The sequence below is a fragment of the Galleria mellonella genome, unplaced genomic scaffold (genome assembly GCF_026898425.1).
Source record: "Galleria mellonella isolate WM207_F2 unplaced genomic scaffold, CSIRO_AGI_GalMel_v1 utg116, whole genome shotgun sequence".
NCBI lineage: Eukaryota > Metazoa > Arthropoda > Insecta > Lepidoptera > Pyralidae > Galleria > Galleria mellonella.
The window spans coordinates 2,820,019-2,892,107 of NW_026441978.1; the positions used below are offsets into that span (position 1 = coordinate 2,820,019).

Here is a 72,089-nt window from a genome sequence, read left to right on the forward strand (position 1 = left end):
GTCGATTTATTTCGAGAGAGCGACTCGCTGTATCACTTACGTAAGATTTACCCTCGCCCCGCCTGTTGGTTGCCCAAGAAGATATTGCCTCCGATGTCGAGATAGCGATGTTTGGTTTCTAGCAAATGAATGTTCCTAAATCTTTGATTACGTGGTAGCTGCGCCGTAAGGTGAACATAAATAATGTTGGTAAACCTTACCAATATTGTAAACTAAATATTAATATGGAATAATATTTACCAGAGGGAGATTTTGTACAAAAGTCGATTGCTTGGGTACCTCTGTCCCATTCGTGTTTCAACCGTGAAGCAGCTGTGTTTGCATGGATGTGTTTCGGTTTGAAGGATGGGATATGGCGTGAATTTACTGTGTACAGATGTATAACACCTGAGTCCTCAGGAATGGCAACGCATGTCCATGGTACTGCTCATGTTTTTAGGCGACGGTTACTACTTTCCATCAGGTGGGCCGTCAGCTTGTTTGCCATTAAAACGGAAACGCAGCCATGTAAACACAACTGCTTCACGGTATAAACACGAATGGGAGAGAGGTACCCAAGCAAACGACGTTTGTACAAAGTCTCCCATCTGATGCTTTTTGCATTGCTTAATTGCACAAATAAAATTTGATACAAAAATTAACAGCAAGAAAGAAACACGAGTGATACAGAGATATCCAAACAAATAACTTTTATACAAAGTCTACCTCTGATATTTGAAATCCCTTAAATTTCCTAAACAAATCATAAATATTCGTATATTGTACGGCTCGAAAATTAGTAAATGTATGTACCCATATCTCTAACCGTACTGTATCTAACGGAACGTTACATATATATACGTATGTATGTATATATTACACATTAATCTTCTCCAAGTAGGTATAACCTGCTCAAGTGATTTGTAGCATACGAACAGAAGGTAAACACTTGAGATTAGTACATTCAGTGATAAACCAGAGGCAACTATTTGGAACAATGAAAGTTGGTGAAAACAGTAATGACTGTTTATCCTTGAAGCAACTTGTAGCTGATTAGAATTCCTTACAAGTACACACAGCATGGAAGCTTAACGCTCTGCAGTTCACGGTAACTTCTCGTTCGAGTAACAGACACAAACGTGATGCAACTATCGTAAAATTCAGACAATTTATTACTGTTTTTGTAGTTTCAAGCGATTTCAAAAAGAAATAGGTTTTTTTAATTAATAATCCCCCTCCCCCTTCCTATATTTACGATATATGCTAGCCGAGAACCAGGAATATAGGTGTTAATGAAATAGCAGATCAATGATTCCATCGTGCAATCACCACGATGCTTTCCAGGAGGAATATAACAGGGTATATTACGGGGAAAAGGCATTATTAGTAACAGGGTCTAACAGCTCCATTTTTAGAAATATATCAGGTCCCTCTCCACGCGATTCCCCCTGAAAACCGAAGTTAATTCTTGTAACTAACCTGCTTTCATTATCACTGGTGCCCCGCCAGCGTATACCAATAGCGTAGACGGGGTTAACATTCCATTTTTATCCATTAAAAAAAATATGGTATCACTACATAATGGAATTACTACATTTTTTTTATACAACTTAGAATGGCAAACAAGCTGATGGCTCACCTGATGGAAAGTGGTAACCGTCGCCTATAGATATGAGCAGTACCATGGACATAACAGATAAATAAAGATTATAATTGAGAAAAATAGCAACTGATGGTGTATTTTTCGTCCTCTTTTCACTAATTATATTTGCATAAGAGAAAGGAAGCAACCATATGATTTACAGTTTTTATTTTATCATTCCTTCTATGTAATTCCTTGTTCTTACATTTCATTTCATTCATATAATAAATGCTTTGACAGCTAACAAACGTAATATAATATTAAATCCACTTTAATACTGTTATAACACACACTCGGATACAATTTTAATATAATGCTAAAACTTTCCTATTTTCTATTTCATACATACGAAATACGATGATAAAGTCGCTTGCCCGGTTCGAGATTACCGGGTACTTTGTAGCTTTCAACCGGACGATATTTTCCGGGCAAAACCGGTGTAGGCCGGATAAAATCCCGTTTGTAAGCGTCTTGGTGCGCCCGACTTACGCTATTGTAGATTTTGCACCATTGTGCGATTTTGTTATTGAAATATTATAATATTTATGAATCGATATAACACGATGTTAATCTGTTTATATTGAGTGGAAATGTTTCCGAATGGAATAATAATGGTTTTATTAGTTTTTTTTTTTTTTATACAACTTAGAATGGCAAACAAGCTGACGGCCCACCTGATGTAATGTGGTAACAGTCGCCTATAGACATGAGCAGTACCATGGACATAACAGAGTATACTGTTTCGCCCATGATACCCCCATGCGTTGCCATTCCTGAGGACTCAGGTGTTATTCCTCTGTACCCAGTAAATTCATGCCATATCCCAGCCTTCAAACCGAAACACAGCCATGTAAACACAACTGCTTCACGGTTGAAACACGAATGGGACAGAGGTACCCAAGCAATCGACTTTTGTACAAAGTCTCCCTATCATATTGCTAGCAATGGGGCTACTCCATTCTAACAATTAATTCCCCCCTCCCCTTTTATAATTTGGTAATTCTGTATCCACTCATTCCCTGCAATGCACTTGAAGTCGTTACTCCATCTAGTGGGAGGGTCGACCTACACTGCGTTTGCTCGTAGAAGGTCGCCACTCAAGAACTCTTTTTCCCCGTCGGTTGTCGGTTCTTGAAGCTATGTGAGCAGCCCATTGCCATTTCAGCTTGCTTATCCTTAGAGATATATAAATACAATAAAATATATGAATAAAAGTAGCAGAACAAAGAAAGGGATAAAACAAAATGAGGTAAAAATGGAGTAGCTTTCTTCGACGTTCATTTAGTGATGCATGGCAAAACGTAATGTCAATAGATACGAATTAATGCAGTTGCTATGGATTTGGAAAAAAAAATATTTGATATTATATTTGGGTAAAAATCAAAAATCGCATCTGGCAACCTTGTTTTCATGTCTGTAGATGACTGTGAGCTACTTTCAAGATAGGCTGTCCAGTTTGTTCTACGTATCATACAAAAATTAATCATAATTAATTCTAACAATTTGTTAAAGTTATCAAGCCAATTTAATTTAAAATTATACTTTATATATATTTACATAAATTTCACTTTGTCTGAATTTCGAATCTATAATAAACGCATTTTATCTGCCAGCATCAGGGATGTCCCGAAACAAATTAACTGGAATTCTGAGAAGGGATGCATAGAAACGTCGTGGATGGTGGACGTAGCCAGGGATTTTGGACAGGGCCTTATTTTTTTTTTTATTTTAACAATATTAATAAATTTGCTACGAAAGAAAAATAATATAGACTTGTATTACATAACAATATTAAACGTAAATATGTAATATAGATTTTTAGTGTAGATTTGATCTACCAGATTTACCAGATAACCACATTTGATTTACCAGAGAGAGACTGTACCAAAGTCGTTTGCTTGGGTACCTCTATCCCATTCGTGTTTAAACCGTGAAGCAGTTGTATTTGCATTGTTGTGTTTCGGTTTGAAGGGCGGGATATGGCGTGAATTTACTGGGTACAGAGGAATAACACCCGACTCCTCAGGAATGGCAACGCATGAGAGGTATCATGAGCGAAACAGTATACTCTGTTATGTCCATGGTACTGCTCATGTCTATAGGCGACGATTACCACTTTCCATCAGGTGGGCCGTCAGCTTGTTTGCCATTCTAAATTGTATAAAAAAAAACTATATAAAACTAAGTCCGCTTTTTATACTAAATATTTTTTGTAAGGTGGTCATCATAAACTTTTAACACATAATATATTACAATTTAATCAATTAATATGTCGCGGTCACACAAACTAAGTCACGGGACCACTAGTTTTTTTTTTTAAATAAAGTAACATAAAATAGTGACCCATTTGAACCCTAAGTACGTCCCCTGCGAAGAAAAATAAAATTAGAGCGAATCGAAGGAATCTCCCGGATGGAAAGTCGTGATGGAATTTCCCTATTAAAGTTAAGCTTTATTAAATCTACGGGAGCAATGACCCATAAGAATAGTTTATAAAGCTCTTAAAGGACCTTTAAGCTATGCAAGCTTAGATCAAATATAGCGATAATATTATAATTTACTTTATTTTAATATTGAAGGGAATTTGGTCGTTCTATCAATCCGTGGTAGTGTCATGTATATTTATATATTTATAACGCCATCTAGTGTAACGTCTGTAAAACAAAAATTTCGTTACTGCAATTATTAAGAAATTTATTATTTTTTCATAAAGCCAAAGTTCTAATGCATCATCTCAGATATTTTCTGTGCTGTATGTTATGTCTGCTGAACATAAGTCTCCCCCATAGATTGCCATAACCGAACCGCCTGTTTCTACTGACTCCCTGCAATGCCTTTAACGTTGTCACTCTATCTAGTGGGGGATCGTCCTACACTGCGTTTGCCGGTACGGGATCACTACTCAAGTACTCAAGAACCTTCTTTCTCCATCAGTTGTCAATTCTTCGAGCTATGTGACCAGCCCATAATATCGGTCTCAAATGCTTTTTATTCTGTTTCTAATTTCTAGCCCCACAATTAAAAAAAGAAGAAATCTTTTTTAAAAATATAATTATTATTTATTTATAACATAACATTTATTAAAATTAGAATATCTTTCATGCCCTTTATCTTGGTGTTGCACAACTTTACTTTGCACAAATTAATGTAACAACAACTTCCGAAATTAAAGGAATTTAATTTTGGAAGTGCGTCATCAGATGATAAAGTATCTTTCGGTGCCACAATTCCAGAATTACAGAAAATTTTGTGTTGTGAAAATAACTCTTCAGTTACAAAATGTAAATGGCTTTCCTATATTCATATTTATAATTGAATATTGCTGTATGCACTTGTTGTAAAATAAAGTCTTTATACAAAAGTCATTTGCATGTACGCCTCTGTCCTGTCTATGTTTTAAGCCGTGAAGCAGCGAAATTTGCAAGACTGTGTGTCTATCTGTAAGATAGGATACCATACCATATCAGCCATTAACTGTCCACTGCTGAACATAAATCTCCCCTAAGAGGATTTTGCAAATAGTTGCCACGCTTAGCAGGCGGTTTGAGAACTGCAGTTATTAATTTACCTGCCAAGCGTAGCAACTACTGCCAAAACTCTCCCTTATGGGGGAGATCTATGTTCAGCAGTGAACAATTAATGGCTGATATGATGATGATGATGAATATAGATTAATTGAAACGTTTTTAGTTTATATAATTAAAGCGTTCATGCGCAGAAGGGGGGCATTTTGTTCGTATACATAATTTTCCCTTTATTCACTTCGCCTGCCCAGACTTTGTAGTCTAACGAGAAATCCTCAAGTGACATCTTTTTTATACTACAATGGTGGCAAACAAGCATACAGCCCATCTGATGGTAAATGGTGCAACTATAGCCTATGGACGCTTGCATATACTGGGGGAAAGGAATTGTTAGCAAGGTGGTGTCAGCCCCATGCACGTTGTCAACCCGTGATAAAGATATATTCATCAGGATGGACTAAATACCTTTTCACACTTATCATTTTGAAAATTCCATTATCATCGTTGAAAAAAAATATATATCTTTTTAGTTATAGTTATAAAATACATTTTGCTCGTAAACAAGCCACTCAAACTGTGAACACACGTCAATAAACGACGAGATGTTTCGTAGACGTCTTACATTATAAATATTTTATTTTAGAACGCGAATTCGCGTATTTACAAGTAAATATTGTTTCACAGCTAATCGTTTTTTTGTTTGTAAAAAAAATCTGTTTTAATCATATAATAAATAAATAAATATTCGGCACTAGCTTTTTGTCCGTTACTTCGAACACGTGGATTTCAGAAATAAGAAAGTCAATGATATAGAAGACTTCTAGATGGTGTGTAAAGGTAAATTTTCTTTTTACATCCAATTTTTAATAATAATTATGATAAATAAATTCTTTAATAAAGGCAACCAGGGCCCACAAAATTTTAACAATATCATTTTTATCAAATTTAAATTATTAAATTGTTACACTTATAAATAAATAACATTGACCTAACCTACTTTTTTTTGTATGTGAACCAGCATATGAATCATTCTGCAACCATTCAAATACTGGCAGTCTGGACGGTCCGCAAATACCCTTCGGATAGCGTTAGAGTTGGCCCGCAAACTTTGTTTCAAGTTAGACCCTCAAGAATGCAACTGTGAAAACCGCATCCAATTTCGTGCAGTAATTTTCGCGTGATACAGGCACAATAATACAGATAGACAATATTTCTAAAAATTATTGTTTTACCATCTGTTGTTCTTATTAAGACCCTTTTATGAAGTTTTTTTTTTAAATATCTCCTCTCATCTCACACATTGTTTAGTTACAAACTTTTTATATCTTACTACATATATTTTATCTCATTAATCATTACTTACATCGCATTAATGGACGAAGTCGCAGGAAAAAATCTATTAACACACACCTGGCTTTCAGAAATTCTCGTTTGATACAGAATTCTACCGTTAAAATGTAGATGATAAAACTTGCACAGAAGCATCAATACAGAGTACGGACCATTAAAGAGACGCAAGCAATGAACATAGTAAAGTTTGCGCCACAGACGCCTGTATTTATGAGCGTCAGGTGTTCACGTGAATACATTATTTATTGAGCCGCATAGAATTGAACGCGGGCATTAGGTGATGTTAATAATTGATGAGCCCGCACGCGTCTACGGTAATGTTGGTCTTTATTGATGAGCAACTATTCCGGCGCCTACGATGTGGTAAGTTTTTTAAACGATTACAGCTGTAATTTTTTGCGCAGCAAAGTGTATCTAACATTTCACTGCGCAAAAAATTAACGGCATAATTCTCGTATTTTCTATTAACCTCACGATTCTAATTTTAAAATATGTAAATAAAATATAGATTTAAAAAATAATTTGAACAACGGCATGTTTGTGAAAACGTTGAAGTTTAAAAATATTTCTTTGTCATTGGCTAAATGCGAAGGCAAAGCCATAAAAAAAGTTTGAATTTAAAAAGCGAAATCGTGTATTGTAAGTAAAAGTAGATTTTACTTTGTAGTAAAGATTTTTTTTTTTATATGATTATATTATTCATTATGCCATTAAACGACGATAATAGTTTTTTAATTTTATAATGACAACATGTTTCGTAAAGACATTTGTTTTATTTTTTGTTTTTTATATTTGAATTTAGAATACGGAATCGTGTATACTCGTATGTCGCGGTCAGATTTAAGAATTGAACACTTCATGATATACGAATAGACTATTTATTATAACAAACAACAAAAAATATTGTCATTATTAAAATCTGACAACAGCTTAGAGAAATGTAGTAATTTTTTTTAATTACAATATCTAGCTTGTATATTTTAAAAAAATTACGGCTCTGGCATCTTATACATTACGAGTGAAGGATTGTTAGTAATGAGGATGTAGCCCTATTACTAGCAATACACCCTGTCAGGTCGACCTCCTCGCGGTCCCCTCTGGTAACCATCATGACAATTCAAAGTAAATGCATCACTATGGGCCAACTAGCCTCCCTTATCATCCTCAGCTTTCATCCCTCATTGGTGCCCCGACAGCGTATACCGTTAGCGCAGGCGGTTACCACTCCATTATCATCCATTTAAATATACATCACATTGAAATCGCTCTTTTTATATCTGAAATCGTTTAAAACATATAGTCAAAATAAATCAATCTTGCCAACATTAGGCAAGAGAATGTTCATATTTTGCTGTAAGTAATAAAACTATTTATCTTGCAGAATTGCGACCGCTTTATATTATTAAGTACTATTTCCCCTGAAATACCTTCGTAAGCTGAAACACTGCCAAAATGCGGTAATAAAGTAGGTTATTACCATAAATGTCTTAGGTTAGGTAAGTAGTAAGTTGATGTCTATTATAAGTTATATAAAATATTAAATCTGCAGTCTACAGGCGACGGTAACTACCTATTTTCCATCAAGTAAGCTATAAGTCGTGTAGTCCTGGCATAGAATGGGCCTCTCCTTTCCCGTGGACAGATAGACATGCAACGAACAACGTAAGGTTCACGAAAGACGAAGCGTGCGCGCGAACATTGTAAAATTAAATTAAAATTAATCCTAAATAATTATGGAAAAACATACTTTATTCTGTAAAACAACAGTGCTCATTTTCTTTTGTCTTATTTTAAATTTACACATGTAAAGATATTTATACATAATAAAAAACAATATTTGATTCTAGATCATAATTGAAAAACTGAACAGGTTTTAATGAAATTTAATGTAAAGAAAGTCTGTAACCATACTTTCTACATAACTATAGTAGTCGTACATATATTCTAATTTATGTAAACAAAACTATGGGTCGCAGTTAGTATTATATTAAGATTGTTACTGAAATATGTACACTAGCGGTGAAGCGTTGATGATTCGAAGATTCTGATGGTAATATAATGTAATTTATTCATTTTTTTGAAAAGTTACATCAACAGTGTAATTACAGATATTAATTACGATAAATGAGGTCCTAGTTCGATTTTCGGTAAAGCAATTTTACAATTTTTCAAATTCATAATATTATCATAGTTTTAGGAGCTTCATAGTAGTTGTATACATAGTGATATTATGGGTCTCTCTGGAAACAATATTTCTATTAATTGTAATGTGAACATCCTTGTTTTTTTTTTATTAATTGATGATAATGGAGTGGTAACCTCCTCTTTCCTCTTGGACGCCGTGTGAACCGGTCGTGTGCAAAGTGAATCTTTTACGAAATATATTTTTTTTTTTTTTTTTAATGAATAAATAAATTTATTACTGCAATTAAATCCAGTGGGTACAGGCTTTCATAAGGTGATAGGAGTATCAGCTTTGGATTTGAGTGAAGCAGAGACATAGGGGTGAGCGAATTATTATATGTTTTGCTGCTGATGTTTAATACTGGCTACGGTGGCTGTTTGAGAATTGGCTAATTATGATCCCGCCCACCTGCGCCTAAGCAAGTTTTATGGGGCGTGGCAGTTTGAAGCAATTACCGCAGGTAACTGAAGGTGCTATTGTTTAACCGCAGATATATTTAGTTTGCTGTTGGAACATTAAATAGCCCTAAATATAGGCCTGTACGTGTGTAAATTTCTTACACTACCCTACAGTTTTTTATTTTTGTTGGAACTACTGCATTTATTTGGATCTTTTCTATAATTAACTACATAGAATACCTGTAAGATGTCAATGCAAAGAACTCCGACCAAGGATGATTCTAAATCAGTATCTCTTAGAGAAAAACATGCTTCCTCAACTCCAAACTTAAATGAAATTGAACATTCAACTATGCGCCCATTAAAAAGGAAGCAAAATGATGATTGTGAGTCTATGCTATCTAGAATGGAAGAAATGCTTAAGATATGGCAGAGTAAACAAGAGAAAAAAATGGAGACATTTCTTTGTAAAATTTCAGATAAGCAACTTGAAATACATACTTCTATGGAATTTATATCCAAGCAGTACGAAGATATGAAAGTTATGATCGAAACGCTTTTAGAGGAAAAAAAGGAAAATAAATTATATATTAAATCTTTGGAAAGCAGGATAGAAAAATTAGAAAAAAGGTGTCGATCTTCAACCATGGAAATTCGCAACGTCCCTGTGTTAGTTAATGAAACGGCTTCTTCTTTATCGGATGTTATATTCACGTTAGGAAAGGTTGCTCAGGTTCCCATAGAAAAAACTGATATCAAAAATCTATTTAGAATGCAAAGTTCGGGAGAAAATAAACCGATTATTGTGGAGTTCACGTCTGATTTGGTCAAAGATAATTTGCTTCAATCGATTAAACAATTTAATCGTACAAATAAAGGGAATTTCCTTAAGTCTTCAGATCTGGGTATCCCAGGCACAGCAAAACAAGTTTATGTGTCTGAGTCGCTTACAGCTAATGCTAAAAAACTATTCTACCTTACGAGGAACTTCGCCAAGTCATACGATTATAACTTTGCTTGGACGTCTCATGGAAACATTTTTGTACGTAGGAGGCAGGGAGATCCGGCTATGCGTATTGGCAGTGAGGAAGACCTACAGAATCTGGCCACTAAATGACTAATATCTGTAAAATTATATTTTATAATACTTATTTCGCTTACTCTTGTGTGTGTTGAAATTGTTTATATTTTTTATATTTCTTTTTGTAAAACACAATACAGTGTCATACTAAATAAATATACACAAATGGTACACATTACTCTCACATCTAACGTTATATATAAAATAGTTTTTGTATACTCACAATCATCAATTTATGAAATATATTTTCACAACAATATTTTACTACAAAGATATGTACTAATATTATTGACTATTCTCACATATAATATGTACATTGAATTTCATGCATGCATAGAAGTATTGCCTTTTTTGTTCTCACTCTTTTCATTAATAAACAACAACCACTTCAATTACAAAATCATACTACAAAAATATACAGAAATACTACACACTACAATCATAATTCGTAATATAATATACAAACATTTTATTACATATACAGAAACACTCACATTACTTTCACTTTTTATACTAATCCATAATATCCGCAGCAATTGTTATAACGCATATTATTATACATGCGCATATTATACTCCCTATAATCAATATTTACTCCTTATAGGCATATATGTAAATATATTATATTATTACAAATATATACAAACTATAATGCAATGCAAACTATGTGTTACTTTTGCCGCAAAACAAAGTTATATATTAGGAAGAATTATAACTCCTCAATACTGTTCCTGTGTATTATATATAATTAAAATTCAATAGTTTACCTGATTTATTAAACTCCATAGATAATTTTAATCTTTCGATACCTATAAGTTGTGATCCAGAGAATTGTACCTCTTATTTAAATAATTCAAATAAATATTTAAAAATACTACAACAAAATATTCGTAGCATAAACTGTAATTTTAATAACCTTAATGTAATGTTAACAAGATTTAATTTTGATTGTGATATAATTGTACTATCTGAATGTTGGCTATCTCATTTAATTCAAATACCTCACTTAGACGGGTATAAAATATATAAAACAAATAAATCGTATAATCAAAATGATGGAGTAGTAGTTTATACTCGCAATCACATTGTTTGTAAGGTCACTGAGCCTGAATTTCTAGAAGCAAATTGTTTAATTATAGAAATAAATAAGAGTACAATCTTAATTACAATATATAGACCACCAAGTTTTGTAAAGATAGATACCTTTCTAGAATCCTTACATAAACTGCTTTCTACATTAACTTCATACTCTAATATAATAATAGTGGGAGATATCAATATAAATATTCGCAACACAAATGCTACTGTATCTGCTTATCTCGATACCTTGTCTTATCATGGCCTATTGCCTACCAGTTATGATGCAACTAGAACTAACAGTTGTTTAGATCACGTTATACTAAAAACAAAATCTCCAGCATATACCTTTACACTACAGACTTCAATAACTGATCATGAAGCTGTTTTACTTTGTTTAAGTAAAGACCATAAAGACCATTTACGCAACATATCTGTCAAAAAAACTTTACACAAATTTGATTATAAATCGTTTCATTCTGAATGTACTACTAAAATGAATGTTGCAACTATATATAAGGAAAGGGACCCGGACATGGCTATGAATATATTTATTGATACATTATCTAAAATAATTTTAAATAATACGATTTGTATTAAAGTACCACGAACAAAAATAACAATTAAACCCTGGATCACACAGGGTTTACTTCGTTGCATAAAAAATAGGGACGGAATGCACAAAAAGATCAAAGCAGAACCGAACAATATCATTTTAAAAGTAACGTATATCCGCTATCGAAATTATTGTAATAATATGTTAAAAAAATTAAAGAAACAGTATGAACGCGATCAACTATTAAATTCTAAAAACAATTCAAAAAAGTTATGGAATACAATTAAAACAGTGACTCATATTAATACTCAAAATTCCGTCCCACACGAACTTTTGACAGATAATACTTCGAACTCTATAAATGAGATAAATAACTTCTTTGCCAATATAGAAAAACGATTAGCTGAAAATATTCCTATAAATGTATCTTCTCAAACAGTATCTATGTCAAAGAATTCGCCAGGGACTTCAAATTCGTTTATACTTTTGCCTACAGACAGCACAGAGGTTGAGCAAATTATTAATGGATTAAAAAGTGACTGCTCACCTGGCTGGGATTTTATTAGTGCGAAAGCACTGAAGTCAATTGCAGACTTGATATCACCTGTTCTTGCAGATCTGTTTAATAGATGCATAGAGAGGGGTATATTTCCAAGAGCCCTTAAAAAATCCATTATTCTCCCAATATTTAAGGCAGGAGATAGGTCTAAAGTAAATGACTATCGTCCAATATCGATTCTCAATACATTTTCAAAAATATTTGAACGTATCATTAATACCAGACTTTTGAAATATTTAGAAAAATATAAATTATTAGCTGATACTCAGTATGGTTTTCGCTCTGGTCGATCGACTGATGATGCAGTACAAGCCTTGACCGAATTTGTGGTACAACATTTGGATAAAAATAGGAAGTGTTTATCAATATTTATCGATCTTGCTAAGGCCTTCGATACTGTGTCTGTTCCTCACCTCCTTAATAAATTGGAACTTCTGGGCATACGTGGCACTCCACTTACATTATTGTCAAGTTACCTGACTGACAGAACACAATGTGTTAAAATTGGAGAGTTAATTAGTAATGAAGCTTCTGTTATTTACGGCGTGCCACAAGGGAGTATTTTAGGACCTACACTTTTTCTCTGTTACATAAACGATCTCTGTAAACTTAACTTATTGAATTGTAGAGTTACCACATATGCAGATGATACTGCACTAACATTCTATGCAAAAACTTGGGAAGAGCTTAAATATATAGCACAAAATGGATTTACGACTGTTTGTCTTTGGCTTGCTCATAACAAGTTATCACTGAATGCTGGTAAAACCAAGTATATGATATATACAATAAAAAATCAACAAAGTAATCTAGATGCTTTTCCCCTTATTGCTCATAACTGTTCTTTTGATTTTAATGTTCAATGTACATGCCCAACACTCACAATGGTTGATAATATAAAATACTTGGGTGTTATTATAGACAGAAAGCTTAGATTTAATGATCATATACACATGGTATCACAAAAAATTAGAAAATTGACTTACCTGTTTTAATACCTCCGATGTATTGCAGATAAACGCACTATGAAAATAATATATTTTGCACTAGTGGAATCTATTTTAACATACTGCATTAAAATTTGGGGCGGATCGCCCAAATACATTCTGCTGGAGTTGGAAAGAGCGCAAAGAATGCTTTTAAAAGTATGTCTATTTAAAACTAAACTATATCCTACTGATCAATTATATAAAGATGCGGGATTTCTTACAGTTAGACAGCTTTACTTATTATATGTTGCGCGTTATCAACATACAAGATTAAGTATAAACACAAGTAAAAATATTTTAATGAGTAGAAGAAATTATGCTTTGGGTAGATCTACCTCCGTGAAGACAACGTTTGCTCAAAAATTTTTATATTTCCGTGCAGGTAGAATATATAATCATATAAACAAAAAATTAACATATACAATACTACTAAATATATATTAAAGAGAAAGTTATTTCAATATTTGAGTTCCCTTAGTTACCAAGAAACGGAAAAGATTATGGAAATAAAACAGTAACACACACACACACACACACACACACACACACACACACACACACACACACACACACATACACACACACACACACACACACACACACACACACACACACACACACACACACACACACACACACACACACACACGCATGCACGCACGTTCGCACACATACAGGAAACAGGAATTGTACGTATTGATTAACCTGATTTTACCAGAGGGAGACTTTGTATAAAAGTCGATTGCTTGGGTACCTCTGTCCCATTCGTGTTTCAACCATATAGCAGTTGTATTTGCATGGCTGTGTTTCGGTTTGTAGGGTGGAATATGGCGTGAATTTACTGGGTACAGAGGAATAACACCTGAGTCCTCAGGAATGGCAACGCATAGAGGGTATCATGGGCGAAACAGTGTAGTCTGGCTCATGTCTATAGGCGACGGTTACCACTTTCCATCAGGTGGGCCGTCAGCTTGTTTGCAATTCTAAGTTGTATAAAAAAAACCTCGAAACCCCCTGTCTCGAGATTAATCAATCAAATATCAATAAAGTAAAGTAATGTAAAGTGAACTCTCTTTTTCATACTTAGCCTCTCACTTGGATGATGATAGTATTTCAGACGATGATAAACAAGTTTCTAGTAACTAATTTAAAAATTCCGTTCGTTAACCTACTTCTAAAATGAGAATTAGATTTTCCTTGCAAAATAACAAAGCAGCCGGTGAACTGTAAAACAATTGGAAACCAAACAAACAATTTCTACGGGCAACTGCTTTTAAAATATCAATCGACGATTTTCTGATTCACAACTGTAACCAAATTCCAATTTATAACAGCCCTTGTATTGGTTTCTTATTAAAACTCCCACCTTTTAACAATAACACTAAAGGGCCTCAGAGATTCATTGACTCCGGTTGAGATCATAGTTCTCTTTTACTATTTTTTTTTTTTATTTACAAAATGTTTATGTAAATAAACATACATAAGGGCATTGAAAGAAGCGAGTAAGGGAACTTAATGATCAAGCGATATACAGCAGTGTGGGGGACACTGTTGACCATCTCTCGACCATGAAGATTAAATCTAGTCTTCAGTCGATAGTAACTACTTATTTTCTATAAGCTGGGTGGTACCGGCATAGAATGAGCCACCTCTTATTTTCCCATAGGTGTCGTAAGAGGCGACTAAAAGAGTGTATTGGTCAAGGGGTTGGCAGCAGCGTCTTTTTTAAAACATCACTAAAAGCCTAACTGCTTTTAAGGAAAACTCCTTTTTCAAATTGATTGGAAAATCACATCTATTATACTTACTATATTATTATAAATTTGTGTAAGCGAATTTGTTTGTTTATTGCCTTATATCGCCTTAACAGTTTAACCAAATTTTGTATACACATACTATATGAGACAGCGAATCTTATAAGCTACCTTTTATTCCATTTAGATAGATAGATAGATAATTTATTTGCATTACTTACTTACAGCACACAAATTACAACATACATATACAAAAAAAAAAGCGAGATAACATAAATGGCAAAAAAATACATAAAACCAAATGCAACTTTCGTTTGTGAGTGTGCCATAGCAAACATTTCCCGATGATGCAGACGAAGTCGGTGATAAAAGCTAGTCTTCAATAATTGAATTATGCAGAAAACAAAAATATCTGATGGAATTTCTATAAAAGATGGCCGTTTTCTGCTAATTATTACCACCAATTATTTATTTATTACGGTCTTTAGAATAGGAATAAATTAGAATATAGATATTATACAAGTATTTAAACTAATTATACAAAATAATAAAATAAAGTGATATTATTTATTCAGATAGAAAGCTAGCTACACATTCGCCAATACGATAAAAAGAATCGATGAGCTCGTGTCGAAATAGAAAATCACCAGCGAATCAAAAGTGAATCAGCCCGAATCAAACTCGTTGAAGTAATTAATTCTTTGATTGAGTCCAAAATGTTGTTTTGTCGACTTCAGTCGGTCGTTGCTTTGACTTGTTAATAATTTATTTGTATTCTACAATATCAAAGTTTACTAATTTTTCTTATTATTTATGTATCTGCAGGGATTAGGTTGAAAACTTGAGCGTAGTAACATTTCTAGGAAATTTTGAAGACGTTCAGCGAAATTTTTTTCGCTAGGTGATAATGGAATGGTAACCCCCCCACCCCTACGCTGTCAGTATACGCTGGTGAGGCACCAATGAGCGATGATAGGTGACGATGATGTTGTAAATAGCAGGATGCAGTAATAAAACATATATGTATTTGTGATATAAAATAATAAGTTTAGTGAAAAATATACGAGACATGTCTTATAAAAATCTGACATAGAAACAAGCTTAAAAATAATACATTGTTCTAAAAAACCTCAGTGCCAACAGCCAGTATTAAAACTTCAACAGATGAAAGCAGGTCAGTTAGCCCATCATGACAAATTCCACTAGAATTAATCATAATGGTTTCCAGGGGGAACCACGTGGAGATCGACCTGATAGAGTGTATTGCTGGCAATGGGTCAGATAGACCCTGTTACTAATAATCCCGCCCCCCTCCGAGATTCAGCGTTAGGAATGTTAATGAAGTTTTGCCTTTAACATCAAAGAGGTTAAACACGTATTTTTGTTCGACTAATACAGGGGTTCCCAAACTTATTTTGTCTACTGCCCACTTTAAGTATAAATTATTTTTTAGCGCCCCCGTTTTTTCACCTACCTAAAAACCACTATTACTTCAAGATCAACAAATCACGCCCTAAGCTTCTACCTAACGTCCCCGTTTTTTTTTTCTGGCTCTCTTACCGCCCCCCTTTAAACCTACAGCGCCCACAAGGGGGCGTTATCACCCACTTTGGGAAAGGCTGGTCTAATGCGATCCAATTTTACTTCATTCATTCCACACGTTAATCCTATTAGACGAGGTATATTTGTGTGTTTGTATGAGAAATTTTGTCGAAATGCATTCGACCATTTAAAACTTGTTTACATGATTGAATAACAAACAGGGAGAGAAAGTCCAACCCTATATCATTGACACAAAAAGCAGTTTGTTACTCCCTTAATTATGTATACGACCAATGAGTGAAACTATCTCTCTACTTATATTTTTCCAACCACATAAAACTGTGAGCACTGTATGTACACAACGGCTTACCAACACAACTATTAACAATAACACGTTAGACAAGAGACTACGGAGACCATTCGTTCATAGCCGAAGAGTTCCGAACGCGATCTTTTTTATCTGTGACGATGCCGCAAGCGGTTACAGCTCATGCTCAGCGAGCCAAGGTACGCAGTTGACACGTGCTCGCATCACAATCGCTCATGACTAAGGATCATGAATTGATTCCGAAACTAGTTGTGCTTTTTCGATCTAATTACAGGTAAGTTAAACCGGTAGTTATTACATTAAATTTAGACTAGTTCAAAGCAAATGTTATTATTATATGTTCCTATTTGTAGACCCTCGAATTCTTTGTCATCATCACTTTCCATCAAGTAAGATAGTGATCAATCACGGGGCTCTTCATCAGTAAAAAAATCCAATGTACGTGAGGTGTATAGAAGCATACGTATATGCAAACATTCTGTGTATTCGATTCACATAATATTTTCTTCTCGTTTCTTTATTTAAAATAGGTCATTTCTCTCAGCTTTGTCATCGTGACCTCATTTCAAATACACAGATAAACTTCCATCAATCTTTCAAACCTCTTTAGTTGTTCTTCCAAAAATCTTTCCTATTCTTCGTCTGCTGTATACAAAGAATCTCTGTGCAAATTTGGTTTTTATAATATCTGTTTACAATATTAGTTTACATAGGAATCGACGGAACTCAACATTTACTCTACCTTTTTATATAAAACTACCTATTTTTAAGAAATAAGAGACTGAATGAAATAGACCACTTTTGGAAGGCGTATCATGATAAATCATACAACAGATTTTGAGGTCAACAGACTACAGGAATGTAATTATTCTTCTAATTTAGTAGTTTTTGCATAATATCGGAAAAAAACATAGAAACATTTAATATTGAATATATATATATATATATATATATATATATATATATATATATATATATAGTTGTGTTTGCATGGCTGTGTTTCAGTTTAAAGTGTGGGATATGGCAATGAATTTAAAGGTTACAGAGGCATACCTTAGTCGTCAGGAAAGGCAACGCATTGGGGGTATCATGGGCGAAACAGTATACTCTGTTAGGTCCATTGTACTGTTCATGTCTATAGGCGACGGTACCACTTTGCATATCTTATTTTTCTTTCTAAATTACATTAAAAAAATATACAGATATCTTCTACTTACAATTGTACTGTATTAATAAAATTCACAGCGTTTCAACACAACAGTACGGGACACTGAAGGGCCATTTTCAAATCTCCAAACAGACATTTGGTATAACTGCACCAACACACGGAGCGTAGATACCCTGACAAATGTGCTTGCGAGCAATAAAAGTACCTACCATTTGCACATCAAACAAGTTCAGCAATAGTTTATTCTGGCATATCTCAGGGAAATCAGCGTCAGACACAAAATGTAAATAACAGGTCCGCACGGACCGGCGGCTTATGAATAAATGAGTTAGCCAGTGATTGTGCTTGAATTATTCAGGGGCGGGAATTTTTTCGGGCCCCGGGGCCCTGCAGCTCGGCAGCCAGCGAATGTTGTAATCCTTCCATCTGAATTTAATATAGCCCGCTACACTTTTGATATCTAGACCGTCCGCTTGTGATTTCCTCTTGATATTCCCAGAATATGAACACTTTATTTTGACCAAGTCTCTGAAACAAACGTTGCCGCTCTCATGCATTCTAATCGTTGTAGAATTAAACAAACTAATAAAAATGGCATAGCAAGTACTTTATTAGAGATTGAAATACATAACTCGTCCATCGTCATGTACTTGCAAGCCGAACAGTTTTGTATAAAATTTCAACTTCAATAAATTTTAACTCAAAGTATGATAATCCGATTTGTCAATTAGCAAACCAATATTGGTATACCTATTTTTAAATAATTATATGTAAAAATATTATAAAACTACAACTCCAAGAGATAGAAGTTGGCAGCCACTTGTTTGCCATTCTGAGCTGCATAAAAAAAAAAATTATATTTGCATGCCTACATAATTTAAAACAGTTAAATAGGTACCAAACTTAGTACTACGTGACCTATGCTTATAATTTTAAAACTGTTTATTGTACACATGTAACGAATAATAAACTCACGTGCAAGGCGAGACGCCGTGACGAAAAACGTCAAACGTTCCTGAATAAGATTTCCGGATGAAGTCGAAACAATTATCGGAAACGACAAAAATACAGAGAGTTCATTCATTTCCCGTTATATATGTAATTATATTTAGACACCAAATAAAATATGAACATAAGTTTTAAAAATAATACAGTTTTAAAAATAATGTATGTAATGAGTTTATTCTCATTGCATTTAATCACATAATATAATTTAATTTTACCAGAGGGAGACTTTGTACAAAAGTCATTTGCTTGGGCACCTCTGTCCCATTCGCGTTTCTACCGTAAAGCAGTTGTGTTTGCATAGCTGTATTTCAGTTGGGAGGGTGAGATATGGCAGTGAATTTACTGGGTACAGAGGAATAACACCTGAGTCTCCTCAGTAATGGTGACGCATGGAAAGTATCATGGGCGAAACAGTATACTCTGTTATGTCTATAGTCTCATGTCTATAGGCGATGGTTACTACTTTCCATCAGGTGGGCCGTCAGATTATCAGCCATTTTAAGTTGCATAAAAAAAGTATTATTTAAAATTAAAAATATAAATTAAAAAAAAAAATAATTAAAACATATTATAGAATCAGATGCATGTATTTCATTTCAAAAGTTACTGTCTGTTTTAATGTACATACCTAGCTACCACCATAAGCAGTGTTACACCACCTGAAACCCTGTACTCATCGATGTTACAGGAAACCACTTAACAAAGCTCCCCTTGCTCTCGCGTAATTGTTACATAAATCATACAATTCAATTAGGCGACCAACTAAGCCTCCTTAATAGCATATCGAATATTGGTTATTACTGTGGATCTTATAAAGTAATTTACTATGTTTATGTTTATTAAAATATACAATACCAGCTTTAGGGGGGAAAGGGATTGTTAGTAATGGAGACTGAGAATCCCATTGCTAGCAATATACCCAACCAGGTCGACCTCCTCGCGGTTCCCCTGGAAACTATCATGGTTATTTCCTGATGAATTCATCATGATGGACTAACTGGCCTGTTTTCATTCTCATCTAACATATATCCCTTAACTACGCCAGCGTATACCGTTAGCGCAGGCGGGGCTACCATACCATTTTCACTCATCAAAAAAAAATACTAGCTTTAGCCCGCTACTTCGTCTGCATAGATTTCAAACGTAGGAAAAGTTTCAATACTAAAAAAAAAAAACAACTTTTAGTTAGAATAATAATATAAAATATATACCAGTTTTTAATGTAGACCTACAAAAATACAACTGTGAAAACTCCATCCAATTGGGTGTAGTTGTTTTTGCATGATACCAGGGCAAACACTGAAAGATAAAAAGACAGACTTGTGTACAATATTTCTAATAGATAAACAGACAGACCTTTAGATAATATTTCTAAAAATTATTGTTTTGCCTCTTAATGGTCTTATTTAGACCCCTCTTGTATTTTTTCTCAAATATTTCCCATGTACAGACATCAACTAGTTACGGTTTTGTTATATTACTAACATTAATGCGATAATGTTATTGTGTGAATTTTGAAAGAGTATCGACTGGAATATTTTTATCAAAAGAGATATAGTATTTTTCAAGGGTGTCACACGATCACAATCCATAATGGATTTATGAACAGAAATATTTGTCTTAAATTCAGGGATGCCTGAATTGTTTCCAACTTAATAGTAGCCAAATTCATGAGCGCGGTTCACAGCTGTGTAGAGAGCAGCAATCAATTTAAAACATGAATAAAAGCAACATAAATAATTACAATACAGTGTGACTTACGTTATTATTTAACAATAGAAATAATCATCAATAATCAAGAAAATGTAAAATTGTAAATGTAAAATGAATTTATAAACAGATAAAGGAAACACTAGGCGTCATGTCGTATAGGGAGATAAAGGATATGGCCTGGGATAGAGCTGGCTGGAGGAAGATGCATGAATTAGTTGCACCGACAAGAGGAAACTCTTAAATGACAAAAGAAGAAAATGAATTTGCTCGTTTGCTATCTCTTACTGAATTAATAAAACAAAATTTTGTATATATGTAATATTTGTAATGGAGAAATACATAAGGTGCTTTTTAATACAATCAATCAACATATTTCTTTCATAAAAACAAAGCTACGTTTAAAAACTAGGTCATGATGTGTTAAAGAAAGATCCGATGTATATAACTAATTCAATGTAAGTGAACATTTTCGATCCTTTATTTCACTGAGCTCAACTAACATTAACCAACGTCTAGAAAGTCTGTTTACTGTATTACGTCAAAAGAATAAGAATTAATGGAAGTGACACTCCCGCGAATACAACAATAATACCTTCACGCTTATGGGGGGAAAGGGATTGTTAGTAATGGAGACTGAGAATCCCATTGCTAGCAATATACCCAACCAGGTCGACCTCCACGCGGTTCTCCCTGGAAACTATCATGGTTAATTCCTGATGAATTCATCATGATGGGCTAACTGGCCTGTTTTCATTCTCATCTATCACCCTTCACTGGTACACCGCCAGCGTATCTCGTTAGCGCAGGCGGAGTCACCCATCGAAAAAAATCTTATTTAAATTTATAAACTAATGTAATATAAAGCTGACATATATACGAGTAATCAAAACGCATTATGCGTCTGCGATGTTTGCACCTCGATTAATAATTATAATTTTAAAGAATGGACAGCCCTGATTGTTTAAAGACATTAAGTTCAGCGGACAGTTTAAAGCGCGTGAAGACTTTTTTTTTTTGATGGGTGAAAATGGTATGGTACCCCGCCTACGCTAACGGGATACGCTGGCGGAGCACCAGTGAAGGGTGACAGATGAAAATGAAAACAGGCCAGTTAGCCCACCATGATGAATTCATCAGGAATTAACCATGATAGTTTCCAGGGGAACCGAAAAGAGGTCGACTTGGTTGGGTATATTGCTAGCAATGGGATTCTCAGTCTCCATTACTAACAATCCCTTTCCCCCCATTTAAATAAGATTAATAACAATGTTATTAGTAAGCAGACGACCTTTATCTTATTAAGAATTAAACCAATCAAAGCTTATAAATAAAAAATACCACAGGAATAGTATACTCGTAAGTCGCGTTATCATATCAGCCGTTAAGTATCCACTGCTGAATATAGGACTTGGGGGATTTTGCCAGTAGTTGCCACGCTTAGCAGGCCAGTTAGCAACCATAGTTAGGCTTTACTGATGTTTGGAGAAGGACGCTACAGCCCATCCCTCGACTATTCCCTTAGTCGCCTCTTACGACACCTACAGGAATGGGAGAGGTAATCTTCTATGCCGGGATCATACAGCAAGTCGCATTATATTGTAAAATTACTTGATGAATGCAAATAAATTTGCGAGAAATATAAATCCTCTCGACCTATAATACATTTGAAGGGAAGTGACATTTTGGTGACACTGCCGTTTTCACGAAAAAAAAGTGTGCCTAAATGGCCTTTCCAGCCAGTACATTTATTTCAACGGTTATACGAAAGAAATACGGTTTCTTCCTTTTACTTTATGTGTGAATGTTCTCTGGTGCAGAGGGTCGGTTAACATCGTAAACTTATAGTGCATCCTACGAGTGCAATATATCACTGATGTCGTAAATAACACGATGCATTTACGGCCGTAGGGTCGTATCCGGATCAATGTGTATAAAAGTGCTATGCACTGGGAATTACTGCTTTATATAGGATAATATTGGAGTCGTCAGGTATATGTGAAACTAAGAATTTATCCACGCTATACCATCATATTAGTCATTAACTGTCCACTGGTGCACAAAGGGCTCTCTATTGGGGGGTTTTGCCAATAATTGCCATGCTTGGTTAGCCAGTTGGCAACCGATGACAAGCAAACAACAAACAGTTAAAGACGCCGTATTAATATGGCAAGCTGTAGGCTGTAATTTTTTTGATATTTTTCGACCCATATTTGTTTGGGAATAACGTTTAGTTTTACTAATAAAACTTAGGTAAAATGATACTAACAATAAAGATTACGCCTATATATTCTTTATATTACATGTCGTGTGGTCCCACCTTAGAATGGGCCACCTCTTCTTTTCCCGCAGGTACAGTAAGAGGCGATAAAAGGAACGATTAAAGGGTCGAGACATGCACAGCAGCGTCTCTCTTAAAACAGCACCAAAACTTCACTGCGGTTGGTAACCCGCCAAGCATGGCAGCTTCTGGCTACATTATTAGATACATTAGCTGATATGATGATGATGAATGAATCAGCAATGAATCTTTATACAATTTCAAATAACAAACTGGCATAAGGAAAATGGTTATCGCGGACTGAATAGCTTATACTTTATGTATATTTCTTTAACTAAAATGCATTTTAATTCAAACTACTGTTGAAACTAAGAGAAATACATAATTATAAGGATATAACCCTCGACGCTTGTCGAGCGCTGCAGAATATTTACTGAACAATAGATACCAATAACTGAGGCTTACCGAAGCATCTCGTAAATTGAATACCCTCTGGAAAATCATTTTCGATTTGGAGTGGCCGCCTCTGGGAAATTCTACCATTTTGGTAGCTCTAGCTGTAGTATAACAATTATTTATTAACGACACGGGCCCTACTACTTTTGTTTACGTTTCTACTAAATATCGCAATATCTTTTTAATCAATCTAGGTAAATAAGAAAATGCTTTCATCATCATCATCAACTCAGCCATTATCTGTCCACTGCTAAACATAGACATCACCCATGATTTCTTCTTCACTATTGGTTGTCGATCCTTCGAGCTATGTGACCAGCCTATTACCACTGCAGCTTGCATATCCTTTGGGCTATGTAGGTTCTTTGGTTCTTTTGCGGATATATTCGTTTTGGATTCAGTCACGCAAAAAAAAAAATCCGAGCCCTATAACCTATATAACCCGCTGAGAAATTTGAGCTTTTAAAAAAAAATGTTTTATTTAAAATACTCGTAAATATTCTAATTATATTAGTTAGAGAATAAAAGAATATCTAATTAGATAAAAACAAAAAATAACATTTGGAATATATGTTTAATTAATCAATTTTATAATATAACCACCAGTACTCGAACCCGAGATCATATTTACAAAAGGCAACGTGTCTACTTCAACGTTACATACAACGCAATATTTTTCGTAATTCTGGATCGATAGTAATGATCCAATGTGATGATTTCATGATTTTAAAAAATACGAAACTGATTTATTGCCCAATAAAATTTTAAATAATCATCCAAGCAAAATATTGTTTTTTCCCCTAGTTCCATGTCTTTTTCATATTAATGTTTCATCAACATTTCAATGACAAAAGTTTATTAAAGTTCATTTAAGTTATTTCTTTATTCAATTTATAAAAAATGGTATTAAATATTTACAATTAAAAATGAAATTTAATATAAACAATTTCACTGAAATTAGTTATTATAGATACCTACTGGTAGATTTACTTAAAATGTTGGCAACACTCTCATCTCTTTCGATGTTGGTAGCCATTTATGTAATATAGTGATATTGCACGGCGTCACATTGACTATTTAATAAGGCTAACCGTTGATTAAATTATATTACATTAAAGATCGGCGAATACTGAAACAATTAATTCATATTGTAACTAATTTCTATGAATAATTTTGTATTTACAGCTAATAGGGTCAGCAACGCGCATGTGACACTCCTAGTGTTGCAGGCGTCCATAGACTACAGTGACCGTTCACCATCAGATGGGCTGTATGCTTTTTGCCACCTTTTTGGTATAAAAAAAAATTAAACTTACTGAGATAGTCTATGATGTTCTTCCCTGTTATAGTACTTGTATGCCAAATTACGGATTAAGTAGTTAAGGCCCTAACTCATAATAAATAAACGAAGTCACTTTCACATTTATAACTTTAGCAAACATTTAAATTCTGAAAATAACTGTCCCCTATAGGTATGTAAACAAATTAATATAAACTATACAGGAATATTAGAATATACTAAGCTGTTATTATTGTCCGTGTAGTCGTAGGGTGTCGTAGGAGGCGACTAAGGGAGGGCGAAGGATGGGCAACAGCGTCTCATCTCAAAATATCCCTAAAGCCTAACTGCGGTTGCCAATCCGCCTGCCAAACTGCCATGGCAACTGCTAGCAAAATACCCTAATGAGGAGGCTTATTTTCAGCAGTGGACATTTAAAGGCTGATACGATGAACCTGTTATTATATGACTTTAACACAGCTGGTTCTGGAAACTGGAAACTCTAAAAAGGAGGAGATTCTCAGCTCGTCTGATTGTATCGTAATCAGTGTTATTTTCGAATAAACATAAGCTATGTTCATAGCTTGGTGACACCATTTTGGTGCTTTTCTTTTCATTTTTGTTTATCGTTAAATATTTTTTAATTATGTGTAAAATTAAGCACAAATTTTTTTTTCTTTCTTTCTATTTCTATCGTTACCCTCTTATTCATAAAAACTAAAACCACCTACAAACCTAATTTAATTATTACACTGATTTATTACTTTCAAATTTAGCGTAATAGTTCTATTACGCAGACAAAATAGTTCAATAAATAAAATAGGTTAATTAGAGATTTGTAGCTTTTATGTATAAGGGGATATATGTTTAATCCCGTATTGATCTCATTCTATTTTTTAGTTAATTAACGACTTTAACCATTTAAAAGAGCGACATACTACCACTATGATAGGTACTTCTTAGCATACATAGACAAATTCATATGTTTTAAAATTTTTTATACGCGATTTCATATTCTAAATTTAAAAATGAACAATGTAGGATACGAAACGTCTCTACTTTTATCAGTGTGCGTGACTATGTTCATGATAGATGTCGCTGTTTTTTCTACAAAGTTTAATATAGTACTTTGTTCTCTTCTTTTTATACTCAGGATGAAAAAGAACGATGACATTTTCTTACTTTATTATTACACAGAACAAAACAAAAAACAAATTCATATGTTCTCAGCGTCCCAGTGTCCAATACGCGCCGCTCTTTAATACAGGTCGTTAATTTTCTCTTCACTATGAAACACACTTTCTCACCTAATATCCGTGTTACTTATACCTTTATCCGTATTATCCGTAGTCATACCCGGATCGATTTCCACCCGGGTATAATGTTTCCTCGCTAATCAACTGGAGTTTTGTTACGAAATTTAAATCAACGAGAGAACAAGGTAAGTTAATTTTTTATTAGCCTTTACCCGCGACTTCGTCTGCGTGACCGGAATATGTTTACTGACCGGGTTAAAAAGTAACCTGTACCTTTCCCTCTCTATTATTTCATATATGTAGTATGCGTATATTATTTGGTAGGTATGATTGGTTAGGTTATTAAGACGCTATGAGGTAACAAACAGACAACTAAACAAACTCACTTTCATATTTATAACATTAATAAATATTGAGTAAAAAATGCGCAACAAGGATTTTCGTGACGGAAAAAAATAAACCAACATATGTAGTTTTATTTGTTTTTTTTTTTCTTAATTTATCTGTGTACAAACGTAATTACCAATTTCAATTTTACTGTATATATAATAATGAAATAATGAAGAAATAAACAACAACAGAAAAATAAAAAGGAAAATAAAAAATCTATTCCAAATTCTACCAGACACCACTAATTTCTAGCAACAAAATATGTACCTATTTAGAGTAAAAACTTTTTATACGTTTTCATTTTCTACTCAATTTTGATTTATTTTTTTTTTAAACCAAAATTGAACGAAAAAAGCAATTTATATTTGAATTTGGAATCATGATTCTAAACAATAACGTGCCTCTTTATACATTCTCGTATACAATTCCGTATATAGTAGACGGAGCTGTAATAGCGGCCAAACAGTTGAGCGCAATGTTAACAAATGGGAATCGCCATTCGCGCTAACATTACCAAGTTTGCTCTAAAATTATAACATTGTGTAAATTAAAATTACTCATGTTTTTTTTAACAAATTGCCCAAACGAAATATTTTACTTGATAAATATCCTTTTATCCAAAATGCCACTAAAAAAAAAAGGCTTCTGATTCGAAATCAAGTGCCGATAAATCGAATACTATAAAGGTCAACTTAAAAAAAAGGACACGATAATGTTTGTATAAGGCATCGTGTTCAAGGTACAAGCTTATTTTCAATTGCATAAAGGCATAGAATGGACCACCCGTCCCCTTTTCCGTAGGGGTCGTAGGAGGCTACTGAGGAAATTCAATGGTCGAGGAATAGGCAGCAGCGTCCCTCTTAAAACATCTCTACAGCCTGACTGCGGTTGCCAATCCGCCTGTCAAGCGTAACAAGTACTGGCAAAACCCTCCAAGGGGAAGACTTATGTTAGATAGATACTCTTTATTGTTTCCTCCAAAAGATTACAATAGTAAACTTATTATAAATATAAACAATTACAAGAAATAATCACAATGAGAAAACAATGGGCGACCTTATCGCTAAGAGCGATCTCTTCTAGGCAACCTTTGGATGGAGAGGATAAACAATTTGGTGGGAGGCACGATGAAAAATTTTGTTAGTTCTAAATATGGGAGATATGATACATATAATAATATAAATATTATCCCTACTCATTGTTATATTTATATACATATACCTACACACACATATACATATTAACACATATACAAATATATATATATACATATATACACATATACATACATGGATATAAACGATATGTTCAGCAGTGGACAGTTAAAGGCTGATATGATGATGATGATTGCAAGTATACCGCTGTCGCTTATGACATGCCTCACAACATAAAAGCGGCTTTCCAACAATTGTAGTGATTTATTTAAGCAGCAAGCCAAACGGATACATTGCTCTATTGCTACGAGTATGTGACCACAATAGAGAATTATTGCACATTAGTTGCATTCTAGCAGGCATTCACATCGACTGGTGTGAAGATTCAAACGGACTGACGGACGAATAGTAACTATCGTGAGTCATACTATATTGTAATTATTTACATAAACTTTGCTCACATTTTTAAATTCTTAAAATAGCAGGAGGGACAAAACTGTTGATACAAGGGCAGTATACGATACCTACCCTATTTAATGAGGGGGGAGAAGGGAATGTTAACAATGGGTAGTATATAGTATAGTAGCCCCATTGCTAGCAATATACCCTGTCAGGTCGACCTCCTCGTGGTCCCCCCTGGAAACCATCGTGATTGATTTATTGTTAGATTCGTCACGGTGGGCTAACTGACCTGCTTCATCATCACCTATCATCCCTCACTGGTGCCCCGCCGGTGTATACCGATAGCGCAGACGGGTTAACCATTCCATCATCATCCATTAAAAAAATCCTATTTAATGCAAATAAATTTATTACTATTACTATTACTATATTAATATTATTAAAACAGGGACTGGCTGAAAACCATCGCTATGCAGCTATATACGTATTTTCTGTTGTAATTGTTTTACTGGCAATATTTTTTTTCCGATTCCACTGTATCCCATTCTATCCAATTCTATCCCATTCTATCCCATTCTATCCAATTCCATCCTATTCTATTCCATTATATCCTATTCTATTCTATTCCATTCTATTCTATATCATTCTGTTCTATATAGGCTAACAATGAGTCTGTTGTTCTCATTTCTACCTCCATGTAATTTTCTCTAAAAACCGTTATGTTAAAACAAGAATTAATCTTGTTAAATTTTATGGCTCGTTGAGTTGCCTAAAATATGTGTGAGCGTAACGGCTGGCTCATCTGTCATACTCGCGAACGGGTACTGCTTATGAGGATTGGTCTGCTCGTGTATATTTTCAATTTAATAATACATATTTTGCAATTTCAATTTTGCATCTAGCACTGAGTTTCGGCAAATTGTTTTAATGCGACTTAAAAAAAGTAAATACGCTGACACCACAACAGATGGAAAATGGTAACCGTCATCTATACGTCATCATACATCATACCAGCCATTAAATATCCACTGCTGAACATAAGCCTCCCCCTTAGGAGGTTTTGCCACGCTTGGCAGGCAGGTTGGCAATCGCAGTTAGGCTTTAGAGATGTTTTAAGACGGACACTGCTGCCCATCCCTCGCCCTCCCTGAGTCGACTCTTACGACAGCCACGGGAAAGGAAAAGTTGGCCTATTCTATGCCGGGACCACACGGCATCTATAGGTATATATGAATAATACCATGGACATTCCAGAATACATTATGGTGCCTATAGTACCCTTCGTATCTTGCCATTGCAAAGGACTAAGGTATTATGTCTACATACCCTATAATTTCACTGCTAAGTCTAACCTTTCAAAATGAAACACGACCATGTAAATACAGCTGCTTCATGACAGAAGCACGAGTAAGTCAGACGTACACGTTTTAAACAAAATGTCCGCCTTGTAAGAATTTTTTTTATACAATTTAGAATGGCAAACAAGCTGACGGCCCACCTGATGGAAAGTGGTAATCGTCGCCTATAGACATGAGCAGTACCATGGACATAACAGTACACACACATACTGTTTCGCCCATGATACCCCCCATGCGTTGCCATTCCTGAGGACTCAGTTGTTATTCCTCTGTACCCAGTAAATTCACGCCATATCCCACCCTTCAAACCGAAACACAGCCATGCAAACACAACTGCTTCACGGTTGAAACACGAATAGGACAGAGGTACCCAAGCAATCGACTTTTGTACAGTTTCCCTCTGGTATCTTACAAAACTTAATAAAACTACACAATTCACGGTTAAAAGCTGTTACGAATATTTAATATTAGTAATAATTTTCAACTCTCCAAACTGACCATGGCGCTAACGAAATTGGAAGAAAACTTCCCACTTAAGAGTTCTGTATTCAAACGACGCGAGGGAACAATATTTGGGAGTGTCGGCATAAATCACAGAGCCCGCGTTTTCACTTTTGCATCGAAACTCAGTGATGTTACACTGAGTTTCGGCACAGTTTCGGCGCGAGCCAAGATTGAAATTATGCTTTCGGATATGCTTTCGTCTTTTGTGAATTATTTCTTCTATATTGTAGTATATTTAAATGGAAATTAATGAAAATATAAATAAACGAATAAACGAAACGAAATTAAATGAATTTATTTCGTTAGAATGTAGGTAATTTTTAGATGGGGGCACCAATAAAGGATGATAGGTGAGGATGGAATAGATCAGTTAGCCCATCGTGACGAATTCAACAAGATTTGTTCACGATGGTTTCCAGGAGGAACCACGTGGAGGTCGACCTAATAGGGCATATTGCATAATGCGGCTGTCAAACTCCATTGCTAACAACCCCTTTCCCCCAAAAATGTTTCGATTTGTTACATTAGTTTCATTTACAGTATTTCTGTGATAATATAAACAAAACTTGTTTTAATTTTTATTAAGTTCTATTGAAATGAGCTATAATAATTAGATTTTGCTGCACAAAAACACGGGGACTAGATTAGAGGAAATTTTATAATAAACACTAATCTTTTTTCGATCTATTTTTTTTTTTAATCTTCTCTAATCGATTTTTTTTAACCCCTGTGTGAGTGTTGTCGCATATTTCTGTAAAATAGTTTCTTTCTTTCTTCTTTCTTTCTAATCTCGCTATTCTTATTTTGAAACTAATGAACGAGAAGATATTTCCTACATTTATTTAATTTAAAAATATTTGAATTTAGAACTTAAAATTCGTATATACTTGTATCTACAAGTATAGGTATTTTGCTCTGTAATTAACAAGATTTTGTTCCCCCCATACGTTTGAAGTACGGAACCTCAAGTAACAAGGTGACGTCTGTGATTCAAATAAGATGTCAGTTTTAAATCATTTTAGTCAAGTTACTGACGATTTTCAGTTAGTGACTGAAAAATTACGTCAAAATGACGTCTAATTGTTACCTGGCACACTTTAATGTCCGTAGTAACCATTCTAAATTTTATAAAGAAAAACAATTAATACATAAAATCATACAAAAAAGACCATTTAAAAGCTCGTACATTTATTTGCATATAAATAATATCAACCGATACAACAACTTTCATCAACGGGGCATCAAACGCGTAATACGTCGTAAAGTGAATAATAAAAACGGTAAAAAAAAGACCGAAATTCAGCGGCCCCTTTTAATGTTTCAGCACAATCACTGACGACTCAGTTATTCATGGCGTGACAGCGCGGCGCCATGACGTTGGATAATGTTATGAGGATGTACCCCTTAATTTTGAAAATACAGTTTTGTTTTTCAGTAGATGAAGATAGAATAGTGCACCCGCCACGATAGATTCCAGTGGCAAGGGGGCTTGGAGGCCGACCTGATATTGCTAGCAATGGAGACTAACAACCGGGAACCGACAACTTGCCATTTAGCAGCAGCCATTCTAAGTTGTAATGATTATTCGTTTAAAAAAAAAATAAAAGAGTAAAAAGATATAAATATGTAATAAATAATAAGTAATCATCGTTATCATGTCAGCTATTAACTCTCCACTGATGGACATAGGCCTCTCCCATGAGGGGGGGGGGTTTGCCAATAATTAGCAGACTTGACAGGCGGATTGACAACTGCAGTTAAGTTTAGGTAATATTTTAAGAGAAACTCTGCCCATCTTTTGACTTTGATCCTTTGTCGCCCCTTACGATACCCACGGGAAAGAAAGGGGTAGTCCATTGTATGCCTCGCATAGCATAGTCGGTGTCAAACGACAATACTAAAAACAAAATATATAATCAATAAATAGCAAGTAATCTTAAGGTTATATTTAACTAAAAAGTAACAACACAGTTAACACTCGAAGCAACATTTCTTTATAACATATTAACACTACGTTTCCTTCTACACCAATGCACCACAAAAACTGTCCACGTTACACAGACCTCCAACAACCCTTTGCTAAGCCTACATAATATCTTAACTCCTCGAACAACAGCCGATGAAAGAGGTCAACATAAAATGGTAGTTTCCATATAGGCTTTTGGGTCAGTAACATGGGGGCGAATGAGATTTTTTTGTGCTTGAACCAAACAGAATAATGTGCCTGGGGGAGATTACGGATACATTGTGTTAGACAAAGGATCGTGTATAAAATATCTCGCCTACAAACGATCACTTGAGGACTGGAAGTACATTGTATGCTATGTCGTGAATTCTTTAAAATATTATAAGGTTTTATGAAACACTAGCTGCCCGTCCCAAAGGCAGGCCATAAAGAATAATATCATCGGTGTAAACTAAAAAGAAATATAACAAAGTCAATCTACCAGACTGAAACAAGCTCTTAGCATATATGTTCTTTATAAGAAACTAGCGCCCCGTCCTGGCTTCGCACAGGCGGACATTTTTACAACATTTTAAAAAATGGTCATTGTGACATAACGATAATAGTTGGGCATATAGTATCGCGAGGTTTTTTGTAGTTATTAATATTTTCTTCAATATTGTAGAACATACTTTTGTTCCATCACCAATAGTTTCCGCAGCGCACGCGACCAAAGATATTTTATAGCATTTTTTTACACCTTGAGTTACGTTATTAGTAACGTAGTTTTAGTAAAGATCCCTAAACTTTTCTACCAATAAATATAGCCTATGCTAATCAGGGTGAATGTAGCTTTCTAATGGTGAAAGAATTTTTGAAATCGGCAAAGTAGTTTTTGAGTTTATTCATTACAAACATACTCGTACATACTTTTTATATTTATATATATATATATATATATATATATATATATATATATATATATATATATATATATATATATATATATACAAAAAATAAAGAAAAAAAAATCAAAATGCATAAAATAAGTAACAATTTTCCCCCTTCATGCGTGTGCCACAGTAACGCAAAATAGCCACAACTCAACTTATTGCTTTGCCCTAAAACGAGCAAAACACTAATATTCTGTTGTGGCAAAAAGTGAGCCGCGAAATTCCATAGAAAAAAAATAACGCTACGTATAAATTGAAAAAATTAAAATTATATTAAAATTTAAAAATATAAACACAAAGCAATGATCATCGCTGAGTTACTTAAGTTCTTACGTTACGTACTTAAGTTACTGTCGATTGTTACAATATTACTAGTTACTAGTATAGTATTATATTATCTGTGACAATATTTTTAAATAAATAACTTTTGAATAAATATCTTTACTCATATAATATCTTATATCACCAGAGGGAGACTTTGTACAAAAGTCGATTGCTTGGGTACCTCTGTGCTATTCGTGTTTCAACCGTGAAACAGTTGTGTTTGCATGGCTGTGTTTCGGTTTGAAGGGTGGGATATGGCGTGAATTTACTGGGTACAGAGGAATAACACCTGAGTCCTCAGGAATGGCAACGCATGGGGGGTCTCATGGGCGAAACAGAATACTCTGTTATGTCCATAGTACTGCTCATGTCTATAGGCGACGGTTACCACTTTCCATCAGGTGGGCCGTCAGCTTGTTTGCCATTCTAAGTTGTATAAAAAAAAAAAATCTTTACTCATTTAATAATTTAATTATATTTTAATGTTTCTCAAACACAAGGCACGCTGTGGTTGCCTATAAATGTAAGAACAGTAAAATCTAATCTGCCAGTGTATTGTATTGAAATGTTTAGCTGTATCTTATGTTGGTAATCCTATAAATAAATAAATCTTATATAAAAGGTGTCTACTATATATTTTCAATATTGGACAAGTGAACTAAAATCTTAACAGATTACGATCATGTAACAAAATAACAGCTTTAACAACAGGTTTAAATTGAAAAAAAATCCTTAATTGGCCCATTTGTCTGAAAGTGGGAGAATTCTTTAAGAGATAACAAATTAAGGTTTCAATCTACCTGTTTATTTATACAAATTTTACCCAAATTTTGTATCGATTTTGTTGAATCTTTTTTCCATTTTTGTGTTAGTTTCTTGTTAATTTTATGGACTATAGTTGCAGTTTTTTAATGGAACAAATGCGAGACTCCACGAGGGGTTTTTTATGGATGATAATGGAATGGTAACTCCGCCTGCGCTAACGGTATACGCTGGCGGGGCACCAGTGAAGGATGATACGTGAGAATGAAAAGGCCAATTCGCCCATCGTGATGAACACTTGGAATCAGCACGATGATTTCCAGGAGGGACCACGTGGAGGTCGACCTGTTAGGGTATATTTTTAGTAATGGAAGTAGTAATCCGCATTACTATCTCTCCCTCCACTTCACGAGGGGTACGGGGGTAAGCCCTTGTACGCAGTAATTACACTATCAAAATCTACACTTCAAACCAAAACACAGCCTTGAAAGCAAGCAAATGGGACAGAAGTACACATAGAGCCGAATTTATTACAAACCCCCTCCCCCCTTTATACACTAGATTACCAGAATCGTAACGTTTATAATCTAATAATGAATTATTATAATTATACGCCAACTCATAAATTATATTGAAGTCATTAACATAGCCATAACATCAGCCCTACGCAAATAGGCATAAGTGCAAAATACAAGTTAAGCGCCAGTTTACTTACAATACGTGACGCGGGGAATAGAGGAGTAGAGTTTGCAAAACAAAATATTTTTTTTATTAATTTTTTATTCAACTGATTCTATAAAAAAATGTATATATTACAATATTACATTAGAATAGTTAAAGATTATGTCCCACAAGTAAAACCGATTTCAATTGTAACAAAATTAGTTCTTTTGATCTAAAAACTAAATTTCGACAGAATCTCTATAGAAAACCGATTGAACTATAAGTATATACTTACAGAATGATCCTGTATTTCAGATAAAAAAAGAATTTTCCAAATCGGTTTAGAACTGCCGAAGTTATAAGATAATAAAAAAATACTACCGAACTGAGAACCTTATTTTTGTAGTCGGTCGAAAACAATAGCATACGCATATTGTTGTTTATGATTTCTTATATTTAAAATATGATATCAATAAGTACTTAAGTACTTAGTAATCACCAAAACTCCAATAATATAATTATACAACAAATATATTTTTTTTTGTCAACCCCATCTGCATATAGTATACAAATATATAATATGAAATAAAAAATATAAATATAACGTGAATTTTGTCAATTTACATCAACTATGCCGATTGTTTACATTTTTGAATAGAATTTGTTTGGATACCATTCTCATAAGTAACAACACAGATACCATTGATTCTATCTTTATTGTATAAATAAATATCGTATGATACAAAAACGCTGTATGGTCCCAGCATAGAATAGGTCACCCATTCCTTTCCCGTAGGTATTGTAAAAGGTGATTAAGGGAATTTAATGGTTGAAGGATAAGCAGCAATGTCCCTCATAAAACATCATCAAACCAGACTGCAGTTACCAACTCACCTGCCAAACGTGGCAACTACTGGCAACAATCCCTAATAGTGGGAAGTCTGTGTTCAGCAGTGGGAAATCAACAGCTGCTATGCTGATGATGACGATGATAGGAAAACTAATCAAATCAGAAAATTTATCTAAACTGTACTGTACTAATTATTTCTGACTTATTATTAATTAATATATTTAATAATTTAAGTGTAAAATCCAAGTAAACAAATACTTTGTAATTATTTAAAAAAAAAATACTTAATTAAATAATTTACTTCAAAAGCACTCAATATAAATCTCACATTGTTCTTAAACTTCTAAAAATTTAAATTTTTAAGAACGCTTATTTTGCTATCTGTACACATGTACAAACCATTTATTTGCGTATTTAATGCTCGAACATATTTTCAATTAAGGCGGGGATCTAATTAAATCGCGAAAGGAGTTGTTTTCAACTTGTACAAGTTTGTGCGTGCACACGCCGCCTCCAGCGTAATCCGACCTCTTTCGTATTTAGGCCGGTGGCGTAACGAGGGAATTTGAAACATATTAAAATTCTCATTTCGTAGTTACATCAGTCCAATGTCCGTGCCGTTCCGTAGAACTGAGGGCCTACCATGAAATATTTTCCGAAATTTCGAGGACGAACGAAATAAAAATTTTATGTTAAAATTACATAATAAATCCCGCTTAAAATTATTATAAATATTAAAATATCGTTCCTCTGGACTATTAGGATAGGATTTATGATGAACGAAACGTTAAGCTCCATTTACTAGGTCGATTTAGGTTCGAAAAAATACGAAATTGAGCCCGAAAATTCGGAATTTCATTTCATGGTAGGCCCCCTGTTCTTGGTGCCAACTCCACTGTACCACGTCATTACAAGCTGTTGAATGGTTGCAAACAACAATTGGATATTCACTTTGATACAGAAGGGGATTTCTATAATAAAGCATTGCAGTTAATTTTAATAGAATTTATATGAATGAAGCAATCATTTATTAAATCTAAAAAAAAACTAAAAAAATGTTATATTGGAATAAAACTATTAGACTCCATTACTAGCAATCCATTCCCACCAATCCAGGATAGACCTCATGTGGGTCTTTTTTTTATTGAATAATAATGGAATGGTAACCCCGCCCGCGCTATCGGTATACGCTGGTGGGGCACCAGTGAGGGATGATAGGTGAGAATGAAAAAGCAGATCAGTTAGCCCATCGTGATGAATAGATACAGAATTCAGCACGATGGTTTCGAGGAGGAACCACGTGGAGGTTGACCTGGTAGGGTATAACCTCATGTGAGTCGACGTGACAGGGTATATTGCTAGCAAAAACCTCATTAATAGAAATCCTCTCCCCTTCAAATAGAGGGTGCTAAGTTTTTGGTTACGTCAATACGCCGAGTACACGAACAATCCCACTTAAAAGTTTTATATGTTCCGTATTCTATTAGCGTAATATTATTTCACATTTGCATAAACGTTTGAATTGTACGCTTCGGAATTACGCTTTCATCAATTGGAGTAATTAGACTTAATTGCAATTAGGAAGTAGAGGAGGAGAGAGGGAGGAGGGAGGGAGACTTTGTACAAAAGTCGATTGCTTGGGTACCTCTGTCCCATTCGTGTTTCAACCGTGAAGCAGTTGTGTTTGCATGGCTGTGTTTCGGTTTGAAGGGTGGGATATGGCGTGAATTTACTGGGTACAGAGGAATAACACTGCGACTGAGGGAGGGCGAAGGATTCTTGGCTGTTGTAAGAAGCGACTGAGGGAATTTAACAGTCGAAGGATGGACAGCAACGTTTGTCTTAAAATATCTCCAAAGCCTAACTGCAGTTGCCAATCCGCCTGCCAAGCGTGGCAACTACTGGCAAATCCACTAAGGGGGAGACTTACCTTCAGCAGTGGACAGCGGCTGATATAATGATGATGACTGGTGGCAAATGTTAAAATACACAACTGAAAAGATAATACATGTATGTTATGTTTATTACAGGGAGACTTTGTACAAAAGTCGATTGCTCGGGTACCTCTGTCTTATTCGTGTTTTTACCGTGAAGCAGCAGTGTTTGCATGGCTGTGTTTCGGTTTGAAGGGTGGGATATGGCGTGAATTTACTGGGTACAGAGGAATAACATCTGAGTCCTCAGGAATGGCAACGCAGGGGGGGTATTATGGGCGAAACAGTATACTCTGTTATGTCCATGGTACTGCTCATGTCTATAGGCGACGGTTACCACTTTCCATTAGGTGGGCCGTCAGCTTGTTTGCCATTCTAAGTTGTATAAAAAAAGAAAAAAAAAGTTATCTTGAACTCCAGATAAACAAATACTGATACAGCTGACGATTCTCACAGTATGTTTACCTTTGATTCATAATCGATCAATGCATCGTTTCAATCAATCAACATACCTATAAACAAACATACCACCTCTCATTTAAGAAAAGAGCAGTTCTCACAGAACTGCTTCGAGGAATGGACGCGAAAACTTGCTGTATTATAATATTACTAATACCGGCAATTAGTGTAAGTAGCTCACTGGAAAAGCAACTGTAAATTATAGCAGAAATTATTAACAGCAAAAGCTGAAGTGACTCTCTCGCTGGCTGTTGTTAATTTAATAATATTTAAGTGCGTAGTCGAGCAACAGACGTAATTGTGACCGTAAATTTTATGTTGGATCAAAAATTTGAATTTATAATAATTTTAATAGTGTAATGGTAGTGTTTAAAGCAGGTATAAGACCTAAACTTGATAAATTAATTTACTATTAAATATAATATATAGTAGATATAAAATCTTTCTAATCTCATAACTATTCCACGTTTAAAATTCGAATATCGTCAATCTAATGTATCTTCGAAACATTTCACGTCAAGTGTTAATTTCAATTGTGACAAAACATGAAATAATGTTTTGTCACAATTGAAATTAACACTTTTTATTAGTATAAACAAAATTACTAAAGAATTTATTAAATAAATAAAATTAGAAAATAATTAGAAAAGTGCATACTCCTTCTTACAAACACTTCTGCAATTTTTATGAGTTTGCGGGTGTTTTATTTTTTTATGGGTGATAATGGAATGGTATCCCCGCCTGCGCTATCGGTATACACCGGCGGGGCACCAGTGAAGGATGATAGGTAAGGATGAAGCAGGTCAGTTGGCCCATCGTGACGAATTCAACAAGAATTGTTCACGATGGTTTCCAGGGGGAACCACGTGGAGGTCGACCTAATAGGGCATATTGCTGGCAATGGGGTTGTCAAACTCCATAGCTAACAATCCCTTTCCCCCCAGTTTGCGGGTGTTTATAGGTGGCGATAATCACCTACTATTACGTAAGCCGCATGTTACTTTGTTTTTATGTTATAAAAAATATATATAAATTAGGTTTAGAATTTAATAACGTATTATTATTATGAAGTGTTATTATTTGAAACAAATTTATGAGTTAAACGTTTATAATTTCATCAAAATTTTAATGAATAATGTATTGAACACGATGTATCGATTTACGATATACTCCTTTGTAGGAAGCATGGAAATCCCCAGGAGACGAGAGAGGAGACGGCCGTGACCTTCGTAGACGTCTTCATTACCATTCCAAAAGACACATGCTGCCTCGCGACAGTGAACCAAAGAGACGTCCCACTACGCAGCGCCCCAGAGAGTTGAGAAAAAAGGTGTTAAAATAAATTCGATGTTCCTGTAAATTGATCATATATTTGATTTAGATAGGAATCTACTATTTCACCTACACATTGCCATTTTTGGTGATTTTTAGATGATTTAAAAAAAATCTTGCAATTTGGGGTCGCAAACAAACTACCAGCTCATTTGAGATACCTCATGATGATACCTATGGTACGCCTATCCTATTAAAATGTATGCTAATATTCAGACATTTACGTTAGCATGGTTTATCATTATCATCATGTCTGTTGTCAACTATCCACTGCTGAATATAAACCTTCCCTATAAGGGGAGTTTTGCTAATAGTTACCACGCTTGCCAGGTTTGGTGATCTTTTAAGAAAGACGTTCCTGCCCATCCCTCTATCATGAAGTTCCCTTTGACGCCTTTTATAACACCCACACGTTGTTTCCCATCCCTCGACCATAGAATTTCCTTAGTTACTTCTATTGACACCTACGGGATGAGAAGGGGTGGCCCATTCTATGTCAGAACGACATGGCCTAGAATTTTAAATATAGTTATTTTTAATCATGATTATAACATATTTCCGTTAAAGTTGATTGTTGTAACACATGGGTAACTATCATTTGGCCGAGTAATAATGGAATGTAACAGGGTACAGGAAACGCCTGCCAGCATCTCTTGAATTTATTAGGTTCATTACCGCAGTTAGAATGTAACTCAGTAGTCAAATATAAATTTAAATTGATATGCAAAATTTTTGGAATTGTCAGGTCAAATATTATAAAAGAGTGTCATACTATTTTATATGATTATAAAAAAAAATTATAATGAAATGAAAAACCAAAACATATCTAGCTATCTAACTTGAACTTAATATATATATATATATATATATATATATATATATATATATATATATATATATATATATATATATTATATAATTATATAAAATATGTATATATTCTGTGGCTAATATTTTTCTTCTGAACTGTATATCGATCACGTGTTAAATTTTATTTTGTCAATATTTAATATTTTCGAACAGTAAATATTATTATATTATTTCTTGAAGTGTCAAATAAAGAAGACTGATCATGATGGAGCTCATTGATTCAACCTTAACCACCGTGCCTTTTGAAGAAAATCTGTAACATAATAACAAAAATATAAGAAATGAAACAACTGGACGTCAGTTTGTCAATTCTATTAATATTTTTAAAGATTTATCTACTGTCTTTCATATCACTAGTTCACTTAATATTATATTATAAAATTATTGAGGCAAGTTTTTTCTTTCTCCGTACGATTTTTCAAAGATTTATTTTATTTATTTATTTTACACTGTATTGCACCAAGTAAAAAGAAAAATAACAAATACAGTAAATATTAATGAGAAGTCATACAAATGGCGGCCTTATCGCTAAGCAATCTCGTCCAGACAACCTTTGGGTAGAGGACATTGAGAAAAAGACAAACATATTTCTTCTATACAAGCCTTTCCCTGATAATTACAAACATACCAAAAAAATAGCCAAATAGATGAAACCATTTTGAAATGATGCGCTTACATATCTTCAGCATTTGATTTTTACTCGCATAGATTTAATTTCATAGTCACTCCCATTATAAATCAAGCTTAAAATATTTTAGCGCTAAAAGCTCTTGCCGTTTTTAAGAACACTTTACTTTTTTCACAGCCATCGGGTCACTTAACGCCTCTCGACGAGGACGACATGGAAAATGACGAGGTCGTTTCAGTCGCCATCGGCCCCCCGCCAATCAGGCCAAAATACGACAAAGTACTTCGGAAGCACTCACCAAACCTTGAAAAAAACGTGACAAATATTACAACCACAAATCTAATAAGAAACATTTTGACTCAGCTAGGGAGCGAGTTTTTAACCCACCAAGTGAACGAAGATTTTGTTTTTGGACAATACGTGGGGATTGCGATGAGGAATTTGACGGGTGAACTTCGATTGAAGATGCAACATGAAATATTGGATCTAATAGTAAAATATCAGAAGATTAACCGTGGTGACGTGTTGAAACCAGAGGAAAAAACTGAAAGCAACAAAGAAAGTACGTTGCAAGTATTGAAAGAATTTAAAGGAGAGAAAAAGACTGTTTCAAATGATTCAGACAGTGTCGGATGGCCAGATTTAACAAATTTAGCAAAAATCGTAGGTTGAATAGATGCTGAACTTTATAAAACAAAATATGCTTTCCTGGCGATCCATTCATGAAAATATAGAAATACTGGCTTGTACACTAAACAACGTTACAAAGACAAATTTATGAACTATTTTTTTTATAAAATCCAACGGAAGAGTAACACTGCACTGTTGCATTTGGTATTGTCTCTAATGATAGATGTAAGAATCTTATTCAATTATATATATTTGTTTGTTACATCTTGGTACTTTCATTGCTCAATCGTTATAAAATTTTGCATGCACATAAAATTTGGGATAGAGAAGGCCATCGACCTACGTCTATTTTGGCGGATCAATTTAAACCAGCCTCTCGAAAGAAGTCGCGAATAAAAGTTAATTTGAAATAAATACATATAATAACTAGCCAAGTTCCTGTTTTAGGGTAGAAAAACAATTTATTATTATACGTGACTTTAAAGTGAAACATACTCTCGAGAGTATACTGAAGCTGTATTAACTCGTGGAGAATTTAACAAGCTAGCAATAATGTGAGCTTGAAAATTAGCTAAAGCCACTGTATCTCTTGGGGATAGTTTAAAAAAATTCTTTATTCAATGTGGCGGAATAATTCATTCAATTCGTTACATCCCTTTGTTTCGTTGTAAACTCCAAACTAATAAAAATGCTATACAATGCTCAATAAAGCTCCGCGACTTAACAACCCAACGGACAGGATGAAAGCAAATTGAAACACCACTTTTAAAAACAACGCAGACATCTCGCATTTAGCGCAATTTCCAGGGGCTTGTCGTCTAAAGCGAGGGTGCAATTTAAAATAACAGGGCAGCAGTCCCCTGTGTCATTAGTTAAAGCACTCGACAAATGCTGCACGTTTATTTGTACCTGCATAATTGTGCAAAAATATACATAGGAATGTTTACACTATGTTGCAAGATTCGTTGAAGCCGAGATAGTGTTTGCTACAAATCAGTGTATCTCAAAGTGTGGGTCGTGACCCCCTGGGGTCTTTAATCCTCTGCATGGGGGTTATGGAAGATTTAGAAATCTTAGAAAAGAACGTTCATAAAGGTATTTTTATTATGAAAATGTTCATTAAAAACGTTTATTGCAGGCAGGCTAATATAAATTAACAAAATTTATGTCACCCTACATACTTAAACCTGCCTAACCTACTTTTTCCATGAAGGCGTTTCACAACGTAATCGATGTCTGTTTTATATACTTTAATATGTATTAGTTACTGTACTTAAACTATATCTAAACATGAAAATAAATAAATATACGAATATAATATTTATAATATATTAAAATGTATATAACAGGTTAGGAATCGCGAAGAGTAAGGGGTCGTAAAATATTTCTCTACATATTAGGAAGGCGCGTCATAAAAAAGTTTGAAAAACACTGCTTTCAATGTTTGGAAAGTTTATGACTGCTGATATGAAAGTATGATAAATTTGTTTTGCTTAATAGCTTACTAAGCAAACTAGCTTGAATTATCATGGTAATATTAATTTTTATTTTCAGACTTTTACATCCACTGCTATTATACTATTTACCACTTTCCATCAGGTGGGCCGTCAGCTTGTTGGCCATTCAACTCACGACCATCGGAAGGTGATTCAGTGTATTAAAACTATGGAATATAAAATACTACGTACTGACAGACTAACAATAAAATTAAAAAAAAAGCCAACAAAATATATACACTAGTGTAGGTGTATTGTAAATATATGCATATGACAGGTCTAAATCTATATGAAATTTAAGTTGCAAAAATAGTAAAAATTCTTGTATATTTTATAATGTTTTTTTCAATTCGTGGACGTTCAAAACTTTATTTGAGTTAAATTTGTTATTTTTTTTTCTCTGTCGATTCTTGTACAAAATATTTCTGATTGTCCATAAATATTGCATTTAAAAAGATAAATGTTTATATCGTAATTATGTGAAAAAGTGCAATTTTAAACGGAACACTTAATAATTGAAGAGCATTCTTAACTCTAATTAAACTACATTCACTTCAAACTAATTGCACATTAAAAATAAAAATAAAAATAAGAATTTATTTCGTTCATACTCCGGCCAAATCAGCTTCCAGCTTATATTGTATACTACTTTTCTATCTCACTCTAACATATGTGTTAGTACGCTTTTTTTCGCATTACAAATCTATGTACTTTATTCCACCACAAAAGTCAATATATATAACTCTCTTGAAACTTTTAATTTACTTTCACAGGAACTCTATCTAATATCAATTATTTGTTGTAATAACAATCTCAATTTCTCTCAATTATCAAGTGTGTTATTGGATCGTGTAACTGACGTATAATAGTTATATAGTGTACCCATATCAAACTTGGGAAACAATGGAGTAAGATATTGAGAATTGAATCAACATTCAATAAATGTTTATATTCTTCATATTTGTCTCAATGGGTTGGAGAAATATCTTCAAGACTCAGTGAGTACCAGAGGGAGACTTTGTACAAAAGTCATTCGTGTTTCAACCGTGAAGCAGTTGTGTTTGCATGGCTGTGTTTCGGTTTGAAGGGTGGGGTATGGCGTGAATTTACTGGGTACAGAGGAATAACACCTGAGTCCTCAGGAATGGCAACGCATGGGGGGTATCATGGGCGAAACAGTATAGTCTGTTATGTCCATGGTACTGCTCATGTCTATAGGCGACGGTTACCACTTTCCATCAGGTGGGTCGTCAGCTTGTTTGCCATTCTAAGTTGTATAAAAAAAAAGAGAGACTCGTCAAAAGTCGTCTACAAACCGTGTTAACGTATTCTAATTTTTAAAATAGTTGAACTTGACGTAGTATTGTTGGCTATTGTATGCTATATTCCATTTGAAGAGAAAAATAATCATAAAATACAATTGAAACAAAAAATGAGCCGCTTGGCCACGCCTTTGAATGAACACACCGAAAGGATCCGATCAGATACGACGACAGGCGAACGGAGCCGATCGCACATCGCATCATGCTTTCGGCTACGATCGCGTGTCGTAACGGTATTTTAACATTTTTAATCTTTTTAAACAGTATGTATTATATAATTTTAACATCAAACTTGTGTTTCGTTCGGACTCGAAATTTCGGAAAACATTTCATGGTAGACCCTCAGATTTCTCTAGTTTCAGAGATCGAACATCAATATAATTAAACTAATGAGTCATTACGGACATAAGGAGGTATCCATTCAATAACAATATAGAACCGATTCGCTCCCACCAAACATAGCCGTATAGATAATTAGATATGCAACTTATTCAATCTCCGCCGAGAGTCTTGCAAATACCAACAATATTCTGTGTGAGAGGGGTTCGTTTTGTAATCCTATTACTTCAATTAATGCGATTAACTTCGTTATCCCGGCGATAACAAAAGTTTTCCGCCGTGCGGCCGATATGGATTAGTGAAACCACGTGTCTGATTCGAGTGATCGGAACTAGGGTTGGGTAATATATAGCCAAAACCTATATATTGTAGTTACAATATATATTGTAGCCCAATAGTGGGCGTATTAAAAATCGGTTATGTATTCTAATATTATAAATATAAAACATTTATTTGTTTAATAAACTGAAAAACCGATAAACAAATTAAAAATTCTTTCACCTATAAAAAGCTACATTACCAGCAATTAATATGTATTATTTTCGAAAATTCTATCAACCCGTACAAAGTCAAACGAAGCCGGTATACTAGTCCAATATATAATATCGAAATGAATATAATATTCAATTGGTGTGGCCGATATTAACATGAGATGATTTGAAGGTGTACCATGAAATTTTCAACAGACATAGCTAAAACTGACATTGCAGAAATTTTATTATTAAACTATTTATTAATTAATTTTAACAATATGAATATAAATAATTATAAACTACAGAATATATTAAATAACTATATAATACTAATAACAATTACGATATGAATAGATACACACCAATACTTAAATAATAAATAATAATAATACAGAAAATACGTACCTATCGTGATACAATTTCAATGGTTGGATAATATTGTAACAGATCCTTAGACTATTTCTAAAGTGAAAAAAGTGTTGTCCTCCTCTCTCCTACTTGCTGTGCCCAACAGGCTCCATAATTGAAATGTTATCTACTAAGTATATTATGGAATGCAATAAGAAATATATAAATAAATTTTCGGTTTCAATTTCATGTTTTTGTTGATATCGAAATCGGTAAAGTAAAAAAGCTTAACATTTCTTTGGTCTTATATCCTACCACAAAAGCTAAAGGTACCATAAAAGCTATAGGTAAGGTAACGATATCATAATATTTTGGATAATTTTTAAACGGTCTTTATTATGTAATTATAACATTAAATTTGTAATTCATTCTACTCCCAAATTTCGGGAAACATTCCACGGTAGATCTCCGTTATTGGATATCAGAACGATACTAATATTACGCATGCCTAAAATCGAGTAATCGAAACGATAATATCTCTGACAAATTCAGCACATTTGTTTATTAAACTCTTTATTGCATCAAAAACGTAAAAATATACTATGACAAATTAAAAAAAAATTAGATGAAATACAGTAGCGTAATATACAAACTAAAACACAGGCACTCTCTTACAGACAACCTTTGATTAATGAAGAACCGATAGAAGCGGGTAGGTGGCATAAGTGGGTAGGTGGTTCAAGTAAGTAGGCAGCTTACCCAGGGATTTTATTTGATTTACTCTATATTGTGATTAAAGACAAATATTTCTTAGTTATATTGTGAAAATCAAATATGAACGAATCGTATTATTCGCTGGTAATATGCAACGTTGTCGCCGTGAATTGAAATTAGATTGCTCTTTTTTGCTCCACAAAAAAGCCACTTAAAATCATGGATACACATCACATCTTTTTCATAATTTATTTTACAATCAATAAGATATCATTATCTTTCATTCATCATCAGCCATTTACTGTCCATTGCTGAATATGGGTTTTCCCAACAGTCCCAAGCCATCTGCATGCATTGACTCTCTGCAATGCATTTGAAGTCGTCGCTCCATGTAGTAGTGGGTCATATTGTACTGCGTTTGCATGTAGTGGTCACCACTATTAATATACCCAACCATGAGGTAGTCTGTTTGTGTTCAACAGTAGTACAAAAGTCTATTATTTTGTCTACTGTCTGCCAACCTAGTGAAAAGTGTAACCAGCGCCCATAAACAAACAGTACCGTTGACATAACAGAGATTACTATGTCGCCTATGATACCCTCCATGCGTTACCATTCCTGAAGAGTAAGGTCTAATGCCTCTGTATTCTGTAATTTCATTGCCATATCTCACTCTCTAAACCTAAACACAGCCATGCAAAAAATTGCTTGACGGTAGAACTACTAATGAACACGAGATACCCAAACAGGCGACTTTTAAACAAAGTCTCCCTCTGGTGATTGAATATTACGATTTGTTACTACTCCCTGCCGTGGTTTTTCCCTAGAAACTTCAGTAACCTGATGCTTCAAAAATGTGTATTAATATGATATTAGAGTATCTTCAGGGTCAACAACACCCACGTGTGCTCTTGCAGACATCTGTAGGCTAAATAATACCAGAGGGAGACTTTGTACAAAAGTCGATTGCTTGGGTAACTCTGCCCCATTCGTGTTTCAACCGTGAAGCAGTTGTGTTTGCATGGCTGTGTTTCGGTTTTAAGGGTGGGATATGGCGTGAATTTACTGGGTACAGCGGAATTACATCTGAGTCCTCAGGAATGGCAACGCATGGGGGGTATCATGGGCGAAACAGTATACTCTGTTATATCCATGGTACTGCTCATGTCTATAGGCGACGGTTACCACTTTCCATCAGGTGGGCCTGTGACGGTTCGACTATAGTACAATAGGTTTAATACCATAAGTACATAGAAAAGAAACAGGGGTTCCTCTGGGTGACCGCTGCGAAAGCTGAGCTATTTAATATAAACAAACTTTAAAGTCAAGGTTCACAATAGTATACAGAGAAGACGTTACCATATATGAAATATTGACACAGAAGGGAAACTCCTTTGATGTGTTTCCAGAGTGTAGTGGACGTAACAAGAAAATTAAATAAATTAAACAAAAAAATATTATATTTTATATTAACCAAATTATAGTTTACCTTTTTATCATCAGGTGTAAAAAAGATACATACAACACAGTTTAATAAGGTTTATGAGAGCCTTTAAAGTTTTATAAATTCGATAATCAATTTAATATAAAATACCAAAATACGTTAACATATAATTAAATTGAATTTAAAGAAAAGTTCAGTTCGAATAATAGGCTAAATCTGATTATTGAAATATCTACCCTTCGGTGACATAATCTATGACGTTATTAGAGAAAGAATAGAAAAAAAAAAAAGAAAAAAAGAGGAGAGCCGGCAGATCGGCGGGCGCGCGGGAGTCGGTTTTTAGGAATTGCGGAATAAAAAAAAAAAAAAAAAAAAAAAAAAAAATGGCGCGGGAGTCGTGTTTTAGGAACTGCGCAATAAAATAAAAAAGATAACTGGGATATAGAGCTAGGAGTGACTGGATCTATGAAGGGGTTTAAGATCTTAATGTATCACTATCGATTAAGAGTATGAAAAGAGTCAATGGAAGACTGGAGAATCCGGTGAGCTTGTTCCATTTATTACTACGTAGTTAGATTTTTGACTGTGATCACAGGCAAAGTTTATACTTAATATTTTTCCCAACAACTATTAAAATACGTATTTAATCGAGTCCATATACCTTTAGGTAATGCGTATATCGTTAAATGCAATCACATTTGAACAAAGATCTACATCAATATAATTTACGTAATAATAATACATACTTACGTTATTCTACTCATATACAAAATTCAATTATATGGCTATTTGATAGAAATTCCTCGATTTGACTCAATATTCTAATTGTCCAGTTTTGGCAAATACTTATTGAATCAACTATTAAACTATTATAATACTAACTAAATTCATATCTAGTTACTATAAATTATTTATTTATTGAGGATAAATAGACTGAGGTGGCTGTGGTCTGGTCTCATTGCTGGGGAAACAACCATTGATGAGACAGAGATGTTATTGAGTGGCGACTCTGTATATGCAAGTGTGGTGAGGGCTGCCTTCATTGGTTGGAGTGACTGTTTTATGTGTATTATGGGGACTCGGTGGGTGCAGGAGTTTGGGGCCGTTCCTAGTGGCAGTCTATGGGGAATTGCCTGTGTTCAGTCGTGGATTGGTGATGGTTGAGACGATGATGATGATGGAATAGTTGTATTTATTACACTATTACAGTGTTGATTTGGAACACCTGCTTATGCTTAACGTCTCATGGTAAAGTGTTTTCATACCATTGCTCGGTCGACTGTACTAATGATTCTTTTGTATACTTTTAATTACCCATGATTACATGTGGGAATTTGTTTTACACCAGATGTACAGAGAAACAGCTTAGATGTTGCAGGTGATTTTATGTGAATGTATTACTTTTAATACATTATTGTGTTAGTAGATAAATTCATGTAACGGTGGGATGGTTATGGTAAATAAGCCTGTATTGTTTAAGTAGATATTTCGTCTTGATTTATTATAAACTTTAATATTGATTTTATTGTAGTAAACAAGCTGATAATAACAATTCTGTGTGTATTACTGGTTTCTAATAATATTTAATTATGCTGATATTATAGGTGTGGATTTAATTCCTAGTGGTAATAAAATTATCAAAGGATTCTCTGACTATAATTACTATTAACTAGGTAACTGTACCTCATGTACAGTATAAAATTAGTACTAAATGACAAGTATGAGTTATGTATTTTACTCATATTTAGGAAGAAAGTTGTCATGGCGATAAAGTTGTATGTGTGTTGTTTGTTCATGCTATATTGACTAGACAAGTTCAGGTTAATATTAGTGAATCTTTATTGGATTTATATTTAATATACATATTTTGAATATTTTATGGGAATAGAATGGAGATATACAAGTAGTAAAATATAATATTAGTATTTTATACATTTCATTATCGAGTTAGTTGTATATGTTGGGCTGTATCCAAGGAGATATGAACCTATTAATATCAAGTTAGGACAATTACTTTAAATATTAATAAAGCAAACACTAACACTGATTATTCACTTCTTTAATAAATTTACATTAGAGGTTAGAAATCAAATAGATAGCATATTGGGAAAATCTTCACCACACATGTATTTGAGGAATGTTCTTGATAATTAGTACTGTATGTATATATTATTGCAAGTACAATTGCAATAAGAATGTTAAACTTCTAATCTTCTGTTCATTCTTGAATTTGAAAGTAAGCTTGGCTACTGATATGAATATAAAACTGCAGCATTACTGGATACTATTAATTATTTCTGGTGTAAACCATGATTATTTATGTCACTGATAATTTAGTTATATATTACGGTTGATATATAATGATTTTATATTTAATTATATTAAACAAATACAAATAAACAAACTTGCTAGTATTTGTTACGTTGACAGTTGTGATAGATAATCAAAATTCAATTCAATACATCAATACGTCATTCAATACGTCATTAATGTGACAGATGTCAAACAAAAGGAGATTATACACGTTATGATTCTATATCTAAGTCTATAGAAAATTTTATATAATTTTCTGTTATTTTATAATAACTGTAGGGGAAATATTGGAATTATTTATATGAGAAATTTCACTTAAATGATATGATAATTATTTAAAGACCTAATTTCTTAGGGATTTAATCATGATGATTTAAACACTAAAACACTTGTTTATCTGAGAAATCCTCTTAGTAAATAGGTTTACTAAGACACTAAAAGGAAGTAGATATAGTATAACTATAGTACGGCTACAATAATTGTATGGGACTTACTGTCCTTTCTATACAAATATATATTTAATCTATGTCTTTTACATTATAATTATACAATATATTGCCTCTACTACTACAACATACACAAATAGGACTTATTGTCCTTCCTATATACCTATATATAATAATTGACCTGGCACTTTATGTGTAATTTATCAGTACTTATGACAACAACCAATTAGGACTTATAGTCCTCTCTATAAAGCTACATAATTATTTAATCTGATTATTTCACAATGTGATTAATCAAACCTCTACAAATATTACAAAAGATCTCTATTACTCTCAACACAATAATAGCTTGTTGGACTTAGTGTTCTCAAACTTATAGAAAACCCAACTGGTTATTTCACGAGACGTTGTTAACTTGTGATTAATCAGTGTCTTTTAAAGGACTTATAGTTCCTTTAGATATATCTCTCTGAATAAATAATTGGTTAATTCACAATGTGGTTAATCAACAATAATATTATATATAATTGACTGGACTTATAATTCATTCAATAGCACTCATTACTTTTAGTAGCTCTCGACCTATGGGTTGGACTACTCGTTCTTAGGCTCTGGCCTAATCAACAGATGTAACTTGAACCTTGAGTATTCTTGGTATTAAGTAAATAATATTAAATTGACAATGCTATGTTATGATATAGCAATTATCAACATTATATGGCTTGGCCAATTCCAGGGTGTGGAAGGTATCCCCTATCACACAAATCTTCATCTCTATCGGACTGTCTTCACAGGTGATCTCTAATGTCACATTATAGGGCCGAAGGGTTATGTCCCATCAAAGTAGGTTCTGGTGTCTGGGTGATCTCGCTTCTTGGTCTGATCTCTTGTGGAGCCGAAGGGAAACCCCCATTGAGTAAGCTCGTAACAGGGTGACGCTGGGAAACAGTTTCGTACTGTTAGTGGGTGATCTCTATGTCGCCATATAGGACTGAAAGGGTCATCGCCCATGAGTAAGCTCTCGTGTCGGAGTGATCCTGGGATTTCAGTTCCGATCCTTTTGCCTCTGGCAAACTCCAATTTATACTGGAAGCATCGTGGGGCTGGTGGAGCCACTGTAATGTTGAAGTAAATGTACTTATGTTTGGTTTGGAACTGAGAATACTCATGCCTTTATTACCATCAGAGTGCATTAATAAATAGTAATACCCTTCCCTACCTTTTAGGAGGAAGAGTTATAGATAGTTGGAAAGTCTTCCACTGGTCCGGGCGTGTGAGGGGCCCGACCGCTCCCCCATTTTTTATTATTACAGTTATTCTGTAATTTACTATTAAATTAACATAACTTCCTAGTTACATGAATTATGAGTATAATTCATTAATTATTCTTAATCCTTAAAGATTTATCAATCATCTTCATTATTTAACTCCTATCATATACCAATTAAAGAACCTTTTGGTTATTACACACACAACGGGTCCTACATTACTAGACGATCACACATTTATTTATCTGGCCGGATGATCAAGTGTTCTACTATAAAATCTGTTCAATATTAAGTGTTTATTGTAAGGGTTTATATGATTCATAAAATGTTTGGGGTGTATAAGGCAATATAGGTATGGGGTTATATTGAGGGTGTTAGGCCATTCTTTAGGGTAGGTTTTCATTATATTTTCATGGGTTTTCATTAGGTTAAGTCTTTTCTTAGGCTTTGTAGGTTTTCCATGTGTAGGTTAGTTTAGAGGGTAGTTATTTTATATATAAAAGGGTACACACGCAAAGGGGGGGGACCATCACAATTGGTGCCGTGACCAGGATATAATTGGTTCATGGCTATTTACATATCAGATCAATAAGAACACTTGGTCACAATTGGAGCATGTGACTTTAGGGATTGGTCATTAAAATATGAAGGAGTTATAAAGTTAAACAGTAATATCTGTTAATAATATAATTCAACTCCAACTTTGAAGATTATGACTAAATAATTATACTGTCATAATTATTATAAAATCAGAGCTTTATAGTGCTTACCTTATGGTAAATAAGCCCATATTAATAATTCTTTTACTCTGAATTATTTTAATTATATATGTAGGTTAGGTATACGGGAGTCCATTCATTTATTCTTATATTTAATATAGATCTAGGATTTGGACCTAATTTCATGATCTCTATGTCTATAGGTAAATAGCCTATTTTACTGTTATTTTATGTTATTAGGATTTAATTTATCAAATTCATTCAATCGTTACCTATTGATTACCTATTGTTCCTATCGTTACCAATTGTACAACAAATTACATAATTTGGTTTTTTTTTCTTATTTACTCTGTATCAATTGAATAAATTATATTAAGAACTACACTAATAGGTACATAACAATAGCAGCAAAGATAGCTTGCTACGTTATACTCAGTTCACACTGATCTAATTTTATGCTATAGGACACATTTATTATTCTTTTGCTTCATTAATTCTCAATTCTTACTGAACTATTAATTTAACATTATATTAATTTTATAAACAATAATTATGCTATAATGACTTATACATAAAATTTATTAATCTCATTTTATTATTAAAGAAATAAATTAAGATGAATTAATGACATTATTTATTTCTGAGGAAATATCCAATTGATTTTTATTTCATAAACTTTTATGATGCAGTGACATTGATTTTATATATATATAAAAAAAAATCAAATATTATATAATTATGATTTGATTTTAATTTAGGATGTTTAAATAGCTTATACAATGTTTTATAGGGGTTTCAAATTGAAAGTTAGACGTTTCATAAAAGATCATTAAGGTTAGTTAGGGCCTTTAGTTACTTTATTTGATTACCTAAATTTGAAAATTTAATTAGGTATTTTCATATTGTTAAATTTAATTCCAACAATTTATTAGGATGCTATTATAAATATTTTATTTAGTTTTCTTCACATAATTTCTTTATTTCACTTTACAATTATAGTTCAGATTTTATTTGATTATTTACTTATTTTGACTTAGACACTTTATTATATAAAAAAAAAAAACCCTTATACTTATATCAGAGGGAGATTTTGTAGGTTATTTATTCAAGTACACTCTTTACATGCCTAAGTATTTTACATACTTAGATTTTGCGCACACTTAGTTATTTAGTTCTTTGTAGTTGCACATAACACAAGACATCTGTATCTTTTGAAATAATAATTTATTGTACAAAATAAATTAATTGATGTATCTAATGTAGTTGTTTGTATTTATGTTAGGTTTGCTATTGTGATCTTTGGGGGAGGCGATGGGGGTGTCTATCTACCTATCTAATGTGGTTACATAATATTTTATTATAAAACTTATTGATCATGTTATTTCTGAGAGTATTAAGAAATAGTCATTGGTAATTTAAGTATATTAAAGGAATTTCTTATAATAAGAGTTTTAAACTATGGGGGCCGTTTGTATTATTTTATGCAACATATTTATAGGAGTCTTAAAATTGGGGGGCCGTGCAAAATTTGTCAGACAGATAAGAGTTTTAAACTATGGGGCCGTTTGTATTATTTTATGCAACATATTTATAGGAGTCTTAAAATTGGGGGGCCGTGCAAAATTTGTCAGACAGGGGGGCCGGTGGTGATAAATTATTATTTATATTAGCTTTACTTCTATGATTAAAATTAATAAATAAAAATTAAATTTATTTGAATTTTGTTAGGGACTACTATTTTTTTTTATTCAATGAACACTAGGTTATTTCTTAGATGAAATATGTATTTGTGGTTACTTAGACGCTTCATAAAGTTTTATTCGTATTGTTTAAATTTATTTCAACATCTTCATTTTAATATTTAATTAACTTGGGATTTTATCTAATCATTTATTTACACTTAGACAATTATTTTAGGATTCCTTTTTGCATTTATTACATTTTAATGCTTAAATTATTTCACTTCATTTCGCTTTAGGTTTTTTACTTAGGCTCTTTCGCTTGTTGATATGTTATACTCATACATTTAAGCTTTTAATTATGAACTTCCATTTAGATGTTTTAACTCGTATCTTTTAAATAGATACTTTATCTAAATTTACTGATACAAATAACGTATCTATTAGGTTCTTTACTTGAAGCTCTTCACATATTTAGGTTTTATACATTTAGACTCCTCACATACTTAGGCTTTTCATACATTTAGGTTTTATAGACTCCTTTACACACATTTAGGATTGTATTCATTTATGCTGTTTATGACATTGTAATTACATGCATTGAATTTATTACATATAAATAAACGAGTATAAAAATTTTAATTATAAAATTTAATGGATTCACTCTATCATTACAGCGTATGCAAATTAATTATAAATAATTATTTACAAATCTATTCATAAATAAATATTATGCTTAATTATTAATATATTGAGTAGAAATTTTAAGGCTATTCATACACATAACATTCAACAACACATAACTTCGGGTTTAAAGATCTTTTTAATACTTTTATTGTTTTGAGTCTTAAGAATGTCAGAGTGTTAGGCTAGTATCGATGAATCAATGAAAAATTTAAATGATGATCTTAAGCTCTGTAAAGTTAAATTATATACACATATGTGAAGTACATTTTTAGGGTTGGAAAAAAAATTGTAACAATAAACTTATCTTGTTGTAATTATCAATCCGGTAAACTCCTTGATAATTAGGGGGCCGGATGTGACGGTTCGACTATAGTACAATAGGTTTAATACCATAAGTACATAGAAAAGAAACAGGGGTTCCTCTGGGTGACCGCTGCGAAAGCTGAGCTATTTAATATAAACAAACTTTAAAGTCAAGGTTCACAATAGTATACAGAGAAGACGTTACCATATATGAAATATTGACACAGAAGGGAAACTCCTTTGATGTGTTTCCAGAGTGTAGTGGACGTAACAAGAAAATTAAATAAATTAAACAAAAAAATATTATATTTTATATTAACCAAATTATAGTTTACCTTTTTATCATCAGGTGTAAAAAAGATACATACAACACAGTTTAATAAGGTTTATGAGAGCCTTTAAAGTTTTATAAATTCGATAATCAATTTAATATAAAATACCAAAATACGTTAACATATAATTAAATTGAATTTAAAGAAAAGTTCAGTTCGAATAATAGGCTAAATCTGATTATTGAAATATCTACCCTTCGGTGACATAATCTATGACGTTATTAGAGAAAGAATAGAAAAAAAAAAAAGAAAAAAAGAGGAGAGCCGGCAGATCGGCGGGCGCGCGGGAGTCGGTTTTTAGGAATTGCGGAATAAAAAAAAAAAAAAAAAAAAAAAAAAAAAAAAAAATGGCGCGGGAGTCGTGTTTTAGGAACTGCGCAATAAAATAAAAAAGATAACTGGGATATAGAGCTAGGAGTGACTGGATCTATGAAGGGGTTTAAGATCTTAATGTATCACTATCGATTAAGAGTATGAAAAGAGTCAATGGAAGACTGGAGAATCCGGTGAGCTTGTTCCATTTATTACTACGTAGTTAGATTTTTGACTGTGATCACAGGCAAAGTTTATACTTAATATTTTTCCCAACAACTATTAAAATACGTATTTAATCGAGTCCATATACCTTTAGGTAATGCGTATATCGTTAAATGCAATCACATTTGAACAAAGATCTACATCAATATAATTTACGTAATAATAATACATACTTACGTTATTCTACTCATATACAAAATTCAATTATATGGCTATTTGATAGAAATTCCTCGATTTGACTCAATATTCTAATTGTCCAGTTTTGGCAAATACTTATTGAATCAACTATTAAACTATTATAATACTAACTAAATTCATATCTAGTTACTATAAATTATTTATTTATTGAGGATAAATAGACTGAGGTGGCTGTGGTCTGGTCTCATTGCTGGGGAAACAACCATTGATGAGACAGAGATGTTATTGAGTGGCGACTCTGTATATGCAAGTGTGGTGAGGGCTGCCTTCATTGGTTGGAGTGACTGTTTTATGTGTATTATGGGGACTCGGTGGGTGCAGGAGTTTGGGGCCGTTCCTAGTGGCAGTCTATGGGGAATTGCCTGTGTTCAGTCGTGGATTGGTGATGGTTGAGACGATGATGATGATGGAATAGTTGTATTTATTACACTATTACAGTGTTGATTTGGAACACCTGCTTATGCTTAACGTCTCATGGTAAAGTGTTTTCATACCATTGCTCGGTCGACTGTACTAATGATTCTTTTGTATACTTTTAATTACCCATGATTACATGTGGGAATTTGTTTTACACCAGATGTACAGAGAAACAGCTTAGATGTTGCAGGTGATTTTATGTGAATGTATTACTTTTAATACATTATTGTGTTAGTAGATAAATTCATGTAACGGTGGGATGGTTATGGTAAATAAGCCTGTATTGTTTAAGTAGATATTTCGTCTTGATTTATTATAAACTTTAATATTGATTTTATTGTAGTAAACAAGCTGATAATAACAATTCTGTGTGTATTACTGGTTTCTAATAATATTTAATTATGCTGATATTATAGGTGTGGATTTAATTCCTAGTGGTAATAAAATTATCAAAGGATTCTCTGACTATAATTACTATTAACTAGGTAACTGTACCTCATGTACAGTATAAAATTAGTACTAAATGACAAGTATGAGTTATGTATTTTACTCATATTTAGGAAGAAAGTTGTCATGGCGATAAAGTTGTATGTGTGTTGTTTGTTCATGCTATATTGACTAGACAAGTTCAGGTTAATATTAGTGAATCTTTATTGGATTTATATTTAATATACATATTTTGAATATTTTATGGGAATAGAATGGAGATATACAAGTAGTAAAATATAATATTAGTATTTTATACATTTCATTATCGAGTTAGTTGTATATGTTGGGCTGTATCCAAGGAGATATGAACCTATTAATATCAAGTTAGGACAATTACTTTAAATATTAATAAAGCAAACACTAACACTGATTATTCACTTCTTTAATAAATTTACATTAGAGGTTAGAAATCAAATAGATAGCATATTGGGAAAATCTTCACCACACATGTATTTGAGGAATGTTCTTGATAATTAGTACTGTATGTATATATTATTGCAAGTACAATTGCAATAAGAATGTTAAACTTCTAATCTTCTGTTCATTCTTGAATTTGAAAGTAAGCTTGGCTACTGATATGAATATAAAACTGCAGCATTACTGGATACTATTAATTATTTCTGGTGTAAACCATGATTATTTATGTCACTGATAATTTAGTTATATATTACGGTTGATATATAATGATTTTATATTTAATTATATTAAACAAATACAAATAAACAAACTTGCTAGTATTTGTTACGTTGACAGTTGTGATAGATAATCAAAATTCAATTCAATACATCAATACGTCATTCAATACGTCATTAATGTGACAGATGTCAAACAAAAGGAGATTATACACGTTATGATTCTATATCTAAGTCTATAGAAAATTTTATATAATTTTCTGTTATTTTATAATAACTGTAGGGGAAATATTGGAATTATTTATATGAGAAATTTCACTTAAATGATATGATAATTATTTAAAGACCTAATTTCTTAGGGATTTAATCATGATGATTTAAACACTAAAACACTTGTTTATCTGAGAAATCCTCTTAGTAAATAGGTTTACTAAGACACTAAAAGGAAGTAGATATAGTATAACTATAGTACGGCTACAATAATTGTATGGGACTTACTGTCCTTTCTATACAAATATATATTTAATCTATGTCTTTTACATTATAATTATACAATATATTGCCTCTACTACTACAACATACACAAATAGGACTTATTGTCCTTCCTATATACCTATATATAATAATTGACCTGGCACTTTATGTGTAATTTATCAGTACTTATGACAACAACCAATTAGGACTTATAGTCCTCTCTATAAAGCTACATAATTATTTAATCTGATTATTTCACAATGTGATTAATCAAACCTCTACAAATATTACAAAAGATCTCTATTACTCTCAACACAATAATAGCTTGTTGGACTTAGTGTTCTCAAACTTATAGAAAACCCAACTGGTTATTTCACGAGACGTTGTTAACTTGTGATTAATCAGTGTCTTTTAAAGGACTTATAGTTCCTTTAGATATATCTCTCTGAATAAATAATTGGTTAATTCACAATGTGGTTAATCAACAATAATATTATATATAATTGACTGGACTTATAATTCATTCAATAGCACTCATTACTTTTAGTAGCTCTCGACCTATGGGTTGGACTACTCGTTCTTAGGCTCTGGCCTAATCAACAGATGTAACTTGAACCTTGAGTATTCTTGGTATTAAGTAAATAATATTAAATTGACAATGCTATGTTATGATATAGCAATTATCAACATTATATGGCTTGGCCAATTCCAGGGTGTGGAAGGTATCCCCTATCACACAAATCTTCATCTCTATCGGACTGTCTTCACAGGTGATCTCTAATGTCACATTATAGGGCCGAAGGGTTATGTCCCATCAAAGTAGGTTCTGGTGTCTGGGTGATCTCGCTTCTTGGTCTGATCTCTTGTGGAGCCGAAGGGAAACCCCCATTGAGTAAGCTCGTAACAGGGTGACGCTGGGAAACAGTTTCGTACTGTTAGTGGGTGATCTCTATGTCGCCATATAGGACTGAAAGGGTCATCGCCCATGAGTAAGCTCTCGTGTCGGAGTGATCCTGGGATTTCAGTTCCGATCCTTTTGCCTCTGGCAAACTCCAATTTATACTGGAAGCATCGTGGGGCTGGTGGAGCCACTGTAATGTTGAAGTAAATGTACTTATGTTTGGTTTGGAACTGAGAATACTCATGCCTTTATTACCATCAGAGTGCATTAATAAATAGTAATACCCTTCCCTACCTTTTAGGAGGAAGAGTTATAGATAGTTGGAAAGTCTTCCACTGGTCCGGGCGTGTGAGGGGCCCGACCGCTCCCCCATTTTTTATTATTACAGTTATTCTGTAATTTACTATTAAATTAACATAACTTCCTAGTTACATGAATTATGAGTATAATTCATTAATTATTCTTAATCCTTAAAGATTTATCAATCATCTTCATTATTTAACTCCTATCATATACCAATTAAAGAACCTTTTGGTTATTACACACACAACGGGTCCTACATTACTAGACGATCACACATTTATTTATCTGGCCGGATGATCAAGTGTTCTACTATAAAATCTGTTCAATATTAAGTGTTTATTGTAAGGGTTTATATGATTCATAAAATGTTTGGGGTGTATAAGGCAATATAGGTATGGGGTTATATTGAGGGTGTTAGGCCATTCTTTAGGGTAGGTTTTCATTATATTTTCATGGGTTTTCATTAGGTTAAGTCTTTTCTTAGGCTTTGTAGGTTTTCCATGTGTAGGTTAGTTTAGAGGGTAGTTATTTTATATATAAAAGGGTACACACGCAAAGGGGGGGGACCATCACAGGCCGTCAGCTTGTTTGCTATTCTAAGTTGTATAAAAAAAACTTTTACCATCAGATGGATCATCAGCTTATTTTCCACAATATATATTCTTGACTACACTAAACATACAGTAATAACAAATAATCATTGTAATGTGAAAAAGAACTTTAATCATCAAATAGAATTAATCAAAACACATTATCCTGTTGCTGTCAATAAAGAGTGTCTTAATAAATTCCCAGTAATTAAGAAGGCGCAAAGGACAAACTCGCTAAGTTCCATTCAAAGGAAAAAAACAAATAAAGATAGTACGGGCCGAACAAATAAAAAGTGTCCCTCTAGTAAATAGGCAAGAATAGAACTGCTATTTAAACTGGATAAGTTGTTTTTGTTTGGAAAAAGCGTCTGTTTTCCTTTCCTGTTCTTTCTGAATACACTGAGCACGAAATGCTGAATTGGCGACTCAATAATTGGGTAATTAGAAAATATTTTAATACATACTTTATTGTATGTTCAACTCCTTGCTGGTCGTTAATTTTGTTATGGCTAAATTTTACATGAACTTAGAATCAGAAGAATAAAATTAGATAACATTTGATGATGATAATAATGAAAAAGACAAAAGAAACATTCCATGAATACAATATAAAAACATTAAAAAATTGTACAATTATGAAATAGTTTATATTAATTTTTTTTTTTTTGTATTGAACATTGCACATGCTAATAATACATAAAAAAAATGACAGAGTGGAAAGTGGAAAAATACATCAATGTCAGTGGGTAGAGCGGTGTACAATATTTTAACAAATTTTGAACTAGAAGAACTAAATACTAGTGAAGTGGTCTGCTCATATACCGTTAATGGAATATAACGGAACGGTAATTACGACTTTGCTATCAGTAAACCATGACGAGACACCAGTGAAGAATGATAGATGAGAACGGAAACAAGTCAGTTGGCCTATCATAACGAATTCAACAATAATTAATCGCGATGGTTTTCAGAGAAAACCGCTTAAAGGTCGAGATAAAGTATATTGCCAGCAATTGCATTGCTATGTCCCAATACTAAAAAGCCTGTCTCTCCGCAACCAAAAAATTTAATGGATGGGAGACGACTGAATGTAGCTGAGATGCTGAGAGATATTGAGATAGATATATGTCAAGAATAAACAAGATTAAGTAAAACTACTGGACATAACCCTTCCTCGTAGATTGCCGTAAGGAACGGTCCTAAGCCACCTGCATCCACTGACTTCCTGCAATGTAATAGAGGTCATCGCTCTATTTAGTGAGGGATCATTTTACAGTATACGAGGTTTTCTCTCAAGAAACTTTCTGCCCCATTGGTTATCAGTTCTTCGACCCCAGCTATGACCAGCCCATTGTTACTTCAGCTGCATTACTCCTTTGAATTATATCGACCGCTTTGGTTCTTCTGCGAACACCCATATTTTATGTATATTTTAAGATTTAATGGAGATAAATAGACTATGTAAAAGACTATATGATCAGCTAAATGGATTGTAATGTTTGATTTATTTTTAATTAACACCCGTGCTGACTCCAAATTTATATTGTCAAAATTAAAGTTTCTTTTTGGCATCAACTTTTTACATTATACATTAACAAAATATTGAGATTGCGTTCAATTACAGTGGAAAATATTAACATTTGCGATATTAAGCGTGAAATGCCGTGCTTAACAGTATAATAATTTATTTTAAATGAGTCATAAAACAATGAAACAGCGTATTCCTTGCCAGCGCAGAGTAAGGCGTTTATTGATGAAGTTTTAAATTTCTCTCGTGTTCTAAATAAACCAGTTCTCAATGATTCATACCGGTTGATTCTGACATAGAATAGGCCTTCCCTCCCTCTCCCGTAGGTGTCATGTCGCGATCAAGGAAACTTAATCGAGACATGGGCAGCATTGCCTCTCTTAAAACACCACCAAAGCCTAACTGCCCACGGTTACCAAATTGCCTACCAAGTGTGGCAACTACTAGCATTGTCCCCAAGGAGGATGCCTCTGTTTAACAGTGGGCAGTTAACAGCTGATGCCATCAGCATCAATGATTCATAACTCCTGATTAGAAGTAATTCTACAATGTTCATAATATTGTCAACTTTTTTAATGGTAAATTCGGAATAGTAAATTTGCTTGTAATATTGGTTCACGCTAGCAAGGATACCAGTGAAGGATGATTAGTGAAGATGAAATTGAGTCACTTGACACATCTTCGCTAAAAATCAACGAATGATGGTTTCCAGGAGGATCGCATGGAGGTCGACCTCACCGAATTATTCACTCACCGGAAAGAGAGGGGGAGGCCCCTTTCCTTCCCTCACCGAAAGTGTTTTTCAAATGTTTTTAACAGAGAGGAGGCAACTACTTCTGTGATATCCATGAGTATAGCAACTAGAGGGAAAGGGATTGTTAGTAATGGAGTCTAACTGACCCACTGCCAGCAATATACCCCATCAGGTCGACCTCCACGCGGTTCCCTCTGGAAACCATCGAGGTTAATTCTTGGTGATTTCTTCACGATGGGCCAACTGATCTGTTTTCATCTTCACCTATCATCTATCATTGGTGCCCCACCAACGTATACTGTTAGCGCAGAGAGGTTACCATTCCCTTATCCATCTATCAGAAAAAAAAACTATGATAAACTTGATAGAGGCACATCAGTTCATGTACTAATATCTAGTACTATTCAGCATAATATGGAGTAACAGCACAGAAATAATTACGACGACCCATTATCGTATTACATACATAATACATGCTTCTATTGTAATTTCAACATAGGCCATCACAAAATGGATGGCGCAGTAATGGACTTTCGCTGCCCGTTGTCTCCCACTTGACATGTCTATTGCGGTGACGTCACGCTACGTTCCGTTCCAAGTAATTTGCGCCCGGTCCTTATAAAGCTTTTGTATCAAAGAACATAGGGCAGAATCACATTTTCTATGTACAATAGACGTCTGGCTAAATACAGTATTATTAATATTCTACATGCGGATTTATTTATTTATTTATTTTTATTGATCGAGTTTATATCGCATCCATATATATCGAGTTATTACTTATATACAAACATAAGTAACAACATTAATGTCTAAGAACATTAATGTATTAAAATAGATTTATTTTTTATTCTATAACTAGCGGCCCGTCCCGGCTTCGCACGGGTGGACATTTTTACATTTAAAAAAGTGGCCATTAAGGCTGCACACGCGACGGAAGCTTAAAAATGGAGTAACTTCTCCCGTTTTCCCAACATTTCCCTTCACTGCTCTGCTCCTATTGATCGTAGCGTGATGAAAATACTATAGCCAGGTACTATAACCTGCCCAGGAGTATAAAAAACAATTATATCAAGTTTCGTTAAAATCCATCGAGTAGTTTTTGTTTTTATAACGAACATACAGACAGACAGACAGACAAAAATTTTACTGATTGCATTTTTGGCATCAGTATCAATCACTAATTACCCCCGCATGGTTGTCCGCATTACTAGTAATCTCTTTCCCCACCCTCCACTTTGGGAAGTATTGCCAAACGCCGCTGCGCATCCTTGACCACAAGTTCCTTTAACCGCCTCTTACGACACTCATGGAAAAGAAATGGGCGTGCTATTCTACGCTGGGATCACACGGTATTAATTGACAAGTCATCTAAAAATCATCTATTTCTACTTTCGGAATACACACGTTCAAAGCCTCGGGCGATAGCTATTAATTATATAAATTTCTTATCAATCTGCAATCACAGAGAAAAAGTCTAAAAGCTGCATAAGACGGAACGTTCATTAGCAATAATTAGAACCGCGTTACTGAAAAGAACCCACTTAATTACTTTCCGTTCTGACAGGAGCGTTATAAATTCCCGTACCATCTTATAGGGCATTATTTTTTTTCCATTTCTTTAATTCAGAAGCAATTTCTGTTGGTAGGTCCGTCTGAGTACCAGCCAGTTCTAATTAGGGGCCGTTGCTAAAGTTTTATAATTGGACTCTTACTCTGACCCTCCATATAGGTTGTGAACACACCGAGCAAATCTATTATATTTGCATAAATACCTACAATTGGCTCAATATTTTTTCATGCGCTTTAGAGAGACAAATGAGCCAAGAACCAATCTGATGGAAATTGGAAACCATAAGTTAATGACTTCGTACCTTTAACTTTCACTAAGCCATATCCATCTGAACTGAAACACAGTCATGCAAGCACAACTACATATTTGGAAATAAATAGCCAATATGAATCACTTTATAGCAGAAGATAAAACACATATTTATGTATAGGCTTTAGTTATATATCTTCACGATAGATCCTTTACGAAGTAAGCAGAAAAAACCGACGCTGAAAGCCTCTATCCTTACATACATTATCTCCCTTTCATGCACATTCATAACTTACTTCTTGCATATGCAGTCGATTTTGAAAATACTTGACTCCTCTTTCAGAATCAGACAACATATAATCCACACTTTATCAAGTATCATACACATATTGCCATCCTTTGTGGCATAACAACATCTTGAACTGCAGTGGTCATTACTGTCATTCTGAATCTTTTATCCTGAATTATTATAACATAGTCTTGCTTCATGCATGCTGCATTCTTGTTATGTGTTTCTTCAAAGCACGTAAAGCTATCGTTCGATAAGCCATACCAAAGACATTTGTGTATAATGAAGGTAGCTCAGAAATTTTAACTCCAATAAGCGACACCCTCATGACAAAACAGTAGCAGTCAATTTTAAATTGAAAATGCAAAAAATAAATAAAAATTTTAACTTTACCCCTTTGTGTCACCAGCCTACATCTCAAACCAACCCTCGTTAATCCTGATTTATTAAAATTAATTTCGCCACTAATTAGGAGAGAAAAATTAATAGAAAATAAAAGATAATACAAACTCATTACCAGCTTTTCATTATTCAAAGATCCGGACCAGGGATAATTATCCTGATGTCCATTACGCGTACGTTAAGTAACAGTATAAATATGTCACTCTTAGAATCAGTCTTAAACATAAAAAAGAAAAACAGTAAATGAAATTTGTCTCCATAAGAAACTCCTATAGAGAATAGGAGAGGCAAAATGCTGGGCCACCTTATACGACATGACGATTTTTTTTAAGAGCATAGTAGAAGGAAAAATAGAGGGCAAAAGAGGAAGAGGAAGACCGAGGAATAACTACATGGAACAGATAAAGGAAACACTAGGTGTCATGTCGTATAGGGAGATCAAGGATATGGCCTGGGATAGAGCTGGCTGGGAGAAGATGCATGAATTAGTTGTACCGACAAGAGGAAACTCTTAAATGAATAGAGAAGAAACTCCTATACGATTCATTAAGATTATTGAAAGATCCGGAAAGGAAACAGTTATTCGGATGTTCATTCCTCGAACGCTAAGAGTAATATTAATATGTGTGTCTAAGGTTAATAAACTTTTCTTTATTCAAAGATCCGAACCAGGAATATCTATTCGAATATCCATTGATCGTACGGAAAATGTAATATTAAAGTATCACTCTTAGATTATATTCTTTATTTCGTTATTCAAAGATCCGGTCCGGAGATAATTATCCGGATATCTACGGATCTTATATAAAGTGACAGTAATGTGTCGTTCTTAGATTATGGTCGACTACTAAAAAACAAAGAAAATTAAATAAGGAACTTCGAGATACACTGAATCTCAAGTACATTATCATTTTTTTTTTTTATACAACTTAGAATGGCAAACAAGCTGACGGCCCACCTGATGGAAAGTGGTAACCGTCGCTTATAGATACGAGCAGTACCATGGACATAACAAAGTATACTGTTTCGCACATGATACCCCCATGCGTTACCATTCCTGAGAACTCAGGTGTTATTCCTCTGTACCCAGTAAATTCACGCCATATCCCACCCTTCAAACCGAAACACAACCATGAAAACACAATTGCTTTATGGTTGAAACACGAATGGGACCCAAGCAAACGACTTTTGTACAAAGTCTCCCTTTGGTATACAAAATAAACGGGTAAATGTGTAAATTAACAAAATAAAATAAACAAAAACCAATTATCTGTATACCAAATTTTATAACGTCTAATTGCACTGTTAAGTAATCAAAAAGTAAAAAACATACTTTGATATTTTATATTTATAATATTATAAGGGTTATAAATGTTAAGATTATACTTCTACCACCATATAAACACACGTCATGTAAAATATCCAATGGCAAAGTTATTTGAATACCAAGCCTGGTATTCGAGGTATTTCGCCCTTCATATTTTTATGATTCTCGTTTTAAATCGAACTGATATGTATTCCTGGAATATTTTCTTTATCGTGCTGTATTCATTGGCTTTTTAGTTATTTGATAGAATGATTTAATAATATTGTCTATTCTATGCTGCGTGGTCTCGGCGTAGATTAGGTCACTCATTCCTTTCCTGTGGCTGTCGTAAGAGGTGAGTAAGGGAACTTAATAGTCGAAGGATAGGCGGCAGCCTAACTGTAGCAACATTTCATCATCAAAGTCTAACTGCGGTTGCTAACCCACTTGCCGAGCATGGCAATTAGTGGCGAAACCTTTTTCATGGAGTAGGGCCTATTTTCATTAAATAATAAATATTGAAGTTTATATACTCAGAATAAATTTAATTTTGATGAAATAAAAACGTCTTTAGTATATTTCGAGGAAAAAAAATTATAGTGTTTATTGTATACATAAGATTAGTATATTTCAACATTTAGACTTTCACCCTGCTTGTTTTATGTTTTATTTATATTTATATGTATATATTATATATGGATAATTAAAAAAAATTTATGGTTTACCTAAATGATCGCGTCAATTCCTGTCTCTTAAAAAAACAAAGTATTTAATACAAAAAAGATTTAAAAAAAGACACTACGACTGTAGTAGTCGTTTTTTTAATGGATGATAATGGAATGATAACTCCGCCTGCGCTAACGGTATACGCTGGCGGGGCACCAATGAGGGATGATAGATGATGATAAAAAAGCAGTTCAGTTACTAGTAGCCAATCTTGATGAATACACCTGGAATTCAGCTCGATGGCTTCCAGAGGAGATCACGTGGAAGTCGACCTGACAAGGACTGGTAGTCTACATTGCTAACAAACCCTTCTCCCCCTGTCTGCAATAGTCAACCATTTGTCGACTGTTTGAAGAACAGGGACACTCAACATACCCACATTTCGTCGAGCATATTTGATTTTGAATCTAACATGGCAGTGAGCGAACTTACCGCTGTCAATCGGATTAAATTCGTTTATTAATGCTATTTTAATCACCGAAGAATTAATCGAATATTTTAATTTGCAGAAAATTAAATTTAGATTTGAACTCACGTACCTTTAAAGTTCATATGGAAGTCATCAGGGTTAGTATACCGCTAATCTACGATCTTTAAATACTGTAATAAAAAAAACATTTGAACATCGCGTCCCAAAGAAAATATATTCATCGAACGACATCGAAAACTATAACTGCGAATTCAAATTTTCAACTAACACTCTAGTGACATAAAACACTAACCAGATACTTTACTAAAGGGAGATTTTATACAAAAGTCATCTGCTTGGGTACCTCTGTCCCATTCGTATTTCTGCCATGAAGCAGTTGTGTTTATTTTAGTTTGGAGGATGGGATATGACGATGGGATATAAAGGCACAACACCCTAGCCTCAGGTATCGTAACGCATGAAGGGTATCTATCATAGGAGACACAGTATACACTGTGATGTCCACAGTACTGTTCATATCTGTAGGCGACAGTTACTACTTTCCAATAACTGGGCCGTCAGCTTGTTTGCCATTCTAAGCTGCATAAAAATATACTATTAACAAATCAAATTAAAGATACGACAATACGCACTTACATTTATTAATATTCGTCCGACCTATAATGAAAATTATCTTTCATAAAATCTTTTATATCACCGATCATATCATTATCCGGTTTACCGGGTTATTAAAGTACCCGGATATCAGATCAGATGGAGTTTTATATCATTTGCAATAACAGAATTGCTATATGTCCACGATGTCATTAAGTAACTTTCAGAGAATCCAGTGAAATCACATAGTAGGATATCCGACTCGGGAAAGCAACAGGGAAACATAATCGCCGCAGAGGCGGTACTATAAAATTGCGCCTAAAAGCAAATAGTAATAAAAAAGGAGAAAAAATACCGTTTACAAGGAGAAGTAAGTGCTGACATGGTGAGTGGTGCTACTGAGAGCAATGAGCGGAAAGGTAACCGTGCTCTCCTTTGCAAAGCAACGGTCACTTTTGCAAAAAATGTTTAAGAAACACGACACGGTATACGAATATTTTAATCGAACGATCAAAACAAAAAATCCCTACTTATTACTTATAAAGGACTTTTTTTTATTTGCTGTGAAAATTTAAGATTAATTAAAAATTAAAAATTAAAGATAGCCGCCACTGGGAAATGGCGGATTTCCTTTTTTTCAATCCCCTCAATACTAGTATTCTATCATGATATTCCGCATGACGATCAGCATCTTACTATCCGACTCGACCTACTGAATCTGCGTAGAGATATTACATCTATATGCATCTTTTACCGAACATATCATGGAAGTGCTCTGAGAAATTGTTCGGATTGATACCTGCTGCTGATTTTCACCACCGTACAACCCGCCACAAACTAAAGTTTCATCCCAACCATCTGAATGAGTGGCGGTCCCTCACCGTGCATTTTTCAAGACACTGTCTTTTACGCACAACCACGCTTTCGAATCAGCTTCCAACAGCAGTATTTCCGAACAGATATGACATCGTAACCTTTAAGAAAAAAGCATATTCCTTTTTAAAAGGCTGGCAGCACGCCTGCAATACCTCTAGTCTTGCGGGTGCTCGTAGGCGGCGGTAGTCACTTGCCATCAAGTGAGCCATATGCTCGTTTGCCCCCTGTGTTCTAAAAAAGAACATTGTGAAGTAATTCAAAATAAAAAAGACAATAATATAATAATAATCTTTAATCTTTTCTTCGGAAGGGAAGGGATTGTTAGTAAAGCTGACTACCAGTCTCATTGCTAGCAATATACCCTGTCAGCTTAGCCTCACCGTAGCCTCCCTGGAAGCCATACATTGCAGAGCGTACACTGCAGTGTATGGTTTTCAGGGATATTAAAAGAAATTGTTTTCTTCTTTGCCCGCTCACATTGGGGTCATGTCTATTTATGAAGGAAACCCAAGATTACGAACTTTGCAAATGAACTCACAGTAAATTCATTTACTTTGTGCCGTGAAGCACCTCTCACTTTAATATATAAATAATAAATTCCCTTAACATCACATCGCCTGCAGATTAACAAACCCAATATTTTCCTGTTATGTTTTTTTTTTCTTCTTTCTTTTATTACCTTAGAATTACGAAAGTTTTATATATTGTTTTTTTATTATTATTATTTTTTTTGCATCCCATTTGTAGAGTTATAGACACTTCTTACATTGCATATGCACGCATGCTAAGTATAGATATATTCTTAAAATTTGCGACACCACAAATATCAGTTGGTCCCGGTATAGAATAAGCTACCCCTTCCTTTCCCGTAGGTGTCGTAGGAGGCGACTAAGAGAACTTAATAGTCGAGGGATAGCCACTAACGTCCCTCTTAAAACATTACCAAATTCTAACTGCGCTTGCCAACCCACCTGCCAAGCATGGCAACTACTGGCAAATCCCTATCTTATAGGAGAAGCATTGTATGTATGTTCAGCATTGGACGGTTAATATAAATAAATATATATATAAAAAATATACATTTAGATATACTATTTTACGCACAATAACGACACAAGTAGATAGTAGGACATAAACAAGAAAAAAAAAAAAAACAAAAAAAGAACAATTTATTATAACAGGAATATTTATCGTTTTTATTTTTTATAATTTTAATATAATAGGTTTTATTACAGTCGCATTACATATGTAAATGTAAATGAATATACAATATCCCTTGGTACTTCCATATCATCAGATCTGTATTCCACGAAACAAATTTGCATTGTAACAGTGCAAAGCCTACAATACGTCACCATCGACAGCTCATTCTCAATAGTCACGAAATAATAGCTCTACTGCAACGCTTTTATACAGCGAATATTCGAAAACCAACTGTATAGTGGAGTGAATAAGGATCGAACGCCTGCAATAACGCAATAGTAAATGTTCGCAACAGTCCATTGTAACCGGATCCGTAAAATGTCCCAAACATTTTCCCTTCCCTAACCGTTGAAGACCAGCCCAAAGAGAGAAGAGGGGTCAAGATAAACTGGTTTCGAGTGAAACACATCACACGTCAGCGAAACTGTAACGCAATACGGGAACAAAGTGCATCTAGTTAAAATGGGAGGCACAATAGCATCAATATTGGCCGATGCCCCTTACCACCCCATAGCCCCCTCAAACTCCCATATTTCAAAATGGCGACAGAGGAGTGCTGTCGAAGCTCTGCTCGACACATTGTGACAGGCATGATGTCACGTCACAGATTAAACATCAGAATGGATGGCCGTTTAAAAGTATGAACGGTAGGTAGTTGGTAGCAATTATCAACTAACTGCATGTAGTGTTGACAAGCTCTCATATTGGAGTCAACTGAGTTGCAAATGAGTTTACTTTTTTGATGTTGTTAATTGGGAACTACCCTGTGACTTTTTACTTATGACTACGTTTTAAACGGAGAAGTCTGACTTCTGTACATTAGTACTGAAGTCAGACTTATGTATTAACATATAATCATGTTTTATTTATTTTGTATTAATCGACTGTGCATATATAATATTAAAATGAAGTTATGTATTTTATATAATATTTATTTATGTGATTGCTGTACCCTTCCAGGGTTCACGTTAATTCTTTACCTTTAATGCTTAAGGTCTATATTATTACAACAGGAAAAATGCGATAAATTATTGAATTTAATTGGATACTATCGTCTTCCTAAGGAATTGGCTCACAGTAGATATATTAAACGCATTATGTAAAAAGGGATAAGAATAATGCAAGAAACATCAATTACCATCATCATCATCATCGATTTGCATCCATTTGCCACTTGTCTCTTGTCTTGTAGTATCTATGCTTGCATCAGAAGCATAACCCTGTAATAGGGATACCCTTATCTAGAAAAAAATGTTATAGCAATAAAGACGCCTCCTGCACTTTAAAGATAATTATCATTAACAGTCATTAACTGTCCACTGATGAACATAGGGCTCCCCCATAAGGAAAGTTTTGCCAATAGTTGCCACGATTAGCAGGCGGATTGACAACGGCAGTTAGACTTTTGGGATGTTTTAAGAAGAACGCTACTGCTCATCCCTGACACTTAAGTTCCCTTAGTCGCCTCTTACGACACCTACAGGAATGGAAGGGATAACCTATTCTATGACGGGATCTAATAGCGAATTTATTTAGAGTTAATTATACATTTTCTTGTTATTCTTTAATTAACGTAATAACGACAAAAAGAGAAAAGTGAATATTTTTAAATAATAGAATCTAAGCACCATATTTAATATACCATGTCGTGTCTCCACGGTATTCCCTCTGGAAACCGTCGTAGTTAGTTTACCAAGATGGATTTCAGAGTTAGTTTCCAGGGTTCCTGATGAATTCACCACGTTGGACCAAGTCAAATGACTTCATCCTTATCTGTCATCACTCTCTGGTGCTCTGCCAACGTACACAATAGCACTGATGGTATTACTGTTGCAGTCAAAACTCTTAACCAGTCAAAAGTAATGTTGACTAGCAAAATCAGTCAAAAGTACTTTTGGTCAAAAGTGGTTTTGACTGAAAATTATTGGTTATTAGTACTTTTGACTGCAAATTTGCGGTTTTTTTTTTTAATGGATGATAATGGAATGGTAACCCCATCCGCGCTATCGGTATACACCGGCGTGGCACCAGTGAAGGATGATAAGTGAGGATGAAGTAGGTCAGTTAGCCCATCGTGACGAATTCAACAAGAATTGTTCACGATGATTTCCAGGGGGAACCACGTGAAGGTCGACCTAATAAGGCATATTGCTAGCAATGGGGCTGTCTAACTCCATTACTAACAATCCCTTTCCCCCCGCAAATTTGCGGTTAGATTAGGTTAGGTCGTTTTAACTGTTATTTTAGTCGAAATTATTATTGGCTAAAGCATACGGTCAAAAGTACTTTTGGCTGGTTAAGAGACTGCAACATTACCATTTCGTCATCGTTCAAAAAATTTTTAGAATAAATAAATAAATAAATATTGTTGTCTGTATACTAAATGTACTGTACAGTATTGCAACACACCTTGCCTTCAATATACAGTTAAGCAACAAAGATTATTGGCTCGCCA

General features: G+C 33.9%; 2 protein-coding genes across 2 annotated transcripts; both read left to right on the forward strand.

The window, feature by feature from the left end:
* The first annotated feature begins 9,325 nt into the window (after nucleotides 1–9,325).
* Nucleotides 9,326–10,195, forward strand: LOC128200424 (uncharacterized). Its single transcript, XM_052893827.1, has one exon. It carries the CDS (start codon nucleotides 9,326–9,328, stop codon nucleotides 10,193–10,195), a length of 870 nt encoding a protein of 289 aa, XP_052749787.1.
* A 27,273-nt stretch (nucleotides 10,196–37,468) lies between these two features.
* LOC113513961 (uncharacterized) lies at nucleotides 37,469–41,454 on the forward strand. Its single transcript, XM_031909254.2, has 3 exons — nucleotides 37,469–37,988; nucleotides 39,001–39,150; nucleotides 40,828–41,454. The coding sequence occupies exons 1-3, from the start codon at nucleotides 37,938–37,940 to the stop codon at nucleotides 41,320–41,322; spliced, it is 696 nt and encodes a 231-aa protein (XP_031765114.2). The 5' UTR covers nucleotides 37,469–37,937; the 3' UTR covers nucleotides 41,323–41,454.
* Nucleotides 41,455–72,089: the final 30,635 nt, after the last annotated feature.

Bases quoted from the DNA above. Each gene is read 5' to 3' on its own strand.
- LOC128200424 (XM_052893827.1), top strand. From the start codon at position 9,326: ATGTCAATGCAAAGAACTCCGACCAAGGATGATTCTAAATCAGTATCT.
- LOC113513961 (XM_031909254.2), top strand. From the start codon at position 37,938: ATGGACGCGAAAACTTGCTGTATTATAATATTACTAATACCGGCAATT. The intron at 37,989-39,000 runs GTAAGTAGCTCA...ACTCCTTTGTAG, and splicing joins TACTAATACCGGCAATTAGT to GAAGCATGGAAATCCCCAGG. The intron at 39,151-40,827 runs GTGTTAAAATAA...CTTTTTTCACAG, and splicing joins CCAGAGAGTTGAGAAAAAAG to CCATCGGGTCACTTAACGCC.